Source organism: Papaver somniferum, chromosome 5 (genome assembly GCF_003573695.1).
Source record: "Papaver somniferum cultivar HN1 chromosome 5, ASM357369v1, whole genome shotgun sequence".
Classification (NCBI taxonomy): domain Eukaryota; kingdom Viridiplantae; phylum Streptophyta; class Magnoliopsida; order Ranunculales; family Papaveraceae; genus Papaver; species Papaver somniferum.
In genome coordinates, this window is record NC_039362.1 from 87,159,850 (window position 1) to 87,231,938 (window position 72,089).

The window sequence follows — 72,089 nt, forward strand, 5'->3', positions numbered from 1 at the left end:
ATCTATGTCAAACATGAGAAACGGGAAAGATTTACATAGTATTGACCATCTTTTAGAGATCAGATACATGTTCTGACTGCCTCGCTTGTGTTATTGAAATAAAAGAGGATAAGATGAATGAACTCATATGGTAAACTGTCAAATCTATCATATTCTTCTCCTCTTTGAAAGAGATGCATTTGTTTCGTTTCCAAATTAGGAATTACCAAAGTAAATAAAACTATATAATTTCATATTTTAGTTGTGAATAAAGTTTTACATGTTTCCAAATGCATATCACTCATGTATCCTCCTAAAAATTGTTGTTGTCTAAAAATATACACAAAAAAATCTCATAATTAAGAATACATACATATATATATATACACGTGAGTTATATATATTATCTATGTGATATATATGGTATCACATATAACGTAAAATAAATCTTTGTTGTTGTTTGATATTGTATTTGCTTCACGTGATATTTATTAGAACAAAACATCATATTTGTTACCAAATCTGAAATACTAGCTTATATCAAAAAGAAACAAATTGATGCAAGAAGCTTTACTTTGACGTACTTGTTTTTTATTTTCACATTCTAATATATATCATCTACGTTATTTTCCTATGGAACAATATAATTTGTTTTTTAGAGCCCCCAATCTTGATTTTTCTCCTAGAGCCCCATAAAAGTTTGGAACGGGTATCAAGTAATGGGAAACTTGACATGAATCGTTTTATTAAAACATTATCATCGATTGAAAATCCATCCAGCCAAAGATACTTGAGATTTGGTAAATTCATCTTATTGGATCTAGAGTTGAGAAGCTAGCAAGGAAATTTGTACGTGAAGTGACTATACTGACCGGTATTTATTGAAAACTCCTGGATATTGTGTTTTACCATTGCATTAATCCGCCAATTGGTACTTTTTATCATTGTATTATCCTCCGAATAACAATACTAGTCTAGTCCATTTTTTAGATATCAAGATGCAATGTTGGAATACAGTCTTTATATCATCGAAAGAGAATAGGATGTGATCTGGTAACAAACTGAACATATCTTATTCTTCTTCTTTCATGCTAGAACCTATTTGTGCTATTCTAGTTTCTTCCTTCGTTCTTGAAGAAGATGGTGCATTTCTGTCATCTTCCATAGTATTCTTGAAGTAAAAATCTTATTATGCCAGCATGTTCTTGAAAATAAATTTATGAATCTAATGAGTATTTTCTTGTCGATATGATTAGTTCCATTTCTATATGTATCTTCTTCAATATTTATTCTTTTGCTCTCAAAGAATTTTTACCAATAAAAAGATAGAGAGTGGTATCTTCTGTTAAAGACTATAGAAGAAAGTGAAAGCCCGCCAAGATTTAAAGTGTATTCTTTTTTACTTCTAATATATTAATTTTTAACCCATTTCAAGGACCCAACTTTTCAGAGCATTGCTCGGTCGGACTCACAAGTGTTTCTATCTCAAGCTTGTTGTCAAATTTAGTTGTTAAAACTATATCTTGATTTATAGCCTACAATTAGTTAAGTCTCGGTCTAGGATAGAAGAGGTAGTTGAGAAACGAACCAGTCATCATTGCGTTCTACTGTTTGAAGGCGAAGATCAACCAAAGCTTTTGGAGAACTTCATCAACAAAAAGTAAGTGAAGACTGAACCACCTATTTCTCAACTTATATTCATTTTTATATCCTTGAGACGCTTGTCGCATAACTAATTAGACTAACATGCATAGATAAGAACTTCGAGTCAAATTAATCTTGATAATTAGTTCTCGAAATATAATGACTAAGCTTAATGAACATTTGTTCATACTTGATGAATTTTGGTTAAGGACAATTTATTGTTCGGAATCAAAATCATGATTCAAGTTTTATCATTCGAAAATAGTCTGGAACAGTGATATGTGTCATTGATGTTTTTCAGGAATGCTTCGAATTGATTTAGAGAAAAATATAGAACTACTATATTCAGATACAAGACAGTGTTATCAGTCCTACAAACTGAGATAACTGTTATATGAGAAATCTGAGAAATCTGTTTAACTCGTGAACCCGATCGGTATGCATACTCGTATGCAAACCATTTAAGGACCATGGTTACGGAACCGGGATTAGTTTTCAAATCGGTACGCAAACTAAAACAGTTTTGTGTTCCCGAACTCGGCAGTGTATCCAAACTGGTACGCAAACCGATTTAGTTATGTGAACTCCGAAACCGGTGACAGCCTTAAGGTTTCCAAACCGGTATGCAAACCTAAAAAGTTCTATTAACTCCGGAACTTGGTTTGGTTAAATGTTTACAAACCGGTACACGTACTGTGACTGAACCGACTCACGAACGGCGATGGCATTTGTAATTTGTGCATCTACTAACCATGTCGATTATCTTAAAGTGCGATTAAACTATTTCTATGATATAATTAACATTTGATCAATTCTCTAAAAACACTAGACTTATTTGATTACATGATTGTGACTCAGAATTAATGTCTTATGCGTTCATGAAATCGAAGATTAAGCTTTTAAGGTCAAACCTGTTAGAGCATAGCTCGGTTGAACTCACCAAGCGTTGATATGTCAAGTTTGGTTGTCATATTTTAGTGTGTCAAAACTCATCTAAAGTCGCTGGATTGTATACTAGAGTCAACTTTGTTTAGGTTAGACTAGAAAGTTTAGGAATGTTGAGACATACAAGTATTATTCCGAAGACCTGAAGAATATGAAGAAGAAGCGAACTACAACGACGACATCATCCTTCCTCTTGAGGTTAGTAATATTGACTTGAACTGTTTCATTCCTAACATATCTTTCAAGTCGTGTTATATTGAAAACATAACTGCGAAGCTGTGTATACTGTACATATCGTACAATACTCCAGTTATGTGACATGGTCAGATTTGTATGATCATAGTATTAGGGAATTAGACTACGAAGTATAACACTTATCTTTTGAACTTCGTAGGTATGACATCGACATAATCTTGTATATATTGTTATGATTATGTGAATGGGTTATGGTGAAGATTTCATCCTAGGAAACAATGTTTTACATTCGTTTAAAGGAAGTACATTCATGAACTTGTTTTATGAATCGAAAGGGAAATCGTTAGGCTTATTGGTACAACTATTCATTGCAAATCTTTGGATTACCAATATGTGTGAGATGGTAGAACTAGGGCTGTCAATGGGTACCCATTACCCAGAATCGGAACCGGATCCGGTAGACTTGGGTCCGGTTCCGGGTCCTAAAGTTGGACCCATTAGCAACTTAGGACCCGACGGGTAATTACCCGATTGGACCCGAATCTAAACGGGTCCAAACGGGTAATACCCGTTGGGTACCCGTTTATTCATACTTTTATTCATGTTTTTGCTAGTTTTAGCTTTGATATTTTACTCGTTTTAAATTTTTCTCTTACATTTAATCTTTGTTTAGTACATTAATAAGAAATAATAATAAATTTTATAAAAGTTATTTAAATCCAAGCCAAAAAGAGACAAATATTAAGTTTTTGAGGTTTTTTTTATAGTTTTCTTAAGATCCAATGGGTACCCGGGACCGGCGGGTACCCGGGTATTTAAACGGGTCCGGTTCTAGGTCCACAAGTGTAGGAACCGAACCCGGAACCGTTAGGACCCGGATCCGACCTTTATAAGTAGGGTCCGGGTCTAGTGATACCCGGGAGGACCCGGACCCGTTGATACCCCTAGGTAGAACCGATCGTAACTCTATTATGTATCTTGGTATAACTAATCACAGTGCCTGACTTATGATTTGGTATGACTAGTTTTTACGAATTAGTGTAACCGCTCCTAAGTAATCACCATGAGATGGTATGATCAATATTTTTAATTGGTGTGATCGATCCTAGTAATTGGTGTGACCGATCACAAAGTGTTGTGTAATCGATTCTTGTAATTGGTAACCAGTCATGGTAATTGGTGTAACCGATCCTGGTAACTGGTGTGACCGATCACAAGCTATATCATGGGAATATGGTAACCGGTCCTGGTAACTGATGTAACCGATCCTGATAACTGATGTAACCGGTCCTGGTAACTTGTGTGACTGATCACAAGTATTTTCATATTGAGGTATAACTGATCCTAGTGATTGGTATAACCGATTGAACCCATGCATGTGATTTGATATTCGATCAATCACATAGTTATCTTGGAATACAGGTTAACCAATTATAAACTTGTTTGGAAGTGTGGTATAAGTAATTCCAAGAATGTAAATTCATGTAAATATGAATAAGGATTTAAAGTGAAAAGATGTCAACATACTTTGAACACGTACAATAACTCTTATCATTTATTTTTCAAAGATATTCCTTAGTACTCAAGGAGATCCTGTGCCGAAATAAATTGAGAATCTTTTAATTAAGGTTTTTGGTTTTATATGCTTTAGTTACCAGCAATTAAATGCATATCTCTAGAGAATAAAAATTAGTGATGTGCATTTACTAATTGGATATTTTATATTGAGAGATTTCGGAAATCTTGGACAAGCATTTATTGGAATAAGGAAAACCGAATTTTGCTATTCATTGCATATCTTGAGAATATTTTCGGTTTTGGAAATTCCTTGGTGCCCAAACATCCTTGGTCTATAAATACCTAAGTTTGCATTTCTAGCAAACTATCCTAAGAACCAGGAAAACTTCATTCTTGTTGTTTCTGGTGCAGCCGTCTATTAAGAGAGGAAAGTATCCTAATTAGGTGAAATCTCTTACGACCGCTCGTTTGAAAACTTCCGTGGGATCAAGAAGCTCTACAAGTACCGTTGGTGGGAAACTAGATAATTGCAGTGTTGTTAGTTTTCGATTGATTTGATTGACTAACGGTTGTTGAAACTTTGATTGCACCTAGTTTGTTTATTCTTGAGAATATTATCATATGATATAAAGATATCTTGTGATAATCCATTGTTAACAGACTCCGTTCTGTGTGTGATTGATCACAAGAGATTCAAGTGGTGTTGTGCAAGTTTTTATTGAAGAATAAAGAAGATTTGAATATGAAAAAAATTTCTTATTTAGTTCTCATATCTTTGTGTGTGCACAAACCTTGATCGGCTGGGATCCAGCTAGAATCAGATTTATTCGATTGATTATTTGCATGAGATAGGCATTCTCAATATATCTCTTTGAGATTTATTTTGATTGAGTGCGAATATAAACTTAACTATTTTTGTAGTTATTGGATAGATTGATTTAACCAGGGAAAGAAGTTTATTAGATTAAACGGAAGAGCCTTTGTGTATGACTTGAGATATCTTTATCTTGAGAGAATCAATATAGTTGTTACCAAACAGATTTGTTGGTCCTTTACTATTTGGAATACGATTCAAAGGAATTGTACCAATGCGTGACCTTCGAAGTCAGAAGCGCATGGATACTGAGGAAACTAAATGAACTAGGGGTAATTGCTTGGTCTCAACTATACGAAGTTGGTGTAGATTTTGTATAACGACTTAATTCTCAGAGTATTCAATTCTGGACTAGGTCCCGGGGTTTTTCTGCACTTGCATTTTTCCTCGTTAACAAAATCTTTCCATGTCTTTTACTTTTCTATTTCCGCAATTATAATTGTTTATTATAATTAAAAGTAAAATACACAAACATTAACTCCGATATACTTGATAGTGATCCTATAGAGTTTGGTTAAGTCTGAACCTATTATCAAGTATCACACTTTGGTAGTCGTATTGTCTCGATCTCGTATCTATAGACAATCACACAAAGTGTGAATACCGATTTGTTGTATTGTCTCGACTCTGTCCGTAGACGATCACTTTCGGTTAGAGGACTTATAGGTTGAAAACAAAAAGATTGTGGTGTATTTGGGTACCCTTGTCTTTTCAATTGGTATCAGAGCGGGCAAATACGAAAAGATCTAACAATCTGTGTTTGGTGCGATCCAACCTATAATAATTGAATCTAATGAAAAATTCAGTTAACGTTATGCATAAAAAATGGTTGACACATAAAAAATGTCCATTATCAATCCAACAATCTCATCATACCTATGCTCAATAATCCAAATCATTTGGATTCATAATCATCAATAATATATCAGACTCAATGTCTATGGTCCGGAAAGCATCATTGTTGTCTCAGCAAACACCTTATGTTTCATTCATCATAGTAATGAGTCACATAACATGTCATATTCATCACTGAGAATCATGCTTGACTCATCGATATGCTAAGACTTATAGTTTATTTAAGTCAAGGATTGACCAAATAAATATACGTCTGCAAAGCTTCACATGAGAGATCAACCATGTCACATGAGAGGATATTCACTAGGGTTTTGTTCTGGCGACCTACAACACGTGCGAAATAGCAATACATCCACAATAAGAAAGTGAGCAAGTCATGTTGGCAGTTGAAGGAGTAAATGTATTAGTGGGCTGGAAATTAACCAAATCTACCCAATGGACCGTAACTGGTTCTACCACGATTTCTTGTTTCCATATGCTTCCACTCCTCTTCAACCGTCACCACATACTGAAGATCAATGTGTTATCTACCTGGCTATAAGTAGGTCCTCGACATATGATATGAAAAACTAACAAGAACTGAATTTATCTCATTAGACATTGATAGACACATTTTTGTGCCTGAATTGTCCTCAGTGTCTCTATTGTTAGTGCTTGATTTTGCACTTATTATGGTGTTTTTATGTTTGTGTAGGTGTTTTTGGAGAAATACACTCGTGTGGAAAAAGTTGCTCAAAAAGTGAACATTAAGATATTAGAGTTTTGTGGAGAAATACACCACCTTTGAGCAATAAAAATGAATTTTGAGCGTGTTTCCAACATGATGATGAGCTAATTCTCGCGTGACTGAGGCAACAGAGGAAACTATTCGTTCGTGCTTGATTGGTAATTTCTTTTACAATTTCTTTTACAATTTCTTTAATTATTTATTTTATTTAATTCACTAGGATCAACATAAAGATAAAATTTGTTTTCTTAATTAGTTGTGAATCAATTCGATGTGTTATGCTTAGAATCAATTCTTTGATAATTCATGCTTAGGGATTACAATTTAATATTTGGACACCTTATAGATTAATAGTGAATTAATGAGAAAAAGAGCTTAATAATAATTCCAGAAATATCATTATAAATCAATCAACTAGAAAAAATAGTGGAATCCGGAGCCTTGGTCTATTTTAATATCTCTAAATCAAATTTTGAATTAAGTTTTGTTTATTTTTAAGTTTCATTAAGTCTAAAACTATTGCTTTCACAAGTCTTGAACGAATCATCTTACTACAACATCATTGAAAATAAATATCAGACATCAGTCATCCAACAACCATATCAATTATGCACATAAGTTTTATCTCGGTCTAACACAAAGAAATCATCTTCAAAGCAGTTCAACACATCATCTACAATCAATTACCATTAATCTCAACACATTCTCAACTTCTCTCCCTACATATTGATACTTCTCATTCCTTTGTGACCGAATTGAATCTGGAACGACCATTTCTTGGTTTAGGCCAGTCTTACAAATTGATCTCTCGAACTCAAAGCACTCTCGTGCAATGCATTTGTTTAATGGTTGTACACGATTTACTTCATCGAGCATCTGCCTACTTCACCACTTTACACTTTAACTAGTAAATCATTTTTACCCATCAACAACTGGTTAGTTTATACAACTTGAGTTATGGAGTAACGAACTATAGTTTATCTATGGAGTTTGTGAATCGACATTACACTAATTGATTACTTGTTATTATTTAGCGTATTGAACTTCCAGATGAATTCAAACCTTGAAATTATGTTTGAAAACAAATTTCATAAACATAGTTTAAGGAAGTAGACTTTCACAATATAGTTTTGTAGTTGAAAGTGGATGACCGATTCTAAGTTACGATCCCAAGTCAGCATCGTATCTACATTTCGATATGTTTGTTATCTTCGAATTTCTGCAAACATCGATATGTACACAAATTGAAATTGGAATGTTCAAAAGATGACGATATAGTGATTTGAACATATACTAAACTCTAATATCTTAATGTTCGAGTATTTTCTGTTGATAATCAATGCAAGATCCTGAAACCAAAATTTCAATATATATCTTTTAGAGATATTATAAAATATATGTTTATCGTATCTCAGAGGTTTACATATCTCTAGTTACTATATTAGTAAAGTATATGAAAGTATGCTAATATTAGTTGTCAACTAAGAGTGATTTAGGTTTATGAGTTGGAACATATTTGGTATTTGTTAATTTCGGAAAATAAATATTCTTTGCGTATCTTTGAGAATTTTAAGAATTGGTAATACCTTATAATACACCCAATCCTTGGACATAACACTATAAATAATGGAGTCTTGTATTATTACAAACTCATCCCTTAACACACTTCTTAATCGTTTGTGTGGGAAGCCAACTCGTTGATCTAATTATGTGACATCTCTTGTGTTGCAATTCGTTTAGAGTGTTCTTTAGGGTCAAGAATCTTTTAGTAATACCATTGGTGGAAAACCAAATCATTTTGTTATTTTAGTTTTCGGTTAATTGATTAGATTGACTAATGGTATAGTTATCTTTGATAGATCAAACTTTTTTTATTCTATGGTAATTCTCTTCTGATATAAGGCCACTCAAGTGTGTTTGAGGATTGACTATTATTGATATAGTGATTCAATATATGTAGATGGAGTTTTTGATAAATTAATCTTAACAAACTCCGTTCTGTGTGTATTGATCATTAGTAGGAATCAAGTTTTTTGTACACCGGTTACTTTGAAGATTGAAGACTTAAAGCTTTTCTTTTTCTAGTTTCTATCTTTGTGATTCTTATTGCACACTTGATTTTCTAGTATCTATACAAGCAGTTTATTTCGATAAACTTTAAGAATTGTAAAGATTAAAAAAATTGTCTAGTTGCTTCTCTTTATACAGTTCCTTGGATAGAGTTTTTTCACTGAGATAGGTTATTTCAATGATCTTTTTATTGGTTGGTCTCTGACCAAAGGAGTTTCTATTGAATAAACAGAAAATCCTTTATACTACACTTTATCTTTGATCACTTTTGGATACAGAAGATTGATAAGTGAGTTGGTTATTGAAACAAATTTAGTCCTTGTTGTTTCTTCTTATGATCAAAAAAAGTTGCAAGGAAGAATTCTTCACACCATGTGAAACGACTCAAGATAGTGAACCCAGATTGGTTGTAACTTGTGGGTACAGAGATACTTAAGAAACTAAGCAACTAAGAGTAGTTTACTTGGTCTTAACTATACGAAGTTGCAGTTGTCAGTTGTCAATTTATATAGTAGATTAATTTTGAGAGTATTCAAAACTTGACTAGGTTCCGGGGTTTTTCTGCCAAGCAGTTTTCTTCGTCAACAAAATCTTGTGTGCATGTGTGATTAATTTTATTTCTGCACTATAATTTCTTTTGACTTTCAACATTCGTATCATCACTAAATGACTTTCAGCATTATTGAAAACGCGGGGGTACCAAGTACACCACCATTTTTTCGTTCGGAAATTCGTATGGACAATTGCAAGTAGACCCACTTAATGATCCTTGACAATATGTATATAAAGTTTATATCTTTACTTATACTCAATCAACAAGTTTAATACAATGAGTCTGTGAACCTAATTGTTAAGAATATTAATTGGACGATCTCAAAAATCTCGTCTCATCTAAATAATCAAATCAGAATTTTGCTAAGTAATTAAACTTGTTATCTATCTTTCAAGATACGAAAATTCTACGAGAAACAAGTCTCGTAATTGATTATAATTAGATGGACGCATCTACTAAGATTGAATGCATACAACTTGCATAAATCCAATTATAAAGATAAACAATATAATACAGAAAAATAAAAAAACAAGACACCCGAAGTTTTATTAACGAGGAAACCACAACTGCAAAAAAAACCCGGGAGGTCGTCCAAATTTGAATACCAAACTGTATTAAGCCTATACAGACGCTAGCCTACTATCAGACTTCAGACTGGAATAGAGTTGAAACCGAATCCGCTGTACAAGAAATTCAGTTACAATCGATCTCCTTACGTCTCTTGAACCTCGCAAGGCTCTACACAATTGATTCCCTTAGCTAATGTCCTTTACATCCTAAGAGTTTCTTCAACCTTAGTGAAGATTTTTGATACCAATCTACCTCTAACAGATAAGCTTATTTGATTTCCCTTTATATCAAAAATCAAGGCTTGGAAATTTGTTTGCAATAGACAAATCTAGTAAACCTCACAATCCGGAACACTTACACTCACTTAGATGAGAAGCCTGGATTTTTTACCACATCTCAAGAACAATCTACAAAATATCACTTAGGTTCAACCAAACACAATAGAAGAATATACACTATGGTCTGGTGACCGAACCGTGTGAAATGACTGTTCGATTTGGAAAATATGTCATGTGAACAATAAACAATTTGATGTTTTTAAAATTCTTATGAATTTAATCATGATTCGCACACATAAGTATTTAAGTGACCAATGAAGTTTTAGAAGTGTTTACGAGAGTTATAGCAATGCTAAACATATTTAAAAAATAAGTCTTCGAGCATCTGCTAAATTCTACTGGGATATTTGGTGATACGGTTCGTTAACCGTAAGGCTAGTTCACGAGTCAGGGTGCTATGGTTCGTGAACCGGGTTCGCCAACCCTACTCGGCTCGAGAAATCATATGTACAATGTTCGTGAACTGGGTTCGCCAACCATACTTGCCTTGTGAACTCAGATGGACACGGTTCATGAACTGGGTTTTCCAACCTTAAGCCTTTTATACAACACTAAAAATTCACATCACCACAGTTCGTGAACTGTTCTCAACTGAACTTGCGGTTTACGAACTGGTTCGCCAACCTTCCATGTATTTCTGAAATCTGATATCTATGGTTTGCAAAGTGGTTTTCCAACCTACCTTGAGCAGAAATATCAGAAGTTCATGAATTTCTCTCTTACGATGTTCGAAACATTCGCAAATGATAAAATCACTTATATGAGCGATTTTTTAATTTATCCACAAATTAATTCTCAAACAATAAATTGTTTCAAACTAATATTGTTAAGGACCTTTCAACAGCTATGTTAGAACCATATTTCGAGAGGTTTAACAAGACAAGCTTGACTCTAAATTTCTTCTTTGTAAATCTACTAGAAGTCACACGACATAGTCTCAACAAATATAATGGTAAGATAGTGAGTAAAATAGAATGATTCAGTATTCACATACCCGAAACAGAAGTTCTTCAAATGCCTTCGTCGATCTTCAGTCTTCGAGGGTAATGTTTGATACTCAACTACCAAATTCTAACCTAGTTCTGAATTGACTTAGTAAACTAGAAATCAAGAAATAATTTTGATCATCTAACATTGATAACAAGCTTGAGATAGCAAAATTTATGGGTTCAACCGAGCATTGCTCTAACAATTATAATTACTATTTTAATTAAGTAATCATACTCGTACACTAACCCACTTGGTAACCGGTCCCGTGTTAGTTCGGTTTTGAACTCTGACTATTTACCAATTTAAATCTTAATGAAGCAATTCTTTGGCCATTATAGTTTTGGTAGAATTATACATGGTGTGCCTATATAGGTTGATACGAAAAGATTGTGTTGTACTCGGTACCCTTGTCATTGCAATTAGTATTAGAGAAGGCAAAAACGAAAAGATCTATCAATCCGTGTTTGGTGCGATCTAACCTATCAAGACAATGAATTCTGGTCCACATGAATCTAGTCCAAGATTCGATGGTACTATCTATGGTGGAAGTCTGATATGAGATCTTTCCTTCGATCTCGTGACTTTAATACTTGTGTATTAATTTTCGATGGATATGTACGTCTGAAAGTGGAAAATTTTGGAAACTGAGTTTAAAAGCTTAAAATCGTACACAGAAGGGGAAAGATTCTTTCTAATCAGAATTTAGATGGTTTGAATGCCGCGATACATATAGTGAGTCGAGATCTTCAGCATCATGTTTATAGATGTAAAACCTCTAAAGTGTCTTAGGACAATCTTGAGACCGTATTCGAAGATAACTCATCAAAAAGAAGCCATAATTCAAACTCTCACTTCTGACTAGGAAAATCTTCGGAAGGATGATAACGGTACTTTGAAGAGTTTCATGTTAAATTCTCTGAGATTATAAATGCATTTTTCTCTTAATGAAAGACTATTTCTGAAACAGATATAATATGCAAGGTTCTCAGATCTGAGTACGTGTCTAAGAAACATGACATCGTGGAAGACAAAGATTTATCATCCTTATCAAAAAGCACTCTTGTGGGAAAACTAAAGATCTTTGATCATGAGTTTCAGTCTAACAAAAGAAAAGACCTAGGCATCACCTTTAAGGATAATTCAAGGTCCAAGGCTCTAAATCCTGAACATTCTAGGGATTATACGACTCTAGATGATAATGAAGAAGCTGAAATAAATAACATTATATCACTCCTTACTCAACAATTCAAAAAACTCTTGAGATAACGAAAGAATTATCCTCTGCAGAACAACAATCTGTCACCGATAAAGAGAATACCTAGAACGATGAACAATATTCCTCAGTGCTACAAATGTCAATTCTTTCGTCATATCTCTCCAGATTTTCCCATGAATATTCGTCGGAAGAAAAAAGTGTATACTACAATATTTGATTATTCTCCAGAAGAAACTTGAAAAGACGAGGGTACCAAATACACCACTAATCTTTTGAATCCAATGACCTTCAAGCATATGAATAGGGAGAATGCTTTTATAATTAACTAATTTTAATACGGAAACACCAAAAGAATCTCAACAATATCGGTAGAATGGTCCACTCCGAATATTAACTGGATTAAGATTAACACTGATGTAGCGGCCAGAGGTCATCCGAGTTTTGCGGATGCAGGTTTCATTTGCAGGGACACCTACGCACGAATGGTAATGGCTCTAGCTCAACCTTTGGGAATTACAACTGCTTTAACAGGAGAAATTTGGGCTCTTCTTTTGGCATCGAGAACAACACCTGAAAGGCATCGAGAACAACACCTGAAAAATACGTACTGCAACTTGATTATTCTTCAGAAGAAACTTGAAAAGACGAGAATACTAAATACACCACCAATCTTTTGAATCCAATGACCTTCAAGCATACAAGTAGAGAGAATGCTTTTACAATTAAATAATTTTAATAGGGAAACAGTAAAACCACACGAACACCACAGTTTGTTATTCCGACACTAGCCAGTAAATTTCTTTCCGAACTGCTGATTCTCACAAGTAGTTCCGAGAATTTGAAATCTGGATAAGTTCGTTAGTTAGTTAGTTAAGAAGTCAATCACAAGGTCAATAAGTAGTCAAAATATCACTTACTTTAATTATTACCAGAGCCGGTTGATAATGGTTCACATAATGCATCACTTGCATTTTAATTTGCACCCAAAACACAAGTCTAAAAGAGGAGAGGGGCTTCTATTATTTTGAATTGTTTAAAAACAAAAAAAAAAAACAAAAAAAAAAACTGAAAGGAACCCCAAGTCAAGTGGAAAATGACATGTGAAAGTAGTATTACTTGGATATAACCTCCCATTCACTATAAACTACACCAAAGTACCAAACCAATCTTCTTTCGATCACAGTTCCAGTGCCAGGCCCTTCTGGATGTGGAGTGGTGTTTCGCGATTCTCATGGCTTGGTTAAAGAATTTTTAGCTCAGAATTTGGGTTTTAACAATTCTTCATGTGCCCAGCTCTGGGAGCAATTTATGCTCTCCGTTTGGCATGCACAAAGAGAATACAAAGGCTCTGGCTTGAATGTGACTCTACTTTTGTTTTACAGGCTACCAAAAATCCAAATTTGGTCTGTTGGACGCTATCTACCCACTGGAACAATTGTTTGAAATTCGCATCTTCAATTCAATTTGTTTGTACTCGTATATACCGTGAAGATAACTCGGTGGCAGACTTTTTGGCCAAGCACGATGCTATGGTTGAGTCTCGTTGGTGGATTGAGCCTCCAGATTTTACAAGATGGAAGCTCCTCATAGATAATTTTATCTTTCCATTGTACCGTTTTCGTAATATATAATAGTTCTTTTTTCTTTGCTCTTTTTCTCTTTTCTTCTTTTTCTTGTTGGAGGTAAGGCCTAGTCCCCCTCTTTCTTTTTTCTGATTTTAATAAAATTGTTGCCCAGTGTGCCTTTGCCATGGGTAGTTTCTTAAAAAAAAAAATTCATTTTCCTGAAGAGGTTAAAGAATTGTATCACGAATCATGACGTTAGTTATAAGTTTGGCAGTGCTCTTTTTTATAGAATAGGGGTAGCTATCCAAAAGGGTGTTGGTGCCCAGCTTGTTGTCAGTCTACCCACCAACTTATTGCCAAATGATTGTAATTATTTAATATATGATTAATAATATAAACTTGTCTCTAAAAAAAAACCTCAGCCCCTCCACCCTTCATCCCGGTTGAGCCCATTCAATGTGATGATATCAGTGTAGACACAACAATAGTTCTTAAGGCTATAAAGAGCTTCCTTAAAGGCACGTCCTGTGGGAGAAACGGCTTGAGAGCTCAACATCTTCTTGACGCAATGAGTGGTGCCTCCAACGCACTCATAGATGAATTACTTTCTTCTTTAACCAAAGTAGTTAACCTTTGGTTGGCAGGACGTTGCCCCTCTGCACTTGGTGAATATATTGCGAGTGCTCCACTCACTCCACTGCAGAAACCAGGTGGTGGTTTACGCCCCATTGCAGTGGGCAATATTTGGAGACAATTAGTATCCAAGCTTGCTGCTACTTGCGTTGGGAAGGAAATGGCGTTATACCTTGGTGATTTTCAATTTGGCGTAGGGGTGCCTTGCGGCGGTGAAAGTATACTTCACTCCGTTAAAAGACTCATGGAATTGAAAGGTGATAGGAGTGATATGTCAATGCTACTAATTTATTTCTCCAACGCTTTCAACATGGTCGAAAGAATTGCGTTACTTCGTGAAGTCAGATTACAATGCCCAACAATTTCGTATCGGGTCGAATTCTGCTATGCACATCCCGCCAGGATGTACTACAATGATGCCATCCTCTCCTCCGCTCAAGGGGTGCAACAAGGTGACCCACTTGGTCCCTTACTATTTGCACTCACTTTACATCCCATCATCAAGAAGATTGCTTCTCAATGCTGCCTCGACCTGCAAACATGGTACTTAGATGACGGTACGTTAATTGGCGACACCATGGAAGTTTATAAAGTGCTACGTGTTAGAGCATTGCTCGTTCGAACTCGCATGCGTTGCTATCTCAAGTGTGTTTGTCAATGTTAGTGATCAAAACTATATTCTTGATTTCTCGTATACTTATGACTAAGTCTCGGTCTAGATAGTTAGGAATAGTTGAGCTCCAGACTCCATGGCTATTATCTTACGAAGACGAAGAACTACTCAAGGAACCAGTGTAACTTCATCCGACCAAAAGGTATGTGGAGACTTGAACTCATCTGTCACTCAAAAGTCTATCTACTCTATCTCCTACTCTTAAGACAAAAGTCTTAGAAGTATGATAGTTTTCATACATACACATTTGCTATTTCGAGCCGAGTTTACCCGCCTATCTTTTTCTCGAAATATGTGTTGGTAAGCTTTTGCTTTAACCATTTTCATCTTTATCCATGACTTAAGTCATGATGACGTTTCAATCTTAAAAATAGATTTGATGACGATACTCGATTCTTTATGTCTAACGACTATTATAACATTATAGAAGAATGTTTCAATGATTGAAATGTAGAGTTGAGATTACGTAACCAACTGTGAATATAAGCATATATAGTGTGTTCGCACATTAGTGTATAAATCCATGTGCCGGAAACTCAAATCAAAAATTTTTGCTGAGTTTTGAAACTCATGTCCTGTATCTATGGTACACGTACCCGTACACGTACCTAAGCTGGTTATATTTCTCAAATCGGTAGTTTCATGAACTTAAACAATAAATCAATAAGGAATGCAATCTTTGCAAACCGTGGCTATATTGTTCATGAATTGATTCAAGTGAATCAAACCGATTTTGTTTCAATTGTGTCTATGTATAAAGATCTAAGCAATTGAACAACTCTTGAACTAGTTCTTATGAGTCATTTGAACTAGTTATGAGAAAGATGAATATGGTTAATATGAAAGTGCTCATATGGCTAACCATTGGTTAACTATTTGTGAACCAACTAAGTGTACACGTTTAGGTACGGTTACTCAAACCTAAATGAACACATTTCATTTGTGTTGACAAGATAAGTTTCGATCTAACGGTTGAAAGATATTAGCTTGGATAAATCAGGTTTTCTATCTAACGGTGAATGTTGAATGATTCGTTACCAAGGTAACTTGGATTGCAAACCATAATTTGAAAACTATATAAGGGAGACGTCTAACAACTGGAAAAACTAATCCCCACACCTCCTGTGTGATACTAGTTAGTTTGCTAGAGTCGATTCTCCTTTAGCCGTAGGTTTCTTCTCGAGACCCTGTCGGTTAACGTCTTAAAGACTTCATTGGGATTGTGAATCCAGACGAAACTGCTTCTCTTGTAGTTGAGCGATCTGATCTTGCCATTTTCTATCGTACGAGTTCAATTGTAAGATTGGCTTGAGATTATATCTCTAATAGGGCAAGATAAAAAGAAATCACAAACATCTTCGTCTCATCGTTTGTGATTCCGTAATATCTATTTTCGCTATCATTCGATCTAGATTATTGTGAGGTGATTGATAATACTAGGTTGTTCTTCGGGAATATAAGTCTGGTTTATCAATTGGTTCATGTTCACCTTGATTTTATCAAAAGACGGAACAAAACTCATAGGTTTATCTGTGGGAAACAGATTTATCTATCATCGTAGACTTTTCTGTGTGATACATATTTGTTTGTTAAAGTCTTCGACTTTGGGTCGTAGCAACTCTTGGTTGTGGGTGAGATCAGCTAAGGAAATCAAGTGCGTAGTATCATGCTGGGATCAGAGACGTAAGGAGCGCAACTGTACCTTGAATCAGTGTGATATTGATTAAGGTTCAACTACAGTCCAGACCGAAGTTAGTTTGTAGTAGGCTAGTGTCTGTAGCGGCTTAATACAGTATGGTGTTCAATCTGGACTAGGTCCCAGGGTTTTTCTGCATTTGCAGTTTCCTCGTTAACAAAATTTCTGGTGTCTGTGTTATTTCTATTCCGCATTATATTTTGTTATATAATTGAAATATCACAGGTTGTGCGTTGTATCGATCAATTATTAAATCCAACCTTTGGTTGTTGATTGGAAATTGATTGATCCTTTGATATTGGTCTTTGGTACCATCCAAGTTTATTATCCTTGTATTTGATAAAGACTCGCAAATTCTTATTTGCTTGAGTAAAGATCAAATCAAGAGATAGAGATATTAACTCCTTGATATACTTTTTTATTAAGATTGAGTCTGAATGCCTAGTTGATTCTCTTAAAAGTATATTGGATTTAGTCCATACATATTGCTAATTGAAATATTGGGTGTGGTTGTTAGACCCCCGCTTTTTCACTACGCATCATCCAGATTGAAGGAATCTCCAGAGGCCTCCATCTTAACATTAACAAAACTGAATTGTTCTGGCCAACGGCAGATCCGAGAAGCCTTGATGCTGATATTTTCCCACACGACATTGGTCGACCCTCACTAGGGTCAAATTACTAGGAGGTTCGGTAAGCCTTAACCTTCAGTTTTGTAAAGACATGGTTATGCAAAGGGTGGACAAAACACTTCAACTTATGGCAGCAGTCAAGAAACTTAAAGACTCCCAATGCGAACTATTACTGTTACGCAATTGCTCAGGCGTCTCTAAGCTGTATTTCACCATGCGGACAACAAATTCGTTAGCCCTGGAGGAAGATAAATCACACTATGATGAACACCTGTTCCAGTACCTGCGACAGTTAGTGACGGCAGACGGCGCTGGCTTTGGCCCTCTACAATATCGCCTTGCCACTCTACCAATCAGGGACGACGGTCTGGGAATATACAAATGTCCGATACTTCTAACTACTGTTATTTAGCCTCCCAGTTTCAGACTCAGCCAGTTCAGCGCATCATTTTACACGCCAATACGTCAGATGGACCAAGCCCCATGTGCCAGCAGGCCATACAACAATTCACTGAGGTTAGTGGCATTTCATCTTCTTTGCTTAGCTTTGACAACACTGCCCCTCTTCCCATGCATTCAATGCATTCACTGGCAGTATTGTACTTTGACGAGGTGAAGAAGCAGCTACCCACCAAGTTCAGCCTGTCTGAACGTGATAGTGTTTTGTGGCAAAGCAACCGATTGAAACATGCCCAAGATTATTTGCTCTCCATTCCAATCAGTGGGCTGAACCAAACACTGGGACCAAGACAGTTTCGTTGATTTCTGAGTTATCGTATGGGTATTCCCCTCTTCCCTGAAGGCAGTCGTTGTACTAGCTGCAATAGAGATATGGACATATATGGCGGCCATGCATTACACTACGCCAGTGAAGTCGGACTTAAATTTAGGCATGATTTAGCTCAAGATATCTTTGTGGACATATGCTTTCGTGCTGGTGTCTCAGCAAGAAAAGAAGTATTACTCGGCTTTAGTGTTGATGGGAACCATACCTTGCTTTCGGCTGACTTGTTGGTGTACAATTGGGAAAATGGGAAGGATACATTCCTAGACGTCACAATGGTCTCTCCCTTTACAAGTGATATACGGTCTTTCGTCCCAGGTCAGGCCATTACTAAAGTTGTTCTTCGCAAATGCAACAAATACTTGGCTACTTGTGAATCCCATGGATACGGTTTTGGCGTTTTCGCTTTCACCACCTTAGGAGAATTAGCCGCAGATACGGTGGATTTCTTGAAGCGACTCAAGAACTGCCTTGCAAACAATGACGCAGATTGTGGCACAAGCAGATTTTTATTTCATAGAGTAGGTATGGCAATCCAAAAAGGTGTTGGTGCCCAGCTAGTGGCTCGGCTGCCATCTAACTCATTGTAATAACACTTACAGTATGTTTATTTTTAATAAATGCCTCTGATGGCCTCTTCCAAAAAAAAGAAAAAAAAATCACAGTTCCAGTAACCGCAAGCCCATGTATTCAATCCAACAAAAATGAAAACTTCAAAGTTTCAACCTAAATTCAGACTGGATAATCTTCATTGATGCTTCTTACAAGAAAGAAGATTCTTCGATGGGATTTTCTTTCATCCTGTACTCTGCTGATGAAGAGACCTTCATGCACCTTTCAACGGGTTTGGAGTGGGCTACATCAGCTTTTCATGTAGAAGCAAAAGCCTCACTGAAGGCAATTACGTGGTTAAAGGATAATATCTTATCAAGTGTGGTCATTGCAACTTTGGTTCAACATGTAGGACAAGCTATGTTAACATACCAGACGGCAAACTTTCTAATCCCCAAGAATTTCTGCCATAAAATAGATGCTCACCTAAATAGATTCTGGTGGGGAGAAGATCCAAAGTCAAAAAAGAGGAAGCTACACTTATTGGCCATTGAGAATATCTGCAAAACAAAGAAAGAAGGAAGGTTGGGATTTAGAAACAGTGAAATCAATAACCTTGCTATGATGGCAAGAAGTGTTTGGAGACTTATGGAGAACCCTAATTCTCTATGGGCAACTGCCCTGAAAAGAAAAGTACTTCCCTAGAACTGATATCTTACATGCTAAGTGTCCAAATACAACATCATGGGCATGGAAATGTATTTATAAAACTATGGAAAAAACTAAACCATTCATCACATGGGTGGTAGGGGAAGGAAAATTCATAGATCCTTGGTGTGACAACTGGATTCCAAATAAAGGAGTTGCAACACCAAAGGATAATACGGTACCTGATCCTAATCTCACAGTGGCAGATCTTATCAACCATGAGAACAGAACATGGGACTCAACTAAACTGAGTGCTATCTTTGATCAATCTTCTATATAGAAGATTGAAGACATACCTTTGACTCTTATCCCTTCAAGAGATAGAAGGATAAGGGTAAATGCTAGAGATGGGAAATTCACTACCAAAATTGCATATCACAGCCTCTCCTCAAGAGGTGACATTGACAATTCCGACTTATGGAGCAAGCTGTGGGTTCAAAAACTTTCTGCAAGAATAAAATTATTTGTGTGGAAGTTCTTAAAGGAGCCTTGCCTGTAAACCTAATTCTAGGTCAGAGAATACACACCTCAGACCTAATTTGCACAAGGTGTAAATTGAAACAAGAAAGTATAATGCATGCATTAGTCTCATGTTCACATCTTAGCACAACATAGTCTCAAATAAACATCATAAATCACCAGTTTCATGATCTTACCTTTGATGAATGGATCAGATATTGGTTGCAGTTGAACCCTTATAATGATGTTTCTAATAGAATTGGTACATACCCAATGATAGCCTGTATGTGCTGTTCAAGACCAGTAGAAACATAATTGTTCATACTGGAATAGTTGAAGAACCAACCTCAATTTTGGCTAGAGCAAAATTGATGCTACTGGTGCAAATCAATCAACCACACCTCCAACAAATTGTTGCAATTACACCGATCTCTGATATCTCAACTTGGATTTCTCCACTTGTTAATTGAATTAAAATTAACTGTGATGGGGCTTGGAATCTCTACTCAGAAACAGGGGGGATTGGATTTGTATTCCGAAATTCAGATCACCAATTCATTCTTGCAGAAGCTTTACATGTTGGTTGTTGCTCGGCAGAAGAAGCGGAAATCAAAGCAATAAGAGACGCCATGAGAACTGCCTGGGAAAGGAAGAATCAACAAATCCTAATTGAAATCGACGTTGAAGGAGTAATTGAGAAGATAACTAGGAAAGATTTTTGTGGCGACCAGAGAACCCAAGCAATTTGGTCTGATATTGAATACCTAATTACAAAGCTTAAGGCAATCTCTTTCACTTATGTTAACCGCACCAGTAATATGGTTGCCCATAATGTAGCTAAGTGGGCAAAAAACAATAAAAATATTATGGCTTGGTCTTCACCACCGGTCTGGCTTATGCCATGTTTAAGTGCTGATCATATACCGGCACGCCACATTGTGGCATTGTAACCCTGTTTGTCGTTTGAATCTATAGAATAAAAAAACGTTGCCTCTGTCTGGGGATAGATCTACCGTCCAAAAAGGGTGGGACAAATCCAAACGTCCATTGACATATCCGCGGCCCGGCCAAAGATAAACTTAGAAAACCAAATCACGACATATCTATAGCGGCCCGACCAAAGATAACCGGACAAATCTAACCCTGACAACCTTCCTTATATAATTAGGTTTGTAACTAACCTAGGAAAAGTGTGGGTGTCTTTCCACCAGATACCACTTGGCGCTACACAATAGTAAGATAACGTGTAATGATGAGTTATTGTGCAGGAAAATTTGTTTCAACCAAACTGGTGCTTGATACAGAGCGTCACGAAGACTGTTAGTAAAGGAAAGAACCCGTATTTGCTACATCAATGGTAATTTCATACCGGCAGGAGAATCCCAGTTCCAAAACGATATATCACCAATTAAAGATGGTGTCTATATGGAATAGAAAAAAAAATCCTGCATGTACGAACTTGGATTTCCAAATGAGGAAAACCAACTAAAACTAAAATTTTGATCGGAACCAACATTACAATAAGCACAGTCACAATTTAGATCAATTTGGTTTTTTTATTTTTAAACTACGTGGATCATCTCAGGTAGAGCTCTCATAAGTTCATCAAAATTTAGCGATACACGTAAGCCTCATCAACCAATTGAGCAGCTGGACGAACCCTTAAATGAGAAGAATAAGAAGATGGTCCTTCAAATTCGGCAATGTTTGTGACTGGTGGTGGACAACAATTTGTTGGTGTCTCACCAGGCGTAAGATTTGTTGGGCGGCAATTTAATGCATCTGGTGGAATTATGGGAGCCGCAATAGACATACTATCTGCACCAAAACCATCACCATATATACCTACTACTAAACCAATAAGCATATCCCTTCTATCAATGAAACTACTGCTATAAATTCCATAATTCTAGACAGGTCCATCGTCCGAAAGAGGTAGGACAAATCCGGACGTCCGTAGCAATTGCTACTAAATATGGCCTAATTGTTAGCGAAAGAATATTTTTCACACTGCACGAAAAATGTATTAAGAGCATATGCAATCATCCATACATTATCGTAAGCATATAAACAGTAGGAGTTCAAATCAAATGATCCACCCCCTAAACTGCTTCCATCTAGATACGTGATAGAAAATCGTATTTTTCTTTTTGAATCCAGAGTGTGTAGACAAAGTGTAAGAACACCTTGCACTGCATATGCAGTTGTTTTGAAAGAGAAAATTTTGAATCCAAAACTGTTGAGTGCCAAGTTGTAGCAATCCAAACAGATTCACTTTTCATCGTTCGAAGATTCTTAGCTACATCAAATACTAACAGACCTGATTTAACGTAATTATTTAAAACACCAATCTGTCATTCCACCAATGCAAGCTTAACTAATACATATTCCGGGTTATTTCCATGTTTGGAGGAAGCGCTGCTTTTTAAGAAATTCTGCAGCGTCGTTCTGCAAGTTTATCGCCTAATGCAGCAATGTCATTCCATTTTTGATTATCATCAGTGAAAAAGCAATTATCACCTCTCTCCAAGCGTAATATCTATCCATATTCGCAACTGCTGTCATCTGGAAAAGATCAGATGGGTTGTCTGAACAAAGAAGTGGTACTGAAGCGATGAGGGTGGGATACAAAGAAGTGAAACACAATAAAGGTATTCAGAGTTTATTTGATATGACAGAACATGCGCAGTTCGAAAAATTTGTGGGCCCGTTGTTTGTTATGATAAGAAGATGATATGGGTATTTCATCATGTGAAGATGATAAGTAAGTTGGTAATAATGAATTAAAAAAATTGGTAAAGAATTAAGAAATTTACACATCAAATAAGTGAACTATTCAAGCATTTCAAATAATAAATTTGACTAATGCACCTAATCTTTCATTACTTATGTGAGATTTAGTTAAAATAAAATAGAGGGGGTAGAGCCTCGTGATCTGCAATGATGACTGAGCAGAGAACGGATGCATGCAATGGTCTTTCTATAGATGATATTTTGGAAAAGCAGTTCAGCTGGACTTATATACGTTCACGTTTGGGTAGAATCAAAACTTATCAAAACTTTATCGGGCAATTATCAATGAAGCTTAGTTAGATAAACTTCAAAATTGGAGATGTAAATCCCTTCCCTTATTCTGATCATTCTCCATTTTTTAGGTACTCTTTTGCTAGCAAAAGGGGTTCCCATCCTGCTTTTCGTGTTCAAAAGTTGTGGTTTTCTTACCCTGACTTTTTGCAGTTGGAAACCCGCCTTAGTTTGGCATGCCTACATTTTTTTCATCATAATATATGTTTAAGAGGTTAAAAAATATTGCCCTAAAAGGCTGGAAGCCTGGAGAGTCTGTGATGTAAGCATAAGACTAAAACAAGTTGAGTTGCTTTAACATCAGTAGTTTGGTAATTTAGATGATGACCCTGCCAATGAGGTACAAGAAAAAAAATTAGCGTAACAGGTTCGTATTTAGTCTGCTACTTCGCTTAGGAAAAAAACAACTAAGTAACTGCAAATGGAGAATGGGGATAACAATACAAGTTTATTTCATAGCATTCGGTAGAGGAGGAGTTACCACAGCATCTCTCAACATCGTGCCATAGGTCCCGGCTAACTTACAGGCTGACTAAAATTGTGCCAAAGAGGTTGAGCCGCAAAAAATAAAAATAAAAAAAATTAATAGAATCCATTTTTTTTTAATTTATATTTATTATTTTAAAAACGAAAAGGAGCTATGGCAAAATCCATTTTATTTTATTTTTTGACAACGAAAAGGAGCTATGGCAGAACAAATGAAGGTATGATCTCTTCAATGCTTAATATCTCTATTCAAACATTCAATCTCCAAAAAAAAATGTTATTCCTTTATTTCCATGCGGTATAAGGGATGAAACCTGATAGGAATCAGACCCAGTATCGTTTTCTGTACCGTTTGATCAAATGTTGTTGTGAATTAAAGTCAGATGGGTTGTGGGTTTTGTTTGTTTTGTGAGATTTTGAAGATAGGATAATAACATTCACTTGTCTGATTAAACAGTTGCGCATCATCCGTTTGGTAAAATGACTGGTAGTGATAAATTAGATCCCTGGTTAAGTCCTGCTTGAGGGTCTTCTTTGTTTATAGAGGTGGATTCGAAGGTTTTAAGTGTCATCCAGTCCAGAGATGTTATTCTTTTGTGTTTGGCTAGTATAGTTTGTCACGGGAACTTACAAAATTGAGTGTAGCTTGCGGTTGCTTCCGTGTGAAAGTGGTCCTGCTTATCATGTTTACTAACTGGTGTAGCTTAGGCTCGATGTTCAAACTTGCCTGAGTGTAGTTCGTCATTTTTAATATGCAGAACTTCTGTTGGAGAAACACAATGGAAAAACGGAAACGCTGTCTGCAGGTCAACACTTTAAAACTAGGAAGTGTGCTTAGGGTCTTAGGCAAGCTTGATACCTGCTTAAGCTGCTCATATTTAACGGGTTTGAACTCAAAGAATTCGTCATTTCAGCATTTTTTATTTTTGGTAGTCATTTTTATGCTATTGGTGGTCAGAATTTAATAGTGGATGCTATTTTGGTTATGATGTTCCAAACCATAGTTCTGGCCTTGATGGTGATTTTTTGAGGTCGTAGGTGTACCTTAAGAATTATGATGTACTAATGATGAATTTTTAGGAAGTTTCTTCGTTGGTCTCTCGTGTTTTACAGCTATGAATTCCAACACTTACGGGCACATCAATGTATGCTTGTACATAACTATGTTTTAAATAGAGTTTTAGTGCTTCAAAATATGACTAAGTTGTACGCAACTGTGTTTAAATAGAGTTTGACGCTTAAACAGATTGACGTCGGCATGTATAAATTTATTCTTAGCTTTTTCCAGGCTCATTGTGCGTGCATGTCTGCTAGTTAAACAGCATAAGAAATGCAGTGTTCGAGTGTTCCGGCTGCTTTGAAAGCATTCCCTCTTGCAAGATTGTTGATAATAAGACAAGCTTGTAGCAAATTATTCATTGGAGGTACTCTCTCTCTCAAATATAGTGTGTACCATTTTGAACACAAAAATCATTCTTAAGTTTTTATAACATCAATTCTCATGAACATTACAATGCCAACCTTCTCAGCCATGATCTATATGTCCTTAGAATCGTAGGAAATATTAGTTTGAGAGATGATTTAATCACTATTGACCTTATAACTTTAAACATTGCCTGAGTAAGATACAATAGATGGAATGAATGTTTGAGAACATGATCACATGAATGTAGTTGATTTGCAATAAAATTTTAGTTGTTGTAGATGAAAACTTAAAGAGAAAAAAGAAAAGTGTCCTCTGTAACATGAAATGCTTCATCTTTAGAAGCACCCTTTGACCTCAGTGGAGTGAAATGAAAAGCCATTTTGTGCCCCATTACTTGTTGGTATGTCATACGTGTATAAGCATTGTATGGTGAAGTCATAATACTTAAACATGACAGGTCTTTCTCATGACACCAACGAACCTGTACTCAAGGAAGCTTTTGAGCAACATGGCAAAATCATTGAAGGTATTCCATTTTAATCCGAAGTCTGCATTTTCTGAAGCTACTAAATGACAGAATATATTTTTAAGGATATGAACGTTATTTGCTCAATCAGTTAAGGTTATATGTGATCATCGGAGTGGGAAATCAAAAGGGTATGGGTTTGTGCAGTTCATGTCTGAAAAGTCAGCTAGCTCAGCTTTAGAAGAATTGAATGGTCAGGTAAGAATTTCAAAAAAAAAACTAAAATAGTCCCCATCTAGGTTAGGATGCTTTGGTTTTAACTTAATGTTGGACTTTACAATGTTTCAGTTATTAGATGGTAGAAACATACGCGTATTCTATGCAAACAAAGATGGATGACAGAAACTGTGGCATACAAGGCTTGCTGACTTAATCATTGAATGTGCTATCTGAGCTCAAATTTAGATGAAAATGGTCATCCAAGTTCTGGAAAGGGATCATCTCTTATTTTAAGGGACCATTGTGGCAAATCGTAAGCTTTTGGTTCAGGACAAAATCAAGAAAGTTACCAGTGTTTTCAAGAGAACTAACCAGAGTGAAGATTTATTTATTTATTTATTTTCTTACCAAGAAATGTTCGGTTAATGTGATACTTCAAGGTAGTCACTGAACTGACTCGAGCAAAATCAAAATTTCAAAACAGAATGTCATTTATTACTTGTATTTCTTTAGGATAAATAACCACAATTTGATACTTCAAGCTGGTCACACTGATCTGACTCAGGCAAAACAGGTTAATGTGATGCTTTAAGCTAGTCACTGAACTGACTCAGGCAAAATCGAAATTTCAAAACAGTGGCATTTATTGCATGTACTAACTTCCAAAAAAAAAAAAAAATTATTACATGTACTTTTCTTTAGGATAGATAACCACAATTCGATCAATCATAAATGTCTATTGTACATAGGCAAGCAATTATCAATTTTGTAAGCATAAGTTCATATAAAAATGAATCAATTCATACCAAGGGAGCTGGTTAGACACAACTACACATGAGTCGTATCGTATGATCCTCCTGATCAGCGTGTTTAAACAAACAAAGCAACATTTTTAACCCTAAACGCGTGTACATACATAGTTTCTTGTTTGTTCACATCTGGTAGATACTAGTCTCCACGTGTGATATGTTCGTGCTTTTGACATTAACTAGCTGTGGGCCCACGCTGAAAGGATCTGATCTGATATCCTTCCGATTTTCCGACAACGTAACGGTGGAGGGTCGAGATCGTCTGTGCCACTGCTTGTGTGTGCCCTATGTGCCATACCAATAGAAACACGCCACATCATTCCTCTCATTAACCATGACTAACTAAATAGATTTTCTATTTATACAACACTAATCGATTAGGAAAGATAATTAATTAGTTAAAGAAGATATTACAAATCCAAGAGAAAATACCGTGTTTCTATTGGTGTGGCACATAGGGCACACCCAAGCAGTGACACAGACGATCTGGACCCAACGGTGGAGGTGTCTTTGAAAGATAAAAAGAGGAAATTCAGGGATTTTTTTTCTTCTTTTTTTTTTTCTGTAATGTGAGAGTAGACTGTAGAACCCAAATATTCCACAGACGGATAGAGACCAAAAAAAGATGGAGTCTGAAGATCTGCATGAATCAGAAATTCCTGCTTCCTCTAATTTGTCACCCAGAGAGCAAATACTGAAAGATGCTGTGATGAAATTGTTCATGGCTAGACATTCATCTGAGCCTCCTTTACTGAAAGCACAGAAAATCAAACTCATTGAAGATAATATTTCTTCGTTTTTCCCTGCTTTAAGAACCAGGCCAACTCATCCTCCTTATGCAACGGTTAGACCCTCTTCTCCTTTTCTAATTGAACTCAATCTGTAATTCTGTATTGATTACTAAATAATAATATGTATTTGTGTGTTTTTTACATGAATTCATGTTTAATTTTAGATGGTGATGGAAGCAATTAAGGAAATGAATGAAGAAGGAGGTTCAAATGTGGATGATATTTCAAAATACATTGAAATGAATTTTCAGGGGTTACCATTTGCTCACTCCCATTTTCTTAAACATTATCTCAAAAAGCTTGTTGATTCTGGTGAGATCTTATATTCTTGTTATAATGCTTGTTATGCACTCCCACCACACCTTAATTGTAAACCTACTAGTCCGGAACGGGAAAAGGAACATGAACAACAACATCAGCAGCAGCCGGAGCAGGAGGAGAAGAGGAGTCGGGGTAGGCTTCGTAAAAAATACGTGGCTGGTGAGGAAGGTGATAGTTTGGTGGGTTCCGGTGACCTTGGGAATTTGTCCCAGGAAAATTCTGTAGTACGAACTGATTCGTTACAGTTATGTCGCGATAACAATGAGGACTTGATGGAATTGGGTGGAGAAGGAGAGAAGCATCAGCAAGGCGATTACAGTAATATAGTGTTTGCACTCGAAGCGAATCCATTGCAGCATCAGCGGGCCTTGATCGATTGTGCTAATATAGTGGTTGGACTTGAAGCAAGTCCGGCACAGCAGCAACAGTTAATGGATGGAGGAAGGCCAAGTAGGATATATGTAAACCAGCAGGAAATTGTAGAGCAGCATCACCAATCTGCTTGTGTTAAGCAGATACTGGAAGCAGGAAAAAGAAGAGGTCGAGGGAGGCCACGGAGGATACATGCACACCAGGAAACAGTAGAGCAACAACACCAAAAGGGAGTTGTAGAGGAACCCTTGCAGCAGCAACAGGAAATTGTAGAGGAACACTCGCAGCAGCGACAATACAAGGGCCGAGGAAGACCACGTAAGATACATGCACACCAACAGGAAAATGTAGAGCAACATCACCAGAGTGCTGATTCTAAACCAGTGGTTGAAATTGAACCAGAATTCTCGCAGGAACCATGTCCAGGGAGACTACTTGGGATGCAGGAAGAACAAGAAACAGAAGAGCAGCGTAATCCTACAAGTGCTTATTATACAGTGGTTGAAAATGAAGAGGGGTCCTCACAGAAACAACATTCTAAACGTCGAGGCAGAGGAAGACCTCGTAAGGAACCTGTAAAACAAGAAACTATGAAGCACCATACTCCAATTGTTGAGAATAATACAGTGGTTGGAATTGAAGTGGGACCATTGGACCAATTGTCTGAGCCTCGAGGAGTACCATCTAAGAAATGTGAAGCTAAACAGTCAGAAATGAGCAAGAGCATCTCGATTTCTTGTGATGACGAAGATGGTTTGGTACATGCACACCAGCAGGAAATTGTAGAGCAACATCACCAGAATGCTGATTCTAAACCAGTGGTTGAAATTGAAGGGGGGTCCTCAGAGCAACCAAAGTCTAAACGTCGAGGAAGAGGAAGACCTCGTAAGGAACCTATAAAACAAGCAACTGTGATGCAGCATACTCCAATTGTTGAGAATATTACAGTGGTTGGAATTGAAGTGGGACCATTGCACCAATCGTCTGAGCCTCAAGAAGTACCATCTAAGAAATGTGAAGCTGAACAGTCAGAGATGAGCGAGAGCATCCCGATTTTTTATGGTGACGAAGATGGTTTGATAGTCTTGGGTGAAGGTGATACTCTGACTTCCGCGATTGATGCAATTGATGCTCCAGCAATGGAAAACCAGCCTCAAAGGATGGCTGTCGCTGAGGAAGGTGATGCTGAACAAACACATCAACTGGCAATAACAGAGCAGCAGCATCGGAATATTGAAGCTATTCTAGCTGTTGGAACTGAGGTTGGGTACGTGCAGGCAGAGAAGAGTGAGAAATGTGAAACTGAACATGCAGAGATGATACAAACATTTTATGGTGATGGTTCTGAGAATGAAGCCCAGACGATGGAAAACCAGCCTCCAGAGATGGCTCTTGCTAAGGAAGAAGATATTGAACAAATACACCAAGTGGGATTAATAAGGCAGCAACATCGGGACATCGATGCTAATCTAGCTATTGAAACTGAGGTTGCGCACATGCTGGGTTTGATAGTCTTGGGTACTGGTAATAGTCCGACATCTGTGATTGAAGCTCTGCCGACGGAATACCAGCCTCCCTGGATGATTATCTCGGACACAGGTAACACTGAACAAATACACCAACAGGGAATAATAGAGCAGCATCATCGAAATATCGATGTTAATCTAGCTGTTGGAACTGAGGTTGCGCACCTGCAGGCAGAAATTAATGAGAAATTTGAAACTAAACAGGCAGAGATGAGTGAAAGCACGCAAACATTCTTTGGTGATGAAGATGGTTTGATTTTCGTGGGTAGTGGTAATAGTTTCGCTTCTGTGATTGAAGTTGTACCATTAGAGTGCCAGCCTCCATGGATGGCTCTCTCTGAGGAAGATGACACTGAACGAATACACCAACAGGGTATGATAGAGCAGCAGAACCGAAACACTGATGTTAATCTAGCTGTTGGAACTGAGATTGAGCACATGCTGACAGAGGTGAAAGATAAATGTGAAACGGAACAGGCACATATGAGTGAGAGCATACAATTTTTTTATGGTGATGAAGATGGTTTAATAGTTTTGGGTAATGATAATAGTTTGACTTCTGCAATGGAAGCTCCTCGAATGGAAAACCAGCCTCCTTGGATGGATGTGACCGAGGAAGGTGACACTGAACAATTACATCAACAAGGAATGTTAGAGCAGCAACACCCAAATATCGATTTTAATCTAGATGTTGTAATCGAGGTTGGGCATGTACAGACAGAACAGCAGCTTAATCATAGAGGAAGCATGACTAGAACACATAAGCAAAGTAAAACTGAACTAGAAGAGAAAAGTGAGAGCATAAGACTATGTGCTGATGATTCTACTGAAGGTGGATTGGCAGGAGAGGTTTCTCCTGACAAAAGACCAAAAGAAGTGGCTTTTCCCGACAAAAGACGAAAAGAAGTGGTCACCTTGCTGCAGCAACAGTCGAAACGTCAACTTCGGCCAAGGCCACACGAACCGTATAAAGGAAGGCTTCGCAGACTGAAGCACACCACATATCATCTTTAAGAAGATAATTCATCAATCTATGCAAAGATGTGCCAAGAGGCAGATGGATTAGTAGCCTAACATAGCATTTGTCGGGGTAAGTTATTCTTAAAAGTGATGAATGCTAGTGTATTAGATGCTACTTAATGGCCTGAGAAACCTAACTGTAAGTTTGAGAAAATCAGCCCTAAGGGCCTACTGAGTTTGTATCTCAGGAATTCCGCTTTGTAGCGAGTCTGCCAATTCTTCTACCTTCTGTTTGGTGAGGAAGGTAAGAGACTTCCCATATGGCTCCGTACCTAGGCTTCGGTTTGTTCTTTAGATATTGGAAGTTTTGTACATATTATCTTATTGACCAAATGGAGTTCACTTGCATTGCTCATTTAAAATGTGGGACTGAATGTTCTTTCCAGCCTGATGATGAGAAGAGATATTATGAACGTTAGCATTTGGTTTTGTGCAGGTGAAATCCCAAGCAAGATGAGCTAGTCTGGTTCACGTGACATTTCAGTATCAGCTTGTAAGTTGTAACCGAGGGACGAGATTTTTAAGCACACGCTTGGTAGAGGCCAGAGGGATCAGTAGAACAATCTTTAAAAGGGTGCATAAAATTGAATTCAGTTTTGAGCTGTAGTGTAGTCATATAAAACCCCACCATGTGACTCTCACAATTGAGGTTTCTATAAACATGAAACAGGTTTCGGTCTTAATAAATGCAACAAACACGCAAACACAACTGTGCCAATCACGCCAACTGTGATACCAAATTTAGTTCCACAAAAAATGAAGAAAAGAAGAAGTCCAGTAGTGTATATATGACTTTTTTCAGGTGATTTGTTGTCGTGCAAGAAAGAAAAAAAATAAAATGACATCAACTCAGGTGAGGATACACATCTGTACCTTAAATAGCCCAGAATAATTGACTTTTGAATTTTAGATGTGTGACGCAAACCTCATTAACGTGCATAACAGATGTGTTGTTCGTCAACCACGAAAAAATGTCAAATTTTTAGCACTCCCCATTCTCGGAAATACCCATCACATCATCCCCCACCACCAGTTAGAATTACCACCATCCGTCGCCTGCTGGCTGCTGCTGATCTTTTCGTGTACTTTTCCGGTCATTCCTGCTGCCAAGTGTATTAGTTTTGGCTTTTAAGATCCGGTCTTTTTCAAGTTTTGCTGGCCTGGAATGCTAGTAAAAGAGAAACAAATGGGTCTACGTTAGGGGGTGGTGCCGACTGCCGACCAGTTTGCTCGAGTTTGGCAATGTTTGGTGCCACACTGTCATGTCTCACTTTTGGTGCGTAATTTTTTTTTTTTTTTTTTTTGGCACCCTAAATACTACATCTGTTTTAGAAAAAGTGATATTCTGTTAAAAAACGAAAATATCACTTTTTCTGAAACGAATGTAGTATAACTAAGGCCAAGTAAAAGATTTCTATTTTTACATTAGATAAGCGACAGGCCTGAACGTGCCGCGCCAAACAATCTGATTAAAAAGGGGTCTCTAAAGCAGCGTGCGACGTGGGAACTTCTACTAGTAGCATTATTGGTTGGGTAACCAAGAGAAGAAGAAGAAACACAGTCCCCGAAACCAAGCACAGGTATCGTTCGGACCCTTCTTCCATTCCATCCATCCTTGTGGATTTTGAAAGAAAAATGAGGAGGTGTGTGTTGAGTTGTGAGGGAAAGTAGGGGTCAGACTAAAAGCTGATGGGTGAAGAAACATTTGTGGATATCATTTCATTCATTATTCTTAATCACCTTCATCATCTTCATTATCGCTCTTCTTCTCATTTTTTCAACATTGTTGTCACAAAACGAGCAACTAGTAGTAGTGGATTTTAAAGAGATTATTTTTATTTTTATCTGAATCAAGGAAACAGGGAGAAGAAGAAGAAAATTGGCATTTTTCTGATTCAAAGAGGTTGGTTATTATTTTCAGTACTTATTATGATTGAAAGATTGTTTTGAGATCCAAATTTTATGAATTGTTTGTGTACTTTGAATGATATTTTATGTTGCAGGTACTATTAGGTTTTGTTTTATTTGGAAAAGATTGGATTTTTATTTATTTTTGTCGTTTAGATAAAGTTTAATTTTGTTGTTATTGACCAATGATTTGTGATTGTGGTGGTTGATTTTGGTACACAAATTGAATTGATTGATTTCTAGATCCTTTCACATGTATGCAAATTTACATACTCTGGTAATTCAGGATTTGTTCGTTTCTAAATCCAAATTTCACAAAATTGTTGGTATATTGCACTAAGTGAAATATGAAAGAATGGTATGATGAGAATGTGAAAGATACCACGTAGTTATTGATCTCTATGGTAGACAATCAATTGTGTGCTGTGTGAGCTTTGGCATGAAATCGATTGAGCCTGTAAACTGGGTTGCTAAAATGGCAGGAAAATAATGGTATCTGTCTGTGTTTCTTTCTTCATTGGGGTTGATATCGACCAATTTATGAATGTTGACTTGTCTTTACAATTATGATTAGTTGTGTTTGTAGATCTTTTAAGAAATAAAACCTGTTTATTTATTTGGGAATTTTTTTGCAAATGTTTGGCTTTTCTCAGAATATGGGCGAGACGGAATTTTTCACCGAGTATGGTGAGGCAAGTCGGTACCAAATTCTAGAGGTTATTGGCAAAGGAAGTTATGGTGTTGTTGCATCTGCTGTTGACACACATACTGGAGAGAAGGTAGCAATTAAGAAGATTAATGATGTTTTTGAGCATGTCTCTGATGCTACACGTATTCTGAGAGAAATTAAACTCCTTAGGCTTCTACGCCATCCGGATGTTGTAGAGATTAAACACATTATGCTTCCTCCATCTAGGAGAGAATTTAAAGATATTTATGTCGTATTTGAGTTGATGGAATCAGATCTTCACCAAGTAATTAAGGCAAATGATGATCTTACACCTGAACATTACCAGTTTTTCTTGTATCAACTTCTTCGCTCTTTAAAATATATACATTCAGGTCAGTCTCCTACTTCACCGTAGGAAGTTCGATTTTGTGCGCCTACATACTCTTTAACAATTGTTTTCAAATTCTTACAGCCAATGTGTTCCATCGGGATTTAAAGCCAAAAAACATTCTTGCTAATGCGGACTGCAAATTGAAGATTTGTGACTTTGGGCTTGCTCGTGTATCATTTAATGATGCCCCATCAGCTATTTTCTGGACTGTAGGTTGCTCTGCTCATGCTATTTACCTGTGTCTGTATTTTCTTAACAGCTTTTGATCTGAATAGATTTCATGAATGTTTTTTGGATGCCCTAGTCTGTGTTTTAAAGATCTCAAACAGATATTCCATTAAGTTCTCAATTTGTGCATGAACCTCATATTTGATTATTTTTTTTATTTTATTTTTAAGGATTATGTGGCAACGAGATGGTATCGGGCTCCTGAACTTTGCGGCTCTTTTTTCTCCAAAGTAAGCTTACCTGTCTTTTTCTCGAATCTTCTATAGTTTAACTAATGCCCCTTTTCCCTTGTTTCTACATTCTTCTGATTTCTTAGCTTGATCCAATGGCTTTGGCTTTGGTGTTTTGGGTCTGTTATTAAATATATAGATTGAATGTCATAGGAGTCCACTGTGCATTATCTAACATCTTTTATTTTGTAGTACACTCCCGCAATCGATATTTGGAGCATAGGATGCATATTTGCAGAATTGCTTACAGGCAAGCCATTGTTTCCTGGGAAGAATGTGGTGCATCAATTGGATCTCATGACTGATTTGCTTGGTATACCTTCCACTGAATCCGTTGCACGGGTTAGTGTCATCTTCAATCTATTGCCTTTGCTTTGCTTTCCTTTCTTTCGTGAAAAGAGAATGTCAATGCACAAAAGTTCTTTCATTCTACTGATTCATTTTGAACTTTATTCTGATTTCATTTTAATTTATCACCATGTCTGCAGATTCGAAATGAAAAGGCTAGAAGATATTTAAGTGGGATGTGGAAGAAACCTCCAGTTCCTTTCACGCAGAAGTTCCCTAAAGTGGATCCTTTGGCTCTCAATCTTCTTGAACGACTGCTTGCCTTTGATCCCAAAGACCGTCCATCTGCTGAAGAAGTCAGATTTTATAACCGATATATTTCAATATGTAGAGCAAAGTTGATTCCTTAAATGAAAAAAACGTATCATCCAAATTATTTATATGCTTTTTTTTTACTCTTGCTTGTAATCACAGGCATTAGCTGATCCATATTTTCATGGTTTGGCAAATGTGGACCGTGAACCATCAACGCAACCCATCTCAAAATTTGAGTTTGAGTTTGAAAGGAGGAAATTGTCGAAGGAAGATGTACGAGAATTAATTTACAGAGAGGTACCCAACAGCTTGGTATTAAATATTTTCATCTTTAATTTAATATAAGAATGGTTTTATAATATGACTATTTCTTAAAAATGAACAGATATTGGAGTATCATCCCCAAATGCTTCAGGAATACCTGAATGGTGCAGATCAAACTAGCTTCCTGTACCCAAGGTTTGCCATATGATTAGATTCTCTGATCAACTTAGTTTATTATCCTCCTTTGTCAGGCACTTTTTCTGAAGATGGGTTTTGTAGTGCAATTATTTCTTTCTTTATCTATTGGTGAATATTACTCATCTCATGATTGTGATCATCCTGGTTCATAGTACAGTTGCTGAGTTGCTCAAACAATTGTCGCATAATTAGACATCCTGGCTTGTTTCCTAGATGTAACTTGTTGATTTGCACACTGCTCTTTGTGGTTCTAGGTAAACCAGTTCTAAGTGTAACAGAAAAACTTGAACATTTTAATGCTACATCTTTAGGTACATATACTGAGGTTTTTGCATGTTCACTTCCAATTTCTGATCAAATCTACTATTTTTGCTTCAGTCATTAAAGCCCTTAGTCGGTTTGTTATCAAATTTCGTAGTTTATAATAAAGGTTTTATCTGAAGAGGAGTAATCATCATAAGTTCATAACTAACCATTTGCTCACTTTATGCCAAACATAGTGGAGTCGATCGATTCAAGCGACAGTTTGCTCATCTGGAGGAGCATTACGGTAAAAGCGGTGAGAGAAGCACTCCCCCACTTCAAAGACAGCACGCGTCTTTACCTAGGTAATTGTTTATACTGAACATGTGTTGACAATGTTGATAGTCGAAACAGTACATTGCCTCTTCATTTTATTGAAAGAAACTGATCTACAGAATAACCTAAAGGGCTCCCTTTGGCATTTTCCATGGGCTGCTTTTTTGGAGGTTTAGTCAAGTTGTGGACTCACAAATAACCCCATCAGATGATGGTTCATGAGTGTTAAATGTGAAGCGTTCGTATACTTCGGCGGGGTTAAAGGTTGAGAACAATATTTTCCTTTGTGTGGATCATTGGTAATAGGGATGAGATTGTGCTAAAAGAAATTCAGCTTTTCCTTTGCGCATTATTCTCACGGGAAGTGGTGACCGTAGAGATCTGCCCTCTTCATTGTTTATTGTTATACATGATATTTACTTGTGTGTTTCCTCCTTCCAGGGAGAGGGTCTGCGCACCTAAGGAAGACTCGGTCGATCAACACGATGATATTGAAAATCGTAGTGCAGCTTCTGTTGTCCATAAAACCCTTCAGAGCCCAACAAAAGCAAATAGCGCCACACGCAGCCTTATGAAGAGTGAGAGCATCAGTGCTTCTCAATGTATCATTGTGAATGGGAAAAAGAATTTAACGGTAAACAAGTGGTCTTACTTATTATCTGTCTTCCTTCAAAAGTTCTCAGCGAGTGGAAATGACAGTCTTACCATTTGACTGTTTTTCTTATAGGGAGAACCAATTGATGAACAGAATGAGGTTGATGATTTATCTCAGAAGATTTCTCAACTAGGTTCCTGATTATACCAGGAGGTCAGCAGATAACAACAATTCTTCTCATCCAATTTTTTCCCGCTAACATGTGTGTATCGATGTCAATCACCTCTCTGAATATTGAATTTCTAAAGAAAACTGAATTAGGTTTCTTGTAGTGGTATGCTGGCTGCATAATTTTTGCTGCAGAAAATGTATTTGTTATTTATCAGTTGTATTATTACAATTCACATAAAATGAATGAAGAGATGGTAAACAGAAAGGAATAATCTGAAGTGTAGATTCTTTTGTCCAATTTTCAATTATAAAACATATTCTTTCATAATGTATTGATGCAGAAGTTGAGAGATGAATGTATGTTTGGTACAAGCAAAGAGATAAAATGTATTACTGTAAAGTGTAAAAGCACTTGAAGGAATCTGTGAAGTCAAGGCCAGAGAGTCTTCCTATGGAGCCAAAAACTCTACATAGAATAAGACTCCCAGTGTTTCTTCAGTCCCCACACTTGTCTTATTCCAATTACTCACAACCTAATCTTTTATACAAAGCCCCACTTTGATGGATTGGAATTTAAAAGCAAAGAAACTAACAAAACAAATACTCAGAACAAAAAATTTCAACCACTGCAGCATAGTGAACTCTGCAATGGTCTCAGCTTCCATCTTCTTCCTCAGTTTTCTCCTTCTCATTCTTCCTTTAAACTCTTACTCTCTCTTCCCAAAACAAGCCCTTCCAACCAAATCAGGTTATCTTCCGATTAATTCAACTTCTGGTTCTGCAATTTTCTTTGCTTTCTATGAAGCTCAACATCCCAGTTCTTCTCTTTCTCAAACACCCATTTTGGTATGGCTTCAAGGTGGTCCAGGTTGCTCGTCGATGATTGGCAACTTCTTCGAGCTCGGTCCTTGGCGCGTAAGTTCTGATTCTAAATCAAATGAAAGCATAATTCTTAAGTCAAATCCTGGTGCCTGGAATCGTAAATTCGGAGTAGTTTTCATTGATAATCCTATTGGAGCTGGTTTTAGTATTGCTTCTTCACCCGAGGAGATCCCAGTAGATCAAGAAACTGTTGCTAAACACCTTTTTATTGCTCTTAGATCTTTTATCTCGCTAGAGAAGTTGTGGAATTCTCGGCCGATTTACATAACAGGAGAGAGCTATGCAGGTAAGTATGTTCCTTCCATTGGGTACTACATTTTGCGACATAATTCTCATTCATCAGTATCAGAACAAGTGAATTTACAAGGAGTTGCAATTGGGAATGGGTTGACCCATCCGGTTACTCAAGTAGCTACACATGCTGATACAGCATATTTCTCCGGTTTGATCAATGAGAAGCAAAGGACTCAACTTGAGGTACTTCAAGCAGAGGCAGTGAGACTGACCCAGGAACAGAAATGGGCGCAGGCTGCCGATGCACGTAATCAGGTTCTGCGCAGGTTGGAAAATATGACGGGACTGGCTACTCTATATGATTTGAGAAGGAAAAAGCCTTATGAGATGGTGATGGTTACCAAATTCTTAGAGAATGAAGAGATAAAGAAAGCTTTGGGTGTTAACAAATCCATAATTTTTGAAGAATGTAGTGGTACTGTAGGTAAAGCTTTGCATGAGGACGTGATGAAGAGTGCGAAATATATGGTTCAAGAACTAGTGAAGAAAAGCAAGGTTCTATTATACCAGGGGCAATTTGATTTAAGAGATGGAGTGGTATCAACAGAGGCTTGGATAAAGGAACTCAGATGGGAAGGGTTGGAGAAGTTTCTTAAGGCAGAAAGAAAGGTTTGGAAAGTGAATGGAGAGGTTGCTGGTTATGTACAGAAATGGGCAAGTTTAACTGAAGTTGTTGTTTCAGGAGCCGGTCATCTTGTTCCTACTGATCAAGCATTGAGTTCCCAGGCAATGATAGAAGATAGGGTTTTGGAGAATGGATTGTTTGGCCGTGAAATAGGAGTTTTAGCATCGAAACTCAAATGTGCTCATGGAGATATATAACTTCAAATTATGAAAAAAATAACTAGTAATAACTCCATGACATGATGAACAAAAATGTATTGCTCGTTGATAAAAAGATATTACCTGGTATGGTTTCTTTACGCTTTCTATTTCCAGATTGTAGGGCATGATTCTTCCTGAACTTATCTATTGTCCTTGCTTATTTGGTGTCAACTAAACCCCATCGATCTGACAAGCATAATGTATTTCTTGCTTTAGTTAGTCGGTGATCCAATACCTCAACAGTTTCCAATCAATAGAGCAGCAGTGAAGTTTCTTGCACTCGGATCTTTGTTATCCAAATGAGGCTTCGATATGGCTAATCAATTGAACCTTGTTGTGTATTTCCAAAATGAACTCCAATGATACCCACATATTAAGAAACAAGTGAAATACACTTGCAAGGGAATAAAATAAGTCAAACAATTCTCACTGTTTCCCTAATTCTTTGCTCTCACCAATAATCCCCACAAGAGCATGAACCATTACTGAAGTGATGAAAACGGTTAGAATCTCTTAAGATAATTAACCTTCCTGTTACCTTCGATATAAGTTTTATAGCCTTGTGACAATCTTCGCAAACTCTTAGATTTTTTATCACTCTAATTGGTCTTCCCGGAGGTATACTCAATATACCAAATGCTACAGCTAACTTTTCACTATGATATCTAAGCATGTGTTCCTTCTCTTCCTCTTCGACATCATGTAAAACCATCTTCGTCACAGAAACAAATCCTTCCTTCTTTACAAGCAAATCCAACTCCTCTAAGAAAGCATAAATTCTATCCTTCTCGGGGTGCACTGAATCCCCAGCAGAGAATATATGGATCTTATTCTGCACCTCCATCCAACTATACCCAGGAACTTTGTTTACACCTTTGTCCCTCATAATGACTCTCATTCTTTGAACATCGCTCCATCTGCCTGAAGATGCGTACAAGTTCGAGAGTAGAACATACATACCTGAATTTTCTGGTTCCATCTCTAAACATTTCCGAGCAGCCTCTTCACCTAATTTTGTATTACCATGAGTTCTACTTGCACCAAGCAAGGCACCCCATGTTGCTGCATCTGGCTCAAATGGCATATTTCTCATCAGAGACTCAGCATCTTCTAACAGTCCAGCTCGTCCTAATAGATCAATCATGCAAGTGTAGTGGTTTGCTTTTGCCTTTATGCCATACTTCTTATCCATAGAATGAAAGTAATCTGTACCTTTACTTACTAAGCCAGCATGACTACAAGCAGATAAAACACCAACCTGCATAAGTATGAAAGTGATAGTATGAGCTGCTGAGATATTGATACTGTAGGTTGACAACTATAAACACAGGCCTGGGGGATCTAATAATACAAAAATTACCCCAGTATCTTTTAGTTAACTAAGTTCTCTGAGAGGTTACCCTAAAGACACCGATCGATAAGCAAGATCATTGACTAATGATGTTTGGATACATGAGATTGGTTTTTGTGACCCATGTTTAACATGGTTGAATAAAATCCCACCACTCCAGTAATGAGGATCTAAAAGGTTCACTAGGCTGGTGGTGAGACTATCCAAGTGGTACCCATAGAATGGTGGGTTTTGTTCAACAGACTTGAATTCAGACAAAAATTTGATCACTGCAGCACATAGCAAAAAGAAAAATATCCAGTGCTGGCGTATAACATGACAACATAAGCATAAAATTACCATGGTGACGTCATCTGGTTTTATACCCTTCAACTCCATCGACTCAAAGACTTCCAGTGCCTGCTTTCCAAATCCATGCCTAGCATAACCTACGATCATTGTGTTCCAAGAAACTACGTCTTTCTCTGCCATAGCCTCAAATACATCGTGAGCTTCTTCTATGCTCCCACACTTACAGTACATCGCAAGAAGTGCATTTCCCACATAACAACCTAACTCATATCCCGCCTTAACAAGTCGCCCATGTACTTGCTGCCCAAGCTCCAAAGCTGCAACATCAGCACTCGTACTCAATGCACAAGTAAATGTGGATCTGTTCATTCTTTCTCCATCTCTCATCATTTCTATAAAAAGATTCAGAGCCTCTTGACTATTTCCAGCATGAGCATATCCAGCAATAATCGCAGCCTCTTGACTATTTCCAGCATGAGCTTCCAATAGTCCCCCATTTTGAGCATAACCTGATATCATTGTATTCCAAGACACTAAATCTCTCTCTGCCGTACGGTCAAAAAGACACCTTGCATCAACTAATCTTTTCCTTCTTAAGAACCCCGCCATCATAGAATTCCAAGAAAAAATTTCCCAATCCGATTTCGACTCGAAAAGCTTATAAGCACTCTCAATTCGTCCATTCTGTATATAAGCAGCAAGTACACCATTCCACGATATATTATTTTTCTCCGGCATTTCATCAAAAATCTCTCTAGCTTCATTCACATACCCATTTTGAGCATACCCAGATAACATCGTATTCCACGAAACAACATCTTTGTGAGGCATTTCATCAAACAACAATCGAGCTAAACTTAGTTTTCGATTCCTAACATATCCACTAAGCATTACATTCCACGAAACAAGATCTCTTGTAGGCATATTGTCAAACAAACGACGAGCAAGATCAAATTTGTCATTCTGTAAGTAACCAGATATCATTGAATTCCAAGTATCACATGTTCGATGTGGCATGTTGTTGAATATACGGTGAGCTGATTCGAGTTGCCCATTCCTCATGTGTTTACTAATTGCCATATTATTTTGTTTAACTACCTCATCTTCTCTAGTCAATGGTAACTTATTTCTCTTTGGGTTTGGATTTCCGCTGCGTTGTGCTTGGAAGGACCTAGTTTGCAACAGCCTGAAGCGATTAGGAACGTTTCTGTGCATTGTTTTTTCTAAAGAAACCCAAGATATGGAATGCGTTTGCTCATAAAGTTATATACTGACAACTTCAGTACCGGTTAAGCTTCAGGCTTCCGTCTAGGGAAGCCCTTTCCCGGTTTTTATCAGTTGGGCTTGTGGCACGTTAATAGTTTGGAGAAACGAGGTGGTGATGTATGGGTTGGTCTTTGCTCATCAATATCATGGCAAAATGAATTAAAAACAGAGATTACCAACAACACACGAAGGAGATATTCAAGAACACACAAAGCACGAAAACAAGAAATCCCGAAGAAATTATTTCCTCTGTTATTGGAAAAGAGATACAATCACTTTATTTTTTCAATTTGGCCTATCGGAGGGAGTATTATCCTTGTAAAGCACATTTTATTATTCATTAATATTTTTTTTTATGTATTCCAAAATGGGAACAAACATGGCTAACGTGTGGGATATCACTTGTCAAGGATGAGATTCCTATTATTGTCTAATTGGGAATTATAAAGCTGGAAACTGAATATGATTCAACTTATGCAGTGCAATAGTTTAAAATCACCACTAAATACAACTTAAAAACTACTTCACATAGCTGATAACAATAACACCTCATTACAGCTTCACCATTACTACAATCATCTTATAAAAGAAACCATAATTCCTCTCTCACTTGCTGCTAAAATACACCACCAAATACAACTTAGTTGCTAAAATACACCATCTCACTCGTTGCTCAAAAATCTTTTTGGTGAGATTAGTGTATGTAGCACAATAGGTAATAATTTACGAGATAAAAGGAAGGTATTCTTATAATGATCTAAATATCTATTTATGTGGGTTCGATCTTATAAATTTTCAGAACTAAGTTAGTTTGACCAAGAAAATATTCTTCTTCCAAATCAATGACCAAAATATTGGAAAGTATAGCCGTCCTATATGAAAATTCTTTTTAAGAGTCTCTTGGCTCCTAGGAATCTTGTCTGCTTATAAGCAAAGTTACGCATGATCCAGATTATCATGTGAGAATTTCTGCTAGAATTTCTGAAGGATATGCAAAAAAGATGTCATTCAACTATGATTCTTTTAACCTCAATGGAAATGGAGTTGTTTATTGCAATAATTTGGGTCATCCCTACTCTATGTTTGATTATAAAAAGGAGTTTAAAAAATGGCTCGTACTTGTGCAGAAACAAAATTAGAAGTCATGGTGTTGAAATGTTCTCTTGAGAAATCTCTTCAAGTTCAAGAACACCTTGTCAAACAACAAGAAATTTTCTGAAAAGATTAAATGAACGAGAACCAAACGTGCTCAATGTTGAGGAGCTATACTTTGATCAAGGATCTCTTCAAGGAATTGAAGAATTGTTCCTACTAAAAGAAGAAGATCACAACAATGTGAAGAGATTTGAATAAGAAATCCTAGGCATATGAATAAACTAATCAATTATTGATTCACGTAATATTGTTTAAAGTTTATTCAAACTATCAATGAATATTAATGATAAGTTTTTATTTTAAATATTTGTGTCATTCTTTTGATAGTTACGGTTGCATTGCTTGATCCTATATAAGATATCTTTGCTTTGATTTCAGATTATGATATTAACTTTCGGTTTTTATTAACTATAAGTTTCGGTCTCATATTACTTATCTCTTATGATTTTATGACTTTTTTGATTTAGCACTAACCTTTAGGGTTGCTTTATCAAATAATCATGAGTAGATAATATTGATTAACTCATTGTGAAGTCACGATTATACTATCATCGATTTATGTTTCATACATTGTGTATTTAGTATACATATGAGTTTCAGTTTTATCTTTTTTACTTTGTGGCGGGTAATAACTAAGATTTGCTATTTGTTATTTTTTTGTTTCGCAGGGAATAACAAAACAATGGGGGAAAGATCTATTTTGAGCTGGTAGTTAAATGATATATATTTGTATTGTGGGGTGTGTGGCTGTGGAAACCGACAGAAGGATTACTTTTGATACTCTCTTTCCTAACAAGTAACTAGATCGACTCCGATCTTTGTTTGACTCGTCAAACTGAGGTAACGATTATTTTAGGTTAATCATTTTCCAAATAAGAGACTAGTTATCCAACCTAGTTCTGCTTATCGAAATAAGTTACAATTAATTCTTAATCGGAAACTGATAAGATAAATTAAGTTAATTCTAATATTAGTTTAGGATTATCAAAATAAGGTACAACCATTCAAGACGGTCCCTGATAAGAAAACTAGTTATCTGACCTAGTTAGGATTATTGAAACAAGGTAAATTTATAGATCCTGAAAAGTACGTAACTAAGTTAATTCTAATCTTATTTTGACTCATCGAAATAAAGGAAAATTATTTCGGGTAATTGTTTCCTTGGTAAGAGGCTAAAATCAAATTACTTAGGTAGTTCGGGTTTAGTATTGCTTATCAAAAAGTGGTATATGAGATCTTGTTTCTTAACTCTTTCAGGATGTATCGAGTTCTTATGAAATTTAGGATCGTTTCGAAATATTTGTTGTATTTATCATTTCTTTGTTCTTTTTGTGACAAAGGGGGGAAGAAGTATATGGAGTATACGATGATTCATAATCAGTGAGAAAGGATATATGTATTGTGTAGTATTACATACTACGAAAGTGAACAACAAATGTGTTCAGATATATAAGGGGAGCAAAGATTTTTGTTATTCAAATGCTTCAACAGTGACATTTATTTTTTCAATATTTGTAGGTTATTGTGCTATTGAAACTTGGAATCAAGATATGGATATTGAGTTAAGAGATCGTTATGTAACGTAACAATATCTTTATCTTTTAATTCTTGTATTCTCCATATATAAAGAGTTTTGTCACTAAAATTGAAAAATGAGGAGATTGTTAGAGAATTGCTCGGTTGAACTCACTTAGCGTCACTATGTCAAGTTTGGTTGTCATATTTTAGTTCCAATACTTGAGACTGCTTGATTAGGTTATTAGAGTCAACTTTGTTAAATTAGACTAGGAAGTATAGAAATGTTAAGACAAACTCGTGTTACTCTAAGAAACCAACAAACACATCATCCTTCCGTTTGAGATTACTGTTAGAGCACTGCTCAGTCGAACTCGCAAGCGTTTTCATCTCAAGCTTGTTTGTCAAGTTTAGTTGCCAAAACTATAAGTCTTGATTTCTAGTCTACTCATATATTTATCTCGGATTAGGATAGAATGTGTGGTTGAGCTTTAGACTTCACGGCGTTCATCGATTGAAGACGAAGAACTACTAAGGGGAGCTTGTGGAACTTCATCAACAAAAGGTATGTGGAGACTTGAACTAATCTATCACTCAGAAGTCTATTCTATTCTATCTCTTATTTAGACAAAGTCGTATAACTATATAGACTTTACATTATACACATTTGATATTTCGAGTGGAGTTTAACTCGCTTATATCTTTCTCGAAATATGTGTTGGAAAGCTTTTTGCTTTAACTACGTTCATCATTATTCTTGATGAAAGTCAAAATATGATCATGTGAAAATCACCTGGTAACATCTTACATGATTTGTGTGAGACAGTCATTTGATGTAGACTCAGAATGTTTCATATTAATAATTCGATCACTTGAAAATTGCTTATAAGCTAATAGTTTTGTGAGACAGCTATTGTCATCTTCTAAGAATGTTTCAATAATTGAAATGGGAGTTAAGAGCTAAAACCCATGTCTGGATACATTACGGTTTGCGTACTTAGTGTATGAACTGTTTTAACGGAATTCAGGACCGGAAGTTTGCATACCCGTTCGCAAACTTATTCAACTATTAAGTCAGGGTACTTAAGTTTACATACCTGTTCGCAAACTAATTTAACTGTTGAAGTACGGGAACCAAGTTTGTGAACCCGTTCGCAAACGGTTTCAACTAAGTTCGGCCCAGAGATAAAGTTTGCATACCCGTTTGCAAACTGTCGGCTTGTGACCAATGTCCGGAACTTAAGTTCGCGTACCCGTTTGCAAACTTAAATGGTTCAAGTTCTTAAATCGGTTAATTATGATTTCATACTCATTAACAAATACATTTATAAATTAAGGAATGCAATCTTTGCAAACCGTGGCTAAAATGTCCATGAACTGATTCTTTTGAATCAATCCGATTTTGCTTCAATTGTGTCTTGTATACTTCTATGAGATATAAACAATTGAACAACTCTATGAGTAACACAATTAGATTTATTTTATTATCAATTGATTTAGAAGTGTTAATATGAACATGATTTAGAGAAAAGTGTTCATATGGCTAACTCCAACTCAATATACACATTTAGGTACGGTTACCCATATCTAAATGAAAGTATATTTCATTTGTGTGTAAAAAGCTAAGACCATCTAACGGTGGAAAGATATATATTAGCTTGAATCTTAAATCAGGTTTCATCTAACGGTGAATATTGATTGCTTTGTTCCAAAGTTATCAAACCATGATTTGAAGACTATATAAGGGAGAACTCTAACAACTGGGAAACTTAATCCCCACACCTCCTGTGTGATACTAGTTGCGACTAGAGTTGATTCTCTTTTAACCTAGGTTTTTCTTAAAACCATTATAGGTTAACGACTTAAATACTTCATTGGGATTCTGAAGCCAGACCCAACTATTTTCTCTGTAGTTGCGTGTTCTGGTCTTACTTTGTTCTATCGTATTGAGCACTATCTTCTCTAGGATTTGCTCGAGATTTATCTCCGATAGGTATGATATAAAAAGTAATCACAAAGCTCTTCGTCTCGTTCTTTGTGATTCCACCATATAATTAAGTTATTGTGAGGTGATTGATATTATTAGGCTGTTCTTCGGGAATATAAGACCGGTGTATCAATTGGTTCATGTTCACCTTGATTTATCAAAAGACGGAACAAAAACTTCGTAGGTATTTCTGTGGGAGACAAATTTATCTATTCAATAGACTTTTCCGTGTGACACAAATTTGTTTATCAAGTCTTCGACTTTGGGTCGTAGGAACTCTTAGTTCTGGGTGAGATCAGCTAAGGGAATCAAGTGCGTAGAGTCCTGTTGGGATTCAGAGGCGTAAGGAACGCGACTGTACCTTAATCATTGTGAGATTGGTTAGGGCTCAACTACATTCCAGTCTGAAGTTAACTTGTAGTAGGGGTAGAATCTGTAGCGGCTTAATATAATGTGGTGTTCAAATCTGGACTAGGTCCCGGGGTTTTTATGCATTTGCGGGTTCCTCATTAGCATAACTTCTGGTGGTGTTATTTCTTTTTCGCATTATATTTGTCTGTATTTGTTATTTCAATCAATTGGTAAATCCAACCTTTGGTTGTTGATTGAAATTGATTGATACTTGAACATTGGTCTTTGGTACCGTTCAAGTTGTTTCTCATAATAATCAGGCTCGCGGATTTCTATCTGCTTATTACATTGAGAAACATAGATATAACTCTTAGATATATTTTCCTTAATTGAGTCTGACTGTCTAGTTGATTCTCTTGGAATTATATTGGAGTTAGTCCATATAGATTACCTAAAAGAAATATTGGGTGTGGTGGTTAGGCCCACACTTTTTCAATTAGTAATAAATACTTGACTTGCTTCCATTTCTATCTACGTTACTTTCAAGACGTTTATGTTGAAAACATAACATACGAAGCTATATATATATATATGCATCTCTAGTAGTGATGACTTGATTATTGTAGTATGGTCAACGTTTCAAGGAAGAATATACATATAGTGTTACGACTTTGGCATATTGGAACATGAAGTATAATGTTTATCATTTGAACTCCGTAATATACGATATAACACTCTCTGTAGTCGTTACTAGATTGTGTGTTGAACTTTGGGTTGATTATATCCCTAGAAAACCATGTTTATCTACATGAGTTTAAGGAATCAAAGGATTTATTCTAGGATAGATTCCTTAAACAAGGATCTTTACTAGGACCAGTCCCAGATATCTATTGCTGAAACGATCCCTATTGGGGATCTATAGCATGACCGGTACCTATTTCGGGATCTATAGCAAGACCAGTCCATACCTTTACCTAGCGATCTCTTGCAGGACCAATCCCTAATAGCAATTGTATTTTCAATTTTTTTATACACTTTAGGCTTTACATATATTTTGGAATATGAGTTGTTATTTAGGAAAGTTTACAATGTCGTCATAGTATTTGAACATGTGCTGAAATATTATTTCTTAATGTTTAAGTATTTTCCTTGATACTCAAGGTAAGATCCCAACTGAGAATCTTTTATTTGATTTTTCGAATTTATATCTTTTTATTCTCCCAGTAAATAAATAATATCTCTAGATTATATACTAGCAAAGTATACTTATATGCTAGCTAATATCGAGTTGTCATCCATGAGATATTTCGGTATATTAGTTGGATTATAGTTGGAATTAGACAAAACCAATAAGTGGATTAATTTCATATCTTTTGATATTTTCGGATTTGGAAATTCCGTCGTGTCCAAACTATCTTGATCTATAAATATCAAAGTTTGTTCTTCTTACAAACTTATCCCAGAATACACCCACTTATTTTTGTAGCCAGTGTGGGAAACCAGCTAGCAGTATTATTCGTGATACTCATATGGAGAGGAGAGTAACCTAATTAGGCGAAATCTCTTACGTCCGCCTCATTTAAAGAATTTTGTGGGATCAATAAGCGTCTAGAAGTACCATTGGTGGGAACCTGGAGCCGTATTGTTATTTTAGTTTTCGATTATTTATTTGATTGATTAATGGTAGTTGAACCTTGATTGTAGCTAGTTTGTTTATCATGTGATCCTTCACTTCTTATATTAGGTCCCTCGAACTAGATCAAGGATCGTCAAAGTTCATATCTGTTTTTAGATCCGAAGATAGGCTTGTGATCATCTATTGTTAACATACTTCATTCTTTGCATGATTGATGATGAAAGAATCAAGTTATTTATGTAGGTACATTGAAGACCGAAGATTTGAAGCAAGAAGATTTTCTGATTAATATTCTGATATTTGTGATTATACTTCATGCATACTTGATTGATTGGGATTCAACAAGTTTGTTTATCTTTGATAGACATCTACAACTTGTTGTGTAGGTCGGCGATATATCATTTGGTGATTCCCTTTAGGACTCGAGTCTGATAGGTTGTAAACTAAGATTTGATTATCTCGATATCTAGACCTTAGTTGATCTAAACTGATACAAATGAGTTTATATTATTTAAACAGAAGATACTTTGCATAACTCAACATATATATATATATCTGATTTAGTTCTTGAGATTGATAGAGCGGTTGTCAGTCCTTCACTGTTTTTAAATACGATCCAAAAGAGTTGAGTTCTATAAATCTTCACAGTGGGTAAAGCAACTTCAGATTTGAAGACAACTTAAAATGTTGACCAGATTGGTAGTAGGCGCAAGGATAATAAAGGAACTGAGTAACTTGTATTTAGTTTATTTTGTCTCAACTATATGAAGTTGGTAGTAGTCTTTGTATAGCGGCTTAATTCTGAGAGTATTCAAAACTGGACTAGGTCCCAGGGTTTTTCTGCATTCGCGGTTTCCTCGTTAATAAATTTTTGTGCCATGTTATTTACTTTACTTACGCATTATTTTGCTTGTATTTATAATTAAAGTAAGTACACTTGTATGTTAATCAAACACTTGGTTGGTTCCAACCGTTGGTTCGGTCTGAACTTTGACTATATGCCAAGTGCAGATCTTGTGGTGATATCTTCTTGACAGTCTATGTCTAAAGTATATCACCCTATGTACGTCTTATATAGGTTGATATCAAAAATATTATTATGTACTTGGTACCCTTACCATTTCAATCGGTGTCGCAGGTAAACACGAGAAAACTCTAACAATATGTGTTTGGTGCGATTCAACCTATAAGAAATAAGCCAGAATAAAGGTAAATGAAGACCTAAAGACTCGAATAATGTATCACAAGAGTTTGGTGAATCACTCTTTGGATTTCAATTTAGCAAATATTTAAAAGGGCCTTCTTCTTCAAATTCTACTATCATACTTTAAAGTGGAATCTAGATAAGATTGAATCAACCCTTCGAGCACTTCATTTTCAATCGTGATCCTTACCTCTCTTGGATCTCACAAGATCATGTACACTTGATTTTCCTAGCTGATGTCCTTTACATGCCTCTAATAGATAGCCTGTTGATTTTCTTCAAAAAAGATATTCAACCAAGATAATATAAATATATTTGCTTATGAGGATCTTCAAGGGTAAAGAAGAAGACATCAAGAAAATCTTAATGATTAATTTAGATAGTTTACTCTCTTAAAAAGGTTATAAAGACGCATAATTGTTTTTACTTCATAAGATCACCAGATTTAAATCTTGTGGAATTACAAAGTGTGAGACTAAGATAACTTTGTAATTTATATCAATCTTATTCCTCGATCTAGTTGTAAAGGGGTGTGATACCTGCCTTAGGCTCGATCTAGTTGTAAAGGAAATTTTGTGATGCGTATGCGACCTGCCTTAGGCTCGGTGTGGTTAGGAAAAAAAATTGATATATGGGAGTTTGTTTTTTTTTACCTTCAGAACTCATAAGATGCCTATATAATGGTTGTTCGTCTGTAAAATTTTTAATCCTTCAACAACAAAGTATCTTTTCACACCCCTTAATATATCTTCTAAAATTTTACATTCATTAATTTTAGTTAGTTCTAAAAGGGAAGATAAAAAATTTGGTGAAATCTTTAATGAAAAAGATGCAACATCAATTAAAGTCTAAGAACGTAAAGAAAATATTTAACTGATGTTAGAACAATTGTTAAATTGTACCTGGAAAACAAATGAAACCAAACACAAAATAAATATTATGGTTGAATTGCGGGGTTGCTCTTTTTAATACATTTTGCGGCTCTGCGATTGTGCAAGCATTTCTTCGATGTCGCGTCTTCCCTAGAATAAAACCTTCGAGTTCAATCTCTTTCAATAACACTCTTACATGGTGAGGAATCTGATACTACTGCACTTTCATTTTTTTTTCTCAAAAATACATAAACTATGCTCACATACTGTTCTTTCACCAACTGTTTTTTCTTTCAAACAAAACATGAAATAAAACTCAACTCTTATTCTGTTTTCCAACCAAAATTTGATTTTCTATTCAAAGGTTTCAACACATGTTTAATCAACTATTATTATGGTGTAGTAAACACAATTAACTTCACAAGATATGAAATTATTGAAGTTATTATGGTGTAGTTAACACCATTAACTTCACAAGATATGAAATTATCAAAGTTATTATGGAATAGTTAACACCATTAAAATCAGAAATATGAAGCGGTCAAATTAATTATAATATAAATGAATTTCTTTTAAGATAAGCTTAACTGCTATTATTTGTTTTTAACAAGAAATTCAATTTATATTTCAAAATATATTCCCAACAATTAAGTTCTGATAAAACCTTTAGCTACCTAGTAGAAGGTGATGCTAAAATCGTGAGAGTCAAAGTAAAATGAAGTTCGTAAAAGGAAATGCTGAAGGTGCATCCATCGATGCTTGTAATGTTGTGAAAATGCATCCGAAGTTAACAGGAATAGGGCAACAGACTTTCGCGTACAAGATCAATGTCGCTTCTTCTCTTGATATAAATTTTTTGGGGGTTAAAGAAAAGATGTTAAAATACTGGTTAGAATAAGATAAACTTACTTATAAACATAGCATTTCTCAACCACCCCGAACTTGAAGCATTTTGATAAAATATCAGATTTTAATTGATGAAAATATTGTATGTGCTTAGATGCAGGAAGAAAGACATTCTTAAAAAGAAGATATCTCGAAGAAGTACTGACATTGAAGGAGGGAAAGCTAGGAACGTGGTGGACGGGGCGATTAAAATTGGTATTACCCTTGAGTGTTCTTTTGTTATAGTTTCTCTTATGATCCCTGTAATAACCTTCTAAGGGATCTCTCCAAAATAATTCTCTAACAGTCCAGTCTTGACACTTTCTATCAATAAGTTCTTCGTTTGTCTCAATTGAAGTCCCAAATGGGACAATTGATCTACTACACAACCGATTTCCCGAGGGTGCCACTTATATTCAATTATGCTTTCATAACCAGTATTATACTTTTTCCTCGCTTCGTTTTGGTATTTTTAATCACTGCTACTAGGCGTTGGTTGTAAGTGACAGTTATTCCCTTCAGAAAATTATAACACTTTCATTATCACAACCAACTATTAGAAACTGGTGGTCGAAAGAATACCGAAGATTGGTGCAGTATTCTGGGAATGACCAATGAAGGTGATGATTTTTTCAATATAAAATCCATAAGGAAAAGGTATAAAAGAACGGCGTTAATTGTCCACCCGGTATGAATGAATCGGTAGCATCAAAAATACAATGAAATTTGTAAACAACGCGATGGATTCTTTAACAAAATCTTATATCAAGAATTTTCTTGATATTAGACAGATGCAGAAAAAACAGAGCTCAAAACCTTCGGTTCCTATACTTGATTCTAACAAAAAGAAGTTCAACACCTACTCCACCATCATCATGGTTCTCGTTGTTCGATCCAAAAAGAATGTAGTAGTCAAAACTATGGTTGCAGTCGAAACCAAAATCAACATCAGGGTACCATTTAATAGTCGAGGCGGAGAATTAGTTTTATATCTTCATAATCTCAATTTTGCTATCAAAAAGGATCATGTTAATATGGTAATCAATGCACAGGAAAAATTCGTGAAGTTAAGGAGACTAGGGATTGTCTTCAATGTCGTACCACCTGTTGGTGCTTCTTAGATTTTAACATATAAACCAAAACTAAAAATGGATCGTAGTATAAAACAATAATGTTATTTATCAATGAAATTTAAATAAGATAAAATAACCTACATACCGAAATCATAATTAAATAGATAAAATAGGGAGGGAAAAAAGACAAATTGGTATATACACGGTTCGACACTAATGGTTTGTGTACACGGAGAAACCCCATAGGGTGAAATTATATCAATCTCTAGGACTAGATGATACAATATTTTTTATTTTTTTTAACTGACCTTTTTCTTTTTCTTTTGAGAATAAAGGGTTGTGCATATTTGGATATCTGAGAATATACAGAGTTGAATATGTCTTGAAATAATATTCGTATTTGACTATTTCTGATGAAATGCTTGGTTGGGTTGAAAAATACATCTTTAATATAGACTAATAAAAATGAAGTGAACAAATTAGAGTTAGGATAAACCTGATTTATCCATTTCTCGGATGATAGTAAAGCTATCTAGACCAGTAATTAACGAGGATGTGGACAATATAAAGACACCAATGAACTGTAAACAATGGGAAGACTTATTAAACTTTTTTTTTAGAGAGATAAACTCAATAAACTGAAAACAATTGGTCCATGTTCATGGGAATATGTGAACCAATGAACAACTATACTTTCCGCATGAAAGCTGTTCGTAGCATGAAGATATACATTTCAGATACCACCAAGGAGAATTACGGTAATATTCTTGGGATTATGCATGAACAAAAGTGGCGCTTAAATTGAATTACGGTATCGCAAATTTATATTATCATATCAAAAAAAATGTTCGATGATACAGAAGAGATATTTGGAAATACTTTTTTTTCCGAGATAATAAGATATTTAAAATCGTAAAGATTTTAAGAAATTGGGATTAAGAAAGTGATTTCATGTCATGATTAGAATGAAGAAAGGATTTTATTGACCGTAACCGATAATGATCGAGTCTAACAATTTGCATACATCATCAAGTTCCTTTGAAAAATATAAAATGGTACATGAGTACAATTAAAAAGAAGAACATCAATAAACAGATATCAAGTAACAAGATTGAATCTAATTAAAATAAATGACTAATTTGAAATCAATCCTTTTGAAAATGATATAATAAGATCTTGAGTTGATATGATTTCTGAAAAATACTAAAATCCAATTAATATATTACCATTATTATTGAACATTAGTAAAGATAATTGTTGAATATTTCGTTGTTCTTTAGTATCTTTATTGTGTTTTGATGAATCTTTCTAAAGAACGGTCTCTAAAGTTGCCCAATCAATTGGAAGAAATGAGTAACTTTTTTTATTTCAAATCATTCAATCATAGTTCTTCAAGATTCGTTTTTTGCGTAACCGTCAAAACCTGTAATTCTGCTTCTAATGATGGTTCTAGAACTCATTATTCCACCAGACTTCAATACTCCTATGATCTCAGGTTTTTCTCCATTAACATATTTCAATTATCATAATGACTATCAGTGGTATTGTTGGCTTCACATAATTCTCCATGTGCCATTCTTTAATATTCAACTTTTCATAGTAATAACAACAAATACATTGTATGCGCCAACCTTTGATGCCAAATGTTGTAAATTCAGAGTGGGTCAACAAAAATGATTAAAATTACAAAGATATTATTTATTGGAGAAGATGATAAATCTCATTTATTTACATGACAACAGATCTTCCTAAGTATAATATGACAGTAGACACATAACATGGATAACCGTACCATAACTGTATAACCAAATAAAACTAGATTTATCTGATCTTCTCAAATCACGTACAATCTTTCCAACTTTATCCATATGTCCACCCTAATATATTAACGCTTGAAACATATTACAATCCATCTCATCAGTTTCCACCATGATGATTATTAAATCTTTTTTCATAATAACAAATATATTTTTATCGAGTCACTGAGTTGCTGATTTTCCAAGTTAACGTGACTTAGTGATTCACTAACTTAGTTTATGGGACATGAAGAATAATAAAAATGTCAAACTTAAGATTATAGTTCATCACTAATGACAAAAGTCAAGTGACTTATGATTATTATAAGCATATGATATATTCAAGAGAAGCCATCTTATGGATACCTCCTTTTTTTCGTAATCAAACCACTAAGTTATATGTTAATTAAACTAACACTTACATGAATATATTTCTGTTTTACTAAAAGGATTACAAAAATAAAATTACCAACAATACTACCATACACGCTTCCAAATCAATGACAATTTTTCTTACAGGTATTGATGGTGAGTTTTTGACAAGGGAAGAACTTGTAAAATCTCCTCTGACCTTGTATCAGAGACACGCCTATAAGTATACACATGTGCTAATGCTTACCTGGTTTCACCATCGGCATTCAATATATACATGAGTGGAGTATTTCATTACTAGTACTCTATCAAATTGATTGGAAAGCTCCTAGACGGATTGACCGCTAGTATAGAGCAATATTGTCTAGTGATAACTACCCTTCAGATGGTCACTGCTTGTACAATGTATATATATATATATGCTACTTATTTAATACATAGCCATATCGTCTCAAGTCGCAAACTCCCACGTCCGAGTTCCTTGAACCTGCTATATTGACACTATCGTATTCAAATTTATGCTAGAATAACATTGCACTCCAGGTTCGAGTATGGAATATTGCCACAAATCAAACCTATGTTATATCAACACAATGATTAGGTTATAATCAGTGGCATAAAGATCATGACACCTTGGAAAGCTATGGCCAAGTTTGTAGCATGTATCACATCTCCTATAGCGCCTTGACCAACTACGGCCAAGGTCACAACACAACCATTACAACTCATAACGTTCCAGTTAAGATAAGAATGTACTAATGGCATAGTTGAATCCTGAAGCAATCGACCAAGTCCATGGAATATCCAACCACAACTTGGCAAGCTTCGGACGAAATTGTGGCATAGCCACTATTGCGCCTACAAGCCGAGAGTTGCAGACAAGTTGCAAACCCTAAAGTGGACCATTGGTCGAGTCTGTATCACAGCTTGCCATGCTCAAGATAAATTTTCCATAGAAAAGCTTGCTACGGTAATCCCACCTTGGATAGCTAGCCAAGTCTGTACAACTTGGCCAGATCTTGGCCAAGTCCGTAAGTCATCTCCTACGCCCAAATCTTTTTGGCCAGCTATAGACAGCTCCCCTGGAAGACTCCCTATGTCATCTTGGATCTTGGCAGATCATGCTACCAATTCATGGGCCTTTGTCCAGTCACAGCCAAGTCCATATCATAATTGTGGGACCTTGGCCAGCCACGACCAAGTTTATTGTGTGGCTATTGGCTTGTGGGACCTTGGCCAGCTGTGGCCAAGTTCATGCCATATATATCACAACTCTTGTGGGACCTTGTATAGCTATGGACAAGTTCATAACATAGTCAATATCACCCCCCACAAGCCATAAACACGTTATGACCAAGTTTACCAAATCCTAATACGCTATTAGGGGCCACATCCAATCAACGACTTAAAAGGGATTTGATCTCATCTTAACTACACTAATTTTAGCTTAGATCCATCCAATTTATATTTAGCTATCTTAGTTGAAATAGAAATCCCATCCCAATAGTCGTAGCCAAATTGAGGCCAAACCCTAATTCTCGGCTATGGCCTAGTCGCATCACTCCTATGCCATAATCGGCCAACACCGAGACAACGAAAAATATACATTGGCCCAACTATTATAGATGGATACTAACATGCTACAAAGTTCTACATGTGCCATAAACGTCTATGGATAAGATGAGATCCGACTATTTTAGTCTCAATCACCGTGGTTACCCTTGGGCATGTTACGACACTTTTAAGGTCGCGGCTTTCTAAGCTAATTGTTAGTGCCAACTTAGGTCCACGACATGCCACCTTAGGTCAAGATACGCCACAACATCTACATTATACCGTGTTGAAAAGATGAGGGTACCCAAATACACCACAATGTTTTGTTTCAACCTATAAGTCCTCTACCGAATGTGATCGTCTATGGACAGAGTCGAGACAATACGACAATTCGGTTCACACTTGGTGTGATTGTTTATGGATACGAGATCGAGACAAAACAACAACAAGATAACTTGTGTGATTGACTATGGATACAAGATCGAGACAATATTACAACAAAGTGTGTTACTTGATAATAGGTTCGATAATAACCAAACTCTATAGGATCACTATCAAGTAATGCGGAGTTAACGTATAGGTGTATTTTACTTTATTATAATAAGCAATTATAATGTGGAAATCAAAGTACAAGACACAATAAGATTTAGTTAACGAGGAAACCGCAAATGAAGAAAAACCCTGGGACCTAGTCCAGTTTTGAATACTCTCAAAATTAAGCCGATATACAAAATCTAATAAATTAGTTCACAGTTATTCAAACAAGTTATAAAGTCCAACATTGCAGTTATAGAGCTTTTCCACCCATTTTCTCATCTTGTGATGTCACTACATTATAATCACAAAGAACAATCCATGCCTTTTTGAGATCACTAATCAGTTCAATTTCTAACCACAAAAACCTCCTCTGAGTGATTCCAACAGGAGCATGTGCCCCAAAACTAAAACATCTCCAATATTTATTGTAATCATCTGACTAGAGATTGACACAACTTTTAGAGTAACAATACTTTTATTCCAAGACAACCAGATATTGTCTTTTTTACTTGAAGAAGATGAATTATGAATTACCATACTCTGCGGCCCTAGTAAATTTAATTTATCACAAAAGGAAACATTACAGACTACTTTGGGTTCAACTACCCAGGCTAAAGAAAGACTAAATTGCTGAACTAAAGACCATAACTTATTTTGAGCCCTAGATCTTCTATGGTGTCTTATATTCCAAAACAAGTTCTCATTGTTTGGATGAAGTGCTTTTGGTACCCCCTTTCCCTTGATTTTTTTTCCAGAAATTATACTTGTTATTAACATGAGCTTGTTTACTCACCTTGTTTTGTTCAGTTCGAACTTTTGAAGATGAAGTACCTGGACTATTTATCATTTTATCACTTGAACTTGTAGAAACAGAAGAAACAATATATTTTTCCACTATTTTAGCCCATGAAGTAACAAACACGGAATATTTACTTTGGGTTCAACCAGATGTTAAGTAAAGAGATTGAATCTGATTAAAAGAAATGACTGATTTGAAATCAATCCTTTCGAAAATAATATAATAATATCTTAAAGTGATAATCATAAATGATTTCAAAAATATGCTAAGGTCCAATAAATATATCATTATTATTATTGAATATTAGTAAAAGACAATTATTTGATATTTTATTGTTACTTAGTGAGTCTCAAATATTTTTTGATGAATCTTTTAATAGAACCATCTTTAAAGTTTCGCAATCAATTGCTAGAAATAAGTAATTCTTTTCTTTTGAATCTTTGAATCGTAGTTCTCCAAGCTTTGGTTTTTGTGCAACCTTCAAATCCTATAAGTCCGCTTCCGTTGATGGTTCCAGAAATCATTCTTGTACTAGACTCCAATACTCATTTGATCTCAGGTTGTTCTCCATCATCAAATTTCAAGAGTCATAATGACCATTAAAACATGGTATTTTTGGCTTCACGTAGTTTTCTTGCGTCATTATTTAGTCTTCAACTTGTCACAGTAATAACAACAAAAACATTTCTGGTGCCAAGCTTTAATACCAAATGTTGGTAAATTAGATTGGGTTTACAGGAAATGATTAAAATTACAATAGAAAAATAACTTACATAACCGTGCTATAATTGTACAACCAAAGAAAACCGAATTTATTTGATCTTCTCAGATCACGTATAACCTATCGAACTTTATCCACAAGTCCACCTTAAATGGTTGAACCACACTATAATCCATCTTATCATTTCCTGCCATGATGATCGAGAAATCTTTTTCTATACTAACAAATATATATTTATCGAGCTACTGAGTTGCTGATTTTCCAACTTATCGTGACTCAGTGATTCACTAACTTAGTTTATGGGTTACAAATAATAACAAAAAAAAGTCAAACTTAAGATTATAGTTAATTGTAATAGACCAAAGTCAAACGAGTTATTATTAATAAAAGCATGTGTTATATTCAAGAAATGGCTATAAATACCTCCTCATTTTTTTCCTCGAAAAGTAGCAAGTCTCAACTATATTGATCATAGTACACCGATTCAATGTCGATAACGATTTACATGAATGGCTTGGAATTTTTCAACCATTATAGAGATCTCAACCAGATAACAAAGATATTCATAACACTTAACACCACAGTTACATGACCAAATATGAAAAATATATCTTACCGTTACTAGCTGATTCTAAAGTAACATGAATAGTTTAAATGATCCTGGTTGGATAAAAAATGACATATCAAAACCATATTAGAAAATTACAAGTGTTAGGATCCAAAAATCCTACCATTTCTCAATGTTTTTTTACAAAATCATATAAAAACGACTGACATATTGTCGATACTTTTTTTTAGTAACAATAACAAAGGTAACTGGTGTAACTCAACTTGGATTTCATCGAATTGAATCGATCTTCTGAAACTTTCGGTTGCTGGTGTCTTCTGTGTCTTTGTAGTGGTTGCGTTTGTATCTTTGAAAATCTTGTTGTTGCAGGTGTGTAACCAATGTCGGAATCATGGAGCCTGAAAATGTTGTTGATGGAAACCTTATTGTTGTTTGCTGGTGTAATATTTGTTGAAAATGTTGAATCTTTCTTTGTTGTGAAGAACATGTGCTACTGAATTGAAAATCTTGGTAAGAACTTGAAGAATTTTATGAAGATTTCAACCCTACTCAGAAAAACACCACTTAAACAACAAAGATTGCAATATTTAAAACCGATGTTGTTACATACCTCACTTTTTGCCCCATCTTTTCCTCTATGAGTGTCCCGTATCTAAACTCAAATATGAAGGCCTCGAACCCTTTGGGACCTCTCGTGGATCCTGTATTGAATGTTATGTACCAGTAGGGAAGCCACACGTCATAGGAAAACTTTTGGGAAGAAAAAGTGGGTATAAGGCATTTTCGATTTAAAACTCAGCCGAAACTTCCCAAACAGCCAAACGCTAGATTAAAATAGGAAAATAGTAGTTTGAACTAAAAAACCTAAATCGAAATAGAAGAGAGGAAGACAAGGATAGACTGATAAAAATCACAAACCCAAGTCTAAAAACTATTAGGTAAACTTAAATTGACTAGAGAAACCAAGATCAATGTGAAAAAAGGACCATTTAGATTTGAGTCGAACCCCAATAATCCTCGGTATCAACGATTCTCAATCTCTTCAGCTCAATCTTTTCAGCTTCCATGGCATCAGCACTGCGGGATCAGAGAGGTAGCCGTAGACTACCACCATCACCAAAGGTAGCACCTTGGCTTGTCTACCAACATGGAAAAGATCGTAAGTTTCAAACTTTTTATAATTTGTGTGATCCTTTGAATAAATCCTACAAAAAAAGAATCATACCAGAGTTGAGTAATAGAAGTTTTTATCAAAAAAATTCTAGTCAAGGATGGTTAGTCATTGTCTGTGATGATGATACAGAAACAAAAGACAACTATGGGAATTGTTTTCTATGGAATCCTGTATCACCAGAAATTATCATGTTACCTAATATACTTCGAAGTATACATCAAGAGTCCTTCTTTGGTTCACATTTTTTCAGGGATTGTGTTTTATGTTTTGGTGGTGCTGGGTACGGGGTTAAGGGCAGCAGCTGCAGTAGGAGTAGTAGCAGCAGCAGTAGCAGTTTTGATAGCAGTTTTAGTAGCAATGATAATTATGATGATTGGATGGTTTATATCCTTTTGAATGGAGAGGAAAATCCTGACATACTTTTGTATTGTCACCCTGGTGAAAAAGAATGGAGAAAACATGAGTTTGTTGGTTTTGCTCGAGGTACTTTCCCATCAATACTTTGCTTCAATGGTAAACTGTTTGTAATGTGTTCCAAAAAAAATGTTCACTTAGAGTTAGAAATACACCATGATTCTGATAAGGAAACACTATGTGTAAGTGATTTTATTCGTGTCGATGACAATTTTGAACGTGAATCAGTAGCGGGATGGTTGGAATATCATAATGTTGAACAATTTTGGATGGAGTCTTTTGGTGAATTTTTTAGAATAGAAAGATATTACATTCCAAGAGGTGTTTATCAGAACTGTTCAACCCAAATAATAATATCGAAATTGGATTTCTCTTCAATGGCTTGGGAGGAAATTAAAAGTTTGGATAACTATGTCTTCTTTCTAGGTGAATTTCAGCAACTGTCTTGCTTGGCCTCAGACTTGGGGTTTTCAAAGGGTTGTGTGTATTATACTGTAAGGCCCGTCCCAATTTTTTTTAGGGTACTTGTGTCATTTTACTCTCGAGGCTAAAATAGTCATTTTTGCTTTAGAAGGGTATTCTGGCAATTGTGCTTTAAAATGATATATCAACGGGTTAAATAATGTGCGTGAATTAATTTTGATTAGTATATTAAGTTGATGCCCTATAAGTCAGAGTTGGTTAATTTTAATAAGATGCTCGTTATAGACATTTGGTGATTACAGTGCATAATGGAAAACAAAATTGGAACATTCTTTTTCTTTAGCTAGCATATTTATTTATTTATGTCATTTTTTTGTTACATATATTATTTTAATGTTATACGTTTTGGCTAGTTATCTTGTTTCGATTGGGTGCTATATTCTCTTTGATTTGGGCATAGTTGAACAAATTCTAGTAGGTGGACTTGATTCCTTGGTGGGTAGCACAAAAGCATAAAATAAAGGAAATGTTTTACTCCACAGTCAAAGTGATTGAGTAATGTAATTTAAACGGTTAGAAACGTGTTGTTATATGTGGTACTTGATTTTGTTTTAGCTTATCATCTTGCTGCATGTTTTGATATGATTGGTTCTTGGCTTAGTTTAGTTAAGAAATTAAGAGAACTTGAATTAACCTTGAGATTCCGTTTGTTGATCGGTCAACAGGATTTGTTATCATTTCAGGCTACTTGTGTAACTCGTGTGAAACCGAACCACATGGCTAACTACATATGTGAGATTAAGCCTGACTAAGACTAAGACCACGGACGGTATATATACCATACTTGTATTGTTTTAGGGTTAGATAACTTTTTATGTTCACTTCTTCCCTAGCCGCACAAAACAGAAACATAGAGAACAGAGAAGATTTGAGACCTTGGTGACAGCACTACTTAACTTTTGGTTTTGGTTCTTGCAAGAGGAGTTGCTAGTTTGTTTGCTATTGTTCTTCCTTAGGATTATTTACTAGCGATTGAGGTAGGCGCAACACAATCAAAAACCTTCTTTTTATTTAAGTTTCTTTTAATTAATTTTATTTTGTAAGTTTTGATTCATATATGAATGATAATCGATGTTGTGAGTATGATTATGTATGTTGGGCTGCGGTCCATAGATTGTGATTCTTAAAAACAACTATGATGGGATACGAGATATCCTTGGGAACGGTTTTGTTCCCTAAACCCACGTGGGGCTCCCTAGGGCGAGCGGATTTGATGTGATTGATTTGATTGTTCTTATGGATGTGGTGTTTCCATGTATTTGTGATGCTATTAACCATGCTAGTTGTTTTAAAAAGAATTGAAAATGTTTGATAAAATGTTTTGTTGCTTCTTTTCCTACTGGGTGTCACAACTCACGTCGTTTAATGACAAAAAATTCCAGATTTTATGGCACCACAAGGAGTTAATGGCGGAAAAGCGTAGAGATCGGTTTTGGTGCTATTATTAGTAGTTTGCATAGGATTTATGATTGGGATTGTAACAAAATATCATCAACTCTTTTAGATGATTTAATTAGTTATTTATTGGTTATTAAAGCTTTAAAGATTATTGGGTTAATGTATAACCAAAGAAAACAATGCTTTGTTTAGACTACTCTATTTGATTGAATAATGGAAATTTCTGGATCATGTTAGTTTGACTGTCTATCATAATTATTATATAATACTTTTTTGTATCATTTTTTTATGTTACATGTACAAATCTCTCAATATGTACATATAAAAATTTCATATTTTTCTGAGTTCCAGAAGTATTTTTAAATCAATTTTTTTCACTGTACAAGGATCAGACGTTTTCTGTCAGATTCAATTTTACTGAAGTTGTCTATTTTTTTTAAATATTATATGTCATGTTTTAGCCTTTAGAGTCTACTGAAAACTCAAAGATGGTTCTTTTATCTTTTCATAATGATCGATCAAAGAAAATTTGAAGTTGTGAGTGAATTGATATGATTTTTTTAAAACGAATCGTCACTGTTGTACGTTTCTGCAGTACTGGTCAACTACTCGTTTGACTATGGTCAAAATATATTTAAGATAAACTAAAAATCCTAGAAATTTTATTACTGGAAAGGAGATAAGTTTGGATTCAGAATATATAATTATAATAATTTATGGATTCGTATTGGACTCAGTAAAATTATTTGAGTGACCTGGCGTCAGTTTCTGTTTTATGAATCTTTCTTAAAAACGTAATTATTTTGGATTTAATCTGGAACATTTAACGGTGAAATTAATTTTTCTGATAAAGTATATTTCTTTAGGATTCACGTAAATTAAAAATCACGTCAAATTAACGGTTAGATGTTCTGAAAAGAATTTTTATGTATCCGCTGCAACAGAATTTCTGAATTAAACATAAATAAAGATTAAACAAAGAATTAGTCGTTTGGACTTGGGCCAAGTATGGAAGTCAGGGCCTGATATTTAAGGTATCATTTTGGATTTTGGGTTTTGGATTTGGGTTGAAATCCAGGCCCGAAATTTGGGTTGTTACAGTTTGGTATCAGAGCTAGTCTGATCCTTTGGGCATGCTAGTTTCTGAATAAGTCGGTACGTCTATATGCTTAAATGTGAAATTGTTCGTGTATCTGTTGATTGTTGTTGTTTGAATGCGTAATAGGTTACACTTCTTTTGCATTGATAATTCTCTCGGTGTTACTTATAATTTAATGTCCTTCAATCAGGACATGTCTCGTCGTACGAATGGTTTAGCCGTCCCACATGATGAGGGTTTCGGTGAGGTTGTTCGTGCTTTGAATGCTGTTGCTCAAGCGATGCAACAACAAGTGAATCTTAATCAGAATGCACCTCCTCCCCCTCCACCACCTAATCAACGAGCTTTGTTAGTTAGAAGGTTTAGTGAACAAAAGCCCGATTCCTTTAAAGGTAGTCCTGATCCACTGGTCGCTGAAGATTAGATAGATAAGATTGAGAAAATATTCACCCTATTAGGCGTGAATGACGAGGATAAGATGGATCTTGCTGTTTTTAAGCTTGAGGGTGAGGCCACTCGCTGGTGGGACTTGACTCGTCGTTCTAGGAATGACGGTCTGTTTACCTGGGTAGAATTTCGACTCGCCTTCCTAAATAAGTACTTTCCACAAACTGCACGAAACCAACGCATGATCGAGTTTATGCAGTTGACTCATAGAAATATGACCGTAGCACAGTACCAAGCCAAGTTTGAAGAACTTTCTCGTTTTGCTAGTCATCTGGTGGAGAATGAAGAGCTGAAGGCTTTTAAGTTTCAGGAGGGACTTAGACCTTCAATTAAGGGTAGGTTGTCTATTTTGAAAATTACCTCTTATAATGAGATAGTGGAAAGAGCGATGATTGCTGAGAGAGACATTGAGGAGGCAAATCGAATTAGAGAACGTCACAATGGGGATAAGAACAAGAATAAAAATAACAACCACCCATACCAGAAGAAAGGAAATGGACCGAATATGGAGCTTCCTGCACCTTCGTGTTATCATTGCAAGCAACCTGGACATTTTAAGAGGAACTGTCCTGCACTTATTTCTCAGAGGAACCAACAACCCTTTATACCTCAGAACCAACGTCAAGGTTATCAGCAGAACCGTCCTCAGAACAATCCACCACAATACCAAGCTCGAAAGCCCCCTCAGCAACCTAAGGCGTTCAACATTGCTCATGTTGGTCAGGATCCGGATAACTCAGTTGTTGAAGGTACATTCTTAGTTTACAATTCTTGGGCTAAGATATTGTTTGATACTGGTGCTACTCATTCGTTTATTGCTTCTTCGTTTGTTTTGTCTTTGGGTTTGAAAACTGAATTACTTGATGGGTACTTAGGCGTAGCTAGTGCGATAGGCAGTAGTGCACGTATTGACCGCGTGGCACGAATGTGTGTAGTACGTATAGCTAAGCATGAGTTTTTGATTGACCTTTTTGTGATGAATATGTCTGGTTATGATGTAATCCTGGGTATGGATTGGTTATCTGCTCATCATGCTGTTTTTGATTGTTTTCAAAAACGTGTGACTCTTCACTCGGACAAAGGGTCAGTTGTCCACTTTACCGGTACTCGTAGTTTTGCGTCTCCCCTTATCTTGTCGGAAAGACATTTCCGACAGACTCATTCTAGAGGTTTTCTTTATCACTTAGTGATGATAGGAGATGAGCAACAAGATTCTGTCTCTACTATGGGTATTCCAGTGGTAGAGGAGTTTGAAGATGTTTTCCCTGAGGAATTACCAGGTTTACCCCCAAGAAGAGAAATGGACTTCACTATTGAAGTTCAACCTGGTACTTCGCCAATTTCGATGGCTCCTTATCGAATGGCACCTATGGAGTTAAAAGAACTAGATAAGCAACTACTCGAGTTGGAAGCTAAGGGTTTTATTCGAGGTAGTACGTCACCTTGGGGTGCACCAGTCCTTTTTGTGAAGAAGAAGGATAACTCGCTGAGATTGTGCATCGATTATAGAAAACTCAACGAAGTTACAGTGAAAAATAAGTATCCCTTACCTAGGATCGAGGATTTGTTTGATCAGTTGAAGGATTCTCAGTTTTTCTCAAAAATTGATATGCGATCAGCTTATCATCAACTCCGAATCAAGGAAGAAGATATTCCAAAAACCGCTTTCCGAACTCGATTTGGACATTTCGAGTTTGTGGTGATGCCATTTGGACTTACAAATGCTCCAGCGGCATTCATGGATCTTATGCATCGAATTTTTCGACCGTACTTAGATAAATTTGTAGTGGTATTTGTAGATGACATTCTTATCTATTCACGGTCACGAGAAGAGCACGAGGAACACTTGAGATTAACATTGCAGTTGTTGAGATCTCATCAGTTATACGCTAAGTTGAGTAAATGCGACTTCTGGCTTTCTGAAGTTCAGTTTTTGGGACACGTGGTATGTAGAGAAGGAATCAAAGTGGACCCAGCTAAGGTTGAAGCGGTTACCAAATGGGAAAGGCCAAAGAACGTGTTTGAGATTCGTAGCTTTCTAGGCTTAGCGGGTTACTATAGACGATTCATTCAGGACTTCTCAAGTATTGCTTCACCACTGACGAAGTTGACTCGAAAGGATTCCAAGTTCGAGTGGAATAATGATTGTGAGAAGGCTTTCTCCATGCTCAAGGATAAATTAACTACTGCACCAGTTTTGACAACACCGGTAAGCGGAATTGGTTATGTGATATTTTCCGATGCATCGTTGAAGGGTTTAGGATGTGTTCTTATGCAAGAAGGAAGAGTGGTAGCTTATGCCTCAAAACAACTAAAGACACATGAATTGAATTACACAACTCATGACCTCGAGTTAGCAGCTATTGTGTTCGCTCTGAGGTTGTGGAGACATTATCTGTATGGTGAGAAGATAGACATATTTTGTGACCATAAGAGCTTGCAGTATATTTTTACCCAACGAGATTTGAACCTGAGACAGAGGCGTTGGGTGGAATTTCTTAAGGATTACACGTATACTTTCCATTACCACCCAGGAAAGGCAAATGTGGTAGCAGATGCTCTTAGCCGAAAATCGAGGGCCAATGTAGCAAGTATGACTCTTCATACTTGGGATTTGTGCAGACTTATGGAGGAAGGTGACTTGGGCCCTGACGAGATGATTTACAATATTATAGTTGTTCCAGAGTTACAACAACGGATTGTAGAATCTCAACAGACTGATAGGGAGATGATTTCGATTCGTGCTCAAATGGAGAAAGGAGAAACACCAGAAGGTTGGACTCAAACTGATGGTGTATTTCGTTTTATGGGAAAACTTTTTGTGCCAATCAAATTGAGGATGGAGGTACTAGAACAGGCTCACAATTCTAAATTTAGTGTTCATCCGGGAGGATCAAAGATGTACCATGACATGAAAAGGCAATATTGGTGGAAAGGTATGAAGAAAGATGTTGCCTTGTATGTGTCGAGATGTCTCACTTGCCAACAAGTGAAGATTGATCATCGGAAACCAGGAGGGTTACTTCAACCATTGCCCATCTCAGAATGGAAATGGGAACACATCACTATGGATTTTATCATGGGATTACCTAGAACTGCACATGGTAAGGATACTATATGGGTTATTGTTGATAGACTTACCAAGTCGGCACTTTTTAGCAATCAAGAAGACTGATACGTTAGCCACGTTAAGTCAGAGGTATATCCACGAGATAATAAGGTTGCACGGTACACCGGTGTCAATTGTATCTGACAGAGATCCTCGTTTTACTTCTCAGTTTTGGCAGAGTTTACAGAAGGCGTTAGGTACACGTGTTTCACTTAGTACTGCCTTTCATCCCCAGACCGACGGGCAGTCTGAACGGGTAATTCAGATTGTAGAGGATATGTTAAGAGCTTGTGCCTTGGATTTCAAGGGAAGTTGGAGTGAGAACTTGCCATTAGTAGAGTTTTCCTATAACAATAGCCATCATGCTAGCATCGGTATGGCACCTTTTGAAGCATTATATGGACGACCTTGTAGATCACCAGTGTGTTGGACCGAGATCGGCGAACGTAACATTTTTGGACCGGATTTGGTACGAGAGACGACTGAGAAGGTTCAGTTAATCCGACGGAGGCTAATGACAGCTCAGAGTCGTCAGAAGAGTTATGCAGACAAGAGACGTCGACCTCTAGAGTTTACCGAGGGTGACTTGGTGTTGCTCAAAGTGAGCCCGAAGAGAGGTATTAAGCGTTTTGGCAAGAAAGGAAAGTTATCACCACGTTACATTGGGCCTTTTCAAATTATTCGACGTGTGGGTGCAGCTGCTTATCAGTTGGAGTTACCTCAGCGAATTGGGCACGTTCATGACACTTTCCACGTGTCAATGTTGCGGAAATACGAGAGAGATCCGTCTTATGTTATTGACCCTTCACACATTATTGCCTGGGAAGATTTGGAGATTCAAGAGGATGCTACGTACGTGGAGAGACCGGTTCGAATTTTGGATTTTAAGGAGCATGTGCTTCGCACTAAGACCATCCCTATGGTTAAGGTACAGTGGCAACGCCGCCAGATTGAGGAAGCGACATGGGAATTAGAGCCTGAAATGCGGAGCAAATACCCTGAGCTTTTCTAAGGTAACCTCTAAATTTCGTGACGAAATTTCATTTAAGAGGGATAGAGTTGTAAGGCCCGTCCCAATTTTTTTTAGGGTACTTGTGTCATTTTACTCTCGAGGCTAAAATAGTCATTTTTGCTTTAGAAGGGTATTCTGGCAATTGTGCTTTAAAATGATATATCAACGGGTTAAATAATGTGCGTGAATTAATTTTGATTAGTATATTAAGTTGATGCCCTATAAGTCAGAGTTGGTTAATTTTAATAAGATGCTCGTTATAGACATTTGGTGATTACAGTGCATAATGGAAAACAAAATTGGAACATTCTTTTTCTTTAGCTAGCATATTTATTTATTTATGTCATTTTTTTGTTACATATATTATTTTAATGTTATACGTTTTGGCTAGTTATCTTGTTTCGATTGGGTGCTATATTCTCTTTGATTTGGGCATAGTTGAACAAATTCTAGTAGGTGGACTTGATTCCTTGGTGGGTAGCACAAAAGCATAAAATAAAGGAAATGTTTTACTCCACAGTCAAAGTGATTGAGTAATGTAATTTAAACGGTTAGAAACGTGTTGTTATATGTGGTACTTGATTTTGTTTTAGCTTATCATCTTGCTGCATGTTTTGATATGATTGGTTCTTGGCTTAGTTTAGTTAAGAAATTAAGAGAACTTGAATTAACCTTGAGATTCCGTTTGTTGATCGGTCAACAGGATTTGTTATCATTTCAGGCTACTTGTGTAACTCGTGTGAAACCGAACCACATGGCTAACTACATATGTGAGATTAAGCCTGACTAAGACTAAGACCACGGACGGTATATATACCATACTTGTATTGTTTTAGGGTTAGATAACTTTTTATGTTCACTTCTTCCCTAGCCGCACAAAACAGAAACATAGAGAACAGAGAAGATTTGAGACCTTGGTGACAGCACTACTTAACTTTTGGTTTTGGTTCTTGCAAGAGGAGTTGCTAGTTTGTTTGCTATTGTTCTTCCTTAGGATTATTTACTAGCGATTGAGGTAGGCGCAACACAATCAAAAACCTTCTTTTTATTTAAGTTTCTTTTAATTAATTTTATTTTGTAAGTTTTGATTCATATATGAATGATAATCGATGTTGTGAGTATGATTATGTATGTTGGGCTGCGGTCCATAGATTGTGATTCTTAAAAACAACTATGATGGGATACGAGATATCCTTGGGAACGGTTTTGTTCCCTAAACCCACGTGGGGCTCCCTAGGGCGAGCGGATTTGATGTGATTGATTTGATTGTTCTTATGGATGTGGTGTTTCCAGGTATTTGTGATGCTATTAACCATGCTAGTTGTTTTAAAAAGAATTGAAAATGTTTGATAAAATGTTTTGTTGTTCTTTTCCTACTGGGTGTCACAACTCACGTCGTTTAATGACAAAAAATTCCAGATTTTATGGCACCACAAGGAGTTAATGGCGGAAAAGCGTAGAGATCGGTTTTGGTGCTATTATTAGTAGTTTGCATAGGATTTATGATTGGGATTGTAATAAAATATCATCAACTCTTTTAGATGATTTAATTAGTTATTTATTGGTTATTAAAGCTTTAAAGATTATTGGGTTAATGTATAACCAAAGAAAACAATGCTTTGTTTAGACTACTCTATTTGATTGAATAATGGAAATTTCTGGATCATGTCAGTTTGACTGTCTATCATAATTATTATATAATACGTTTTTGTCTCATTTTTTTATGTTACATGTAAAAATCTCTCAATATGTACATATAAAAATTTCATATTTTTCTGAGTTCCAGAAGTATTTTTAAATCAATTGTTTTCACTGTACAAGGATCAGACGTTTTCTGTCAGATTCAATTTTACTGAAGTTGTCTATTTTTTTTTAAATATTCTATGTCATGTTTTAGCCTTTAGAGTCTACTGAAAACTAAAAGATGGTTCTTTTATCTTTTCATAATGATCGACCAAAGAAAATTTGAAGTTGTGAGTGAATTGATATGATTTTTCTAAAACGAATCGTCACTGTTGTACGTTTCTGCAGTACTGGTCAACTACTCGTTTGACTATGGTCAAAAGGTATTTAAGATAAACTAAAAATCCTAGAAATTTTATTACTGGAAAGGAGATAAGTTTGGATTCAGAATATATAATTATAATAATTTATGGATTCGTATTGGACTCAGTAAAATTATTTGAGTGACCTGGCGTCAGTTTCTGTTTTATGAATCTTTCTTAAAAACGTAATTATTTTGGATTTAATCTGGAACTTTTAACGGTGAAATTAATTTTTATGATAAAGTATATTTCTTTAGGGTTCATGTAAATTAAAAATCACGTCAAATTAACGGTTAGATGTTCCGAAAAGAATTTTTATGTATCCGTTGTAACAGAATTTCTGAATTAAACATAAATAAAGACTAAACAAAGAATTAGTCGTTTGGACTTGGGCCAAGTATGGAAGTCAGGGCCTGATATTTAAGGTAGCATTTTGGATTTTGGGTTTTGGATTTGGGTTGAAATCCAGGCCCGAAATTTGGGTTGTTACATATACACAATATAAGGAAATGGGATTGTACAGATATAATTTGGAAGACAATAGTATTTTGTTATCCGTACCATGCCTGATATAACATCGCCATGGCTTGCTGCTGAATGGCTCATGATTACTACAACTCAGACGGCCGATGATAATACAACTACAGACGGTATTTTAGATAAGGATGAAGGCATGGATAAAATTGTTAAGGCAGCGGCATACATAGTAGCCAAGGATGACGAGAAAGAGGATGTTGAAGAAGTGAGTTTGTGCGTCATGCTTTACGATGATATAATGCGGTTGATATCAGATTATCTTCATCCAGTGGATTACATACATTTACGTGCAGTGAGTAAAAACTATCGATCATTAATAAACCTGAGAAGATCCTTTTCTACTCGGGCTTTACACACCACAGATATATCTCCGTGGCTGGTTTTTCCTGACTTTGATCAAGCCGTCTACAATTTCGTGAATCCAATGCATAATAACGAGAGCTACCTCATGAGCATCCCCGAGTTGTTTGAAGGTTCTAGAATCCGCTTTTCGAAAGGTGGGTGGTTGCTCATGTCAAAAGGCAACACATTGTTCTTCTACAATCCTTTCACCAGATCAACTATCAAACTTCCAGACTTATCAGATGATCATTGCTTTAAGTTCTCAGGTATCTCATTCTCGTCCCTGCCGACTTCTTCAGATTGCGTAGTTTTTGGCATCAGTCAACTAGTGGGGAGAGATATTCTCATGTTCTTCATTAAACGGGGAGATGATCAGTGGAAAAATGATTCCGTTGTTTGTAGTTATTTACTTCCCGACAGGAAACTGAGGAAATTCCAGGTGGATTTTAACAACCCAGTTTTTTATCGTGGATCTTTCTATTACTTGGACAACAATGGAACTTTAGGAGTTTCAAAAATAGAGCATGGCATTAGCTGGGACATACTGGCCAATGTGACCCGGCCTAAGTCTGAGTTCATCTATAAGACTTACTTGGTGGAGTGTGAAGGGAAACTTTTATCTGTGTTATTAGGGCATTTAGGAAAATGGGTTCGTGTTTTTAGATTGAACGACACTGATATGGTTTGGGTTGAAGTCAAGCATTTGGGGCGGCATACGCTGTTCATTAGCAATACATCTTGTATCTCAGCAATCGCTCCAACTGTTCAAATGGAGAACAAAATCTATTTTCCGAGGTTGCACAACGAAGGAATTTTGTATACTCGACTCCGCATTGTTCACAAAATTTCGGGTCTTCTTTTTCATCTCCGATTACTCGATAGTTTCCACAGGCACAAATTCCACTTTTTATAAGCCCAAAAATTCTTTCACAAAACAATCCATCTTTTTCCGGCTTATTGGTTTTGTAATGAATTTTTCTCTTGATACAAGCATATTTCTCTGTCTTGGGAGCAGACATTCTGCTAAAGATTATCAGGATTCAAAGGAGAAATTGAACTGCAGTTGGATCGAACCTAATTGGTTGGAGGTCTCAGATCATGATCGTCACTGGTTTAACATCTAAATTATATTGTTAGCCTCCTTTTGCAGTTCTTTTTGCCTGTAACAGTAGTATTATTTTATTTATGTGTACTGTAAACACTATGATTTATTTTGCAAGGCTGAATTAGGAGTCATGGAAATAATTAGGGGCCTCACCTGATTTATACCCACCCCATAAAAGATAGAGGGTTCCAAAATGTTGGTGAAAATACCAATTTAGTCTTCTCTAATAACTACCCTAAAAATCTCATTAACCACTAACCTAGGCCCCCAATCTTCATTTCAATCAAAACTTCTTCTCCTCCCATTCTTCTTCTCCACCGCTCCCTTTCTCCCACTGTCTCCCATTCCATTAACGATTTCTGGGAAAGAAAAATTCTCACCGATTCATCGTCGTAAGTGAACTAAAACCTCCTGATCTAAGTTTGGGTTTGCGTTTAATTTGATTTGTTGATTGAAA

General features: G+C 36.1%; 5 protein-coding genes and 1 long non-coding RNA gene across 8 annotated transcripts; 4 read left to right on the top strand and 2 right to left on the bottom strand.

Annotated features, from left to right (window-relative positions):
- Positions 1-18,947: 18,947 nt before the first annotated feature.
- LOC113282122 lies at positions 18,948-21,001 on the bottom strand. The gene is made up of 2 exons (XR_003326586.1): positions 20,374-21,001; positions 18,948-19,569 (listed from the first exon to the last, which is right to left on the bottom strand). It is a non-coding gene; the product is annotated as an uncharacterized LOC113282122 (long non-coding RNA).
- A 2,866-nt stretch (positions 21,002-23,867) lies between these two features.
- Positions 23,868-26,385, top strand: LOC113282127 (glycine-rich RNA-binding protein 4, mitochondrial). The gene is made up of 5 exons (XM_026531068.1): positions 23,868-23,964; positions 25,035-25,170; positions 25,630-25,698; positions 25,790-25,896; positions 25,987-26,385. Exons 2-5 carry the CDS (start codon positions 25,077-25,079, stop codon positions 26,035-26,037), a joined length of 321 nt encoding a protein of 106 aa, XP_026386853.1. The 5' UTR covers positions 23,868-23,964; positions 25,035-25,076; the 3' UTR covers positions 26,038-26,385.
- Positions 26,386-27,161: 776 nt separating this feature from the next.
- On the top strand, positions 27,162-31,058 carry LOC113282123. The gene is made up of 2 exons (XM_026531062.1): positions 27,162-27,510; positions 27,622-31,058. Exons 1-2 carry the CDS (start codon positions 27,292-27,294, stop codon positions 30,688-30,690), a joined length of 3,288 nt encoding a protein of 1,095 aa, XP_026386847.1. The 5' UTR covers positions 27,162-27,291; the 3' UTR covers positions 30,691-31,058.
- A 1,131-nt stretch (positions 31,059-32,189) lies between these two features.
- On the top strand, positions 32,190-36,814 carry LOC113282125 (mitogen-activated protein kinase 9-like). Of its 3 annotated transcripts, none has more exons than XM_026531066.1 (11): positions 32,190-32,599; positions 33,258-33,666; positions 33,747-33,874; positions 34,064-34,123; positions 34,316-34,465; positions 34,612-34,767; positions 34,886-35,023; positions 35,112-35,185; positions 35,689-35,796; positions 36,209-36,401; positions 36,495-36,814. In XM_026531066.1, the coding sequence occupies exons 2-11, from the start codon at positions 33,261-33,263 to the stop codon at positions 36,561-36,563; spliced, it is 1,482 nt and encodes a 493-aa protein (XP_026386851.1). In that variant the 5' UTR covers positions 32,190-32,599; positions 33,258-33,260; the 3' UTR covers positions 36,564-36,814. The 3 variants fall into 3 exon arrangements, with proteins under 3 accessions (XP_026386851.1, XP_026386850.1, XP_026386849.1); XM_026531065.1 differs by lacking the exon at positions 32,190-32,599 and adding an exon at positions 32,901-33,096; XM_026531064.1 differs by lacking the exon at positions 32,190-32,599 and having other exon boundaries at positions 33,240-33,666.
- A 147-nt stretch (positions 36,815-36,961) lies between these two features.
- LOC113282126 (serine carboxypeptidase-like 50) lies at positions 36,962-38,632 on the top strand. Its single transcript, XM_026531067.1, has one exon. It carries the CDS (start codon positions 37,095-37,097, stop codon positions 38,529-38,531), a length of 1,437 nt encoding a protein of 478 aa, XP_026386852.1. The 5' UTR covers positions 36,962-37,094; the 3' UTR covers positions 38,532-38,632.
- A 193-nt stretch (positions 38,633-38,825) lies between these two features.
- Positions 38,826-41,451, bottom strand: LOC113282124 (pentatricopeptide repeat-containing protein At4g02750-like). Its single transcript, XM_026531063.1, has 2 exons — positions 40,225-41,451; positions 38,826-39,792 (listed from the first exon to the last, which is right to left on the bottom strand). The coding sequence occupies exons 1-2, from the start codon at positions 41,389-41,391 to the stop codon at positions 38,986-38,988; spliced, it is 1,974 nt and encodes a 657-aa protein (XP_026386848.1). The 5' UTR covers positions 41,392-41,451; the 3' UTR covers positions 38,826-38,985.
- Positions 41,452-72,089: the final 30,638 nt, after the last annotated feature.

What these genes read in the sequence shown, in the direction of transcription:
- LOC113282125 (XM_026531064.1), top strand. Translation starts at nt 33,240, where the DNA reads ATGTTTGGCTTTTCTCAGAATATGGGCGAGACGGAATTTTTCACCGAG. An exon ending in ACCGTCCATCTGCTGAAGAA is followed by an intron (nt 34,768 to 34,885) that starts GTCAGATTTTAT and finishes TTGTAATCACAG; the next exon opens with GCATTAGCTGATCCATATTT. An exon ending in CAGCACGCGTCTTTACCTAG is followed by an intron (nt 35,797 to 36,208) that starts GTAATTGTTTAT and finishes TCCTCCTTCCAG; the next exon opens with GGAGAGGGTCTGCGCACCTA.
- LOC113282123 (XM_026531062.1), top strand. Translation starts at nt 27,292, where the DNA reads ATGGAGTCTGAAGATCTGCATGAATCAGAAATTCCTGCTTCCTCTAAT. An exon ending in CTCATCCTCCTTATGCAACG is followed by an intron (nt 27,511 to 27,621) that starts GTTAGACCCTCT and finishes GTTTAATTTTAG; the next exon opens with ATGGTGATGGAAGCAATTAA.
- LOC113282127 (XM_026531068.1), top strand. Translation starts at nt 25,077, where the DNA reads ATGCAGTGTTCGAGTGTTCCGGCTGCTTTGAAAGCATTCCCTCTTGCA. An exon ending in TAGCAAATTATTCATTGGAG is followed by an intron (nt 25,171 to 25,629) that starts GTACTCTCTCTC and finishes TAAACATGACAG; the next exon opens with GTCTTTCTCATGACACCAAC. An exon ending in TAGAAGAATTGAATGGTCAG is followed by an intron (nt 25,897 to 25,986) that starts GTAAGAATTTCA and finishes ACAATGTTTCAG; the next exon opens with TTATTAGATGGTAGAAACAT.
- LOC113282126 (XM_026531067.1), top strand. Translation starts at nt 37,095, where the DNA reads ATGGATTGGAATTTAAAAGCAAAGAAACTAACAAAACAAATACTCAGA.
- LOC113282124 (XM_026531063.1), bottom strand. Translation starts at nt 41,391, where the DNA reads ATGCACAGAAACGTTCCTAATCGCTTCAGGCTGTTGCAAACTAGGTCC. An exon ending in AACCAGATGACGTCACCATG is followed by an intron (nt 39,793 to 40,224) that starts GTAATTTTATGC and finishes ATACTTATGCAG; the next exon opens with GTTGGTGTTTTATCTGCTTG.